General features: G+C 45.2%; 2 protein-coding genes and 1 long non-coding RNA gene across 4 annotated transcripts; 2 read left to right on the top strand and 1 right to left on the bottom strand.

Moving 5' to 3' along the window:
* Positions 1–237: 237 nt before the first annotated feature.
* Positions 238–4,741, top strand: LOC115464907. The gene is made up of 4 exons (XR_003941288.1): positions 238–478; positions 889–967; positions 2,970–2,993; positions 3,779–4,741. It is a non-coding gene; the product is annotated as an uncharacterized LOC115464907 (long non-coding RNA).
* Positions 4,742–9,942: 5,201 nt separating this feature from the next.
* Positions 9,943–41,753, top strand: EPOR (erythropoietin receptor). The gene is made up of 8 exons (XM_030196960.1): positions 9,943–10,259; positions 32,579–32,708; positions 33,467–33,645; positions 34,130–34,284; positions 34,963–35,119; positions 36,819–36,906; positions 36,982–37,069; positions 40,339–41,753. The coding sequence occupies exons 1-8, from the start codon at positions 10,169–10,171 to the stop codon at positions 41,011–41,013; spliced, it is 1,563 nt and encodes a 520-aa protein (XP_030052820.1). The 5' UTR covers positions 9,943–10,168; the 3' UTR covers positions 41,014–41,753.
* A 290-nt stretch (positions 41,754–42,043) lies between these two features.
* SWSAP1 (SWIM-type zinc finger 7 associated protein 1) lies at positions 42,044–48,361 on the bottom strand. 2 transcript variants are annotated; one of them, XR_003941493.1, is made up of 3 exons: positions 46,978–48,361; positions 42,271–44,113; positions 42,044–42,196 (listed from the first exon to the last, which is right to left on the bottom strand). XR_003941493.1 is itself a non-coding variant. In XM_030196961.1 (2 exons), exons 1-2 carry the CDS (start codon positions 47,380–47,382, stop codon positions 43,502–43,504), a joined length of 1,017 nt encoding a protein of 338 aa, XP_030052821.1. In that variant the 5' UTR covers positions 47,383–48,361; the 3' UTR covers positions 42,044–43,501. The 2 variants fall into 2 exon arrangements, 1 of the variants encoding a protein (XP_030052821.1); XM_030196961.1 differs by having other exon boundaries at positions 42,044–44,113.
* Positions 48,362–60,948: the final 12,587 nt, after the last annotated feature.

Raw genomic sequence — 60,948 nt, 5'->3', positions numbered from 1 at the left:
CTTTACTTACCTGTCTCATCTCTTCCCTATTTCCCCTTCCCCTCTCTATCTGCCTTCTATCCTTCTCACTCCACACACATCTGCATCTTCTCTTCCCCCTCTCCCTCTCTTTCACTCTCTGTTTATCTCTTCCCCTCTCCTCCCCCTTTCCCTCTCCTGTATTCCTATATCTGCTTCTCTCCCTCTCTGCCCTGTATCACTTCCTGTCTGTCCTTTCTTTCTCCTGTCCCTCTCCTTTCCCATCTCTCTTCTATCTGTCCTTTATCACTCTCCCTCTACTTATCTTTGCCTCCTTCTCTTTTCTTCTACCTATCTGTCTTTCCCTCTGTCCCATCTCCTTCTCCCCGTCTTTCTTCTTTCTCTACAGAAAATGAAGAAGAAAAAGAAAAAGAAGATGAATATCAGTCAGAGGAGGAAGTAGAACAGAGCAAATTCCTTCCATCACAACAAAAGGTGCCCACGTCCATTATTGGAATAGGTAAAGTGACAGGATGGAGAAAAGGCCCTCTAATGGTTTGTGGGATTATCTGACAGTCCTTGGGTCAGAAATTAGACATTCTCTCAGCACTAGAGGTGGGATTGGGGGATGCATTATTGAAGGCTATTAGATCATTGAAGCCTGGTGGCATTTAATCAGTATGCTCTTCTGAACGGCCAGACAGAATATGCAGCTAGTGTACCTGAATGTATCTCACCTTGAGATACTATTGGAAAAGGTGAGAGCTAAATCCAGATAAAAAATACAAACCATTCTCATGCTCATCATTAAAGAAACACTGAGGTTCTGACCAGGGTTGGGAACTACTGAAGTCAAGCTTTATGCCACCTCTAAGTGGCCATGTGAGCTGAGCCATGCATCTGTTCGTCATCCATGTCTATCATGTCTAGTTTCAGCTCTACTGGCTGTGGCGGCTCTGGTTGGAATCGGTTACTACTGTCTGCACCAAAAAAAAGACAAGTCAAAGCGGTGAGTGGAGAGTTCTAGGTACACAGCTGGTGTGGGAGTGGAGAGTCCTGGGTACACAGTAGGTGTGCATGTGGAGAGTCCTGGGAAAGAGCTGGTGTGGAAGTGGAGAGTTCTAGATGCACAGCTGGCATGGGTGTGGAGAGTTCTAGGTGCACCACTGGTGTGGGTGAGGAGAGTTCTAGGTGCACAGCTGGTGTGGGTGTGGAGAGTTCTAGGTGCACAGCTGGTGTGGGAATGAAGAGTTCTAGGGGCATAGCTGGTGTGGGTGTGGAGAGTTCTAGGTGCACAGCTGGTGTGGAAATGAAGCGTTCTAGGTGCACAGCTGTTGTGGGGGTGAAGAGTTCTAGGTGTACAGCTGGTGTGGAGAATTCTAGATGCACAGCTGGTGTGGGTGTGGAGAGTTCTAGATGCAGAGATGGTGTGGATGAGAGTTCTAGGTGCACAACTGGTGTGGGAGTGAAGAGTTCTAGGTGCACAACTGGTGTGGGTGGAGATTCTAGGTGTGCAGCTGGTATGGGAAGAGTTCTAGGTGCACAGCTGTGTGGGAGTGAAGAGTTCTAGGTGCACAACTGGTGTGGGTGGAGAGTTCTAGGGTTGCAGCTGGTGTGGGTGAGGAGAGTTCTAGGTGCACAGCTGGTGTGGGACTGAAGAGTTCTAGGTGCACAACTGGTGTGGGTGGAGAGTTCTAGGTGTGCAGCTGGTGTGGGAATGAAGAGTTCTAGGTGCATAGCTGGTGTGGGAATGAAGAATTCTATGTGCACAACTGGTGTAGGTGGAGAGTTCTAGGGTTGCAGCTGGTGTGGGAATGAAGAGTTCTAGGTGCACAGCTGGTGTGGGTGTGGAGAGTTCTAGGTGCACAGCTGGTGTGGGGGTGGAGAGTTCTAGATGTAGAGCTGGTGTGGGTGAGAGTTCTAGATGCACAGCTTGTGTGGGTGTGGAGAGTTCTAGGTGCACAGCTGGTTTGCGAATGAAGCATTCTAGGTTCACAGCTTGTGTGGGAGTGAAGAGTTCTAGGTGCAGGGCTGGTGTGTGAGTGAAGAGTTAGGTGCACAACTGGGGTGGGTGGAGAGTTCTAGGTGTGCAGCTGGTGTGGGTCTAGGTGCACAGCTGGTGTGGGAGTGAAGAGTTCTAGGTGCACAACTGGTATGGGTGGAAAGTTCTAGGTATGCAGCTGGTGTGGGAACGAAGAGTTCCAGCTGAAAAGCTGGTGTGGGTATGGAGAGTTCTAGGTGCAGAGCTGGTGTGGGTGAGAGTTCTAGATGCACAGCTGGTGTGGGAATGAAGCGTTCTAAGTGCACAGCTGGTGTGGGAGTTCTTGCAGTAACATGTGAAACATGAAAGCTAGGAACCACTTTCTTGTTAAATCATGTCTGAGTCATCTGTCCAACGCATCTGCTCATATAACTTTCCATAATGAAAATGTAAGGGCCCTAGAAAGGCAGACATAGATCCCATAGCCCAGTGGGAAATATGAGCTTTGATGTTAAGGACAGTGCCTGGATGAACCTCACAGCTCTTCTGCTATGGGCGGGGGAGCTGCAAGCACAGCCAGCCCTCAGGTAGGGTTGTCAGTTGTTTCCAGATTCACCCAAGCAGGTTGATCCAGTCCTTGTTTTCTCCCATTGCATGCAGGGACTTGTAGCCTTGCTTTTCTTTATTTTTTATTACATTTGTACCCCGCACTTTCCCACTCATGGCAGGTTCAATGCAGCTTACATGGGGCAATGGAGGGTTAAGTGACTTGCCCAGAGTCACAAGGAGCTGCCTGTGCCTGAAGTGGAAGTTGAACTCAGTTCCTCAGGACCAAAGTCCATCACCCTAACCACTAGGCCACTCCTTTAGTGAATCCAGTTTGGAAATCAGAACTACAAGTTCCTTTATGCAATGGGATAAAACCTGGACTGGATCTACTGCAGTTGGTAACCCTACCCTCAGGGGAACTGGGAATAAACTCACCCCACTGCCCCCATCTACCAACTCTGTTTTTCTCTTTCTCATACAGGAAGGCACAGCGGTCGTAGGCCAGGTGAGTGACAGGTAGGGGATGTGGAAGGGAGATTTATGGTCAGTCCTGGATTTCTGACAGCCCCATCCTGATATATTATGGGACCTGCAACACTGAGTTCAATCAGATAACAAACCCCACAGTGAATTTGGGATATAAGTTCAAAACCAGGCTGGCCAAAATGTCTCCCTCCTGGAACTGGGTAACTTGACAGCTCTGGGTTTTAGACGCTTCAGGAATACATAGTAACATATAGTAACATAGTAGATGATGGCAGAAAAAGACCTCCACGGTCCATCTAGTCTGCCCAACAAGATAAATTCATATGTGCTACTTTTTGTATATACCTTGATTTGTATCTGTCATTTTCAGGGCACAGACCGTATAAGTCTGCCCAGCACTATCCCCGCCTCCCACCACCGAATCTCGGCTAAGACCTTGCAGTTGAGAAAGATAACTGTAGAAGAGTTGTATAACAGGAAATGGGGAGGGGGGGGCTGTGGTCTGGGGTTGATGTGGTCCCTCTCTTGAGGGGACTCTTGGGCATGGCTCTTAAGAGTAAGGCTGCCAACTGGATGCAGATTCACAGAAAGAGTTGATTCAGTCCTAGGTTTACTCCGTTGAATGCAGGTACCTTGTAGTTCTGATTTCCTCATTGAAATTCCTAAGAAAGCAAGACTAAAAGTCCCAGCATGCACTGGGGTAAACCCAGGACTGGATCAACCCTGTCCTGCAAATCTGGATTCAGTTGGCAGAGGTAAACAGACTAAGGCTTGTAACAGCTGGTCTCTCCTTTCCATGAACAGGTGCCAAGGGCCGAGAGTGCCAATATACTGGGACATGTGCAGAAAGTCGTAATAAAACTGGAATATTAAGGAAAATGATGTGGCCAGTTTCTATGTAGAACCTCCACCTCGAACCACACATTCCAGAACACTTTGGGAGCTCCTAGAGTTACCAGAGGTGTGGCTTTACCTCCACTGCATGCTGGGACTTTGATTCCCCTATCAGAACTTGGAATCAGGAGTTCTAGAATGCAGTTGCAGAAAACATGACATGGATAAGCCTGTCCTTGCAGATCTGAAGAAAGCTGAAGATGCAGGCTCCGTATTTCCCCCTCCCCATGCCTGCTGGGTTTTTTTAATTCTGATCTCCAGAGTACTGCGGCACTCATGCATCATGCATGTATGGGGGGAGAGGATTGTCCTGTGCCACTTGGCATGTGACGTCCTATTGATCTGATGCAACTGGGGGTGGGGTGCTTGGTTGTGGCCCCCCTACCCTTTGAAGCATTTCTTCCTTCTGTTTGTGTTTTTCTTCTGCCATCTCCAGACTGGTTTGTTCTGAAGGTCTCTCTTATCTCTACTCAGCAGCCCTGCACACACTAAGGCTCCCCCTCCCCCCTACGCACTCCTCACACTACCAAAAACAGTAAACATAGCTCTGGTGAGGCCCTGCCATCTCTCCCTGGGTACCTGAGAGCCCTCCAGCAGCCAGAAACAATGCTAAACCCTCAGAACATCTTTATAAATGGCAGCTCCGGAAACCTATCTGCCAAAGCCCCGATTCCAGCTGGGGAACATCTGTGGGCCATGGCACTTCCACAGATGTGTATGTCCAAGGCCAACAAAACCCCCTACACCGATGATTCCCAACCTCCTCCTGTTGCTGCATACTCATTGTGGATACCCTGAACACCTGACTGACTGCAAGGTCACCTGCAGAGCTGTTACCAAATGACTATTCTACAGAGAAAGTCCATGGGTGGTGGTGAAAGCCCAGGGGCAAAAGGTGAGGTCCTGTCCACATATGGAACTAGTCAAGATGGGGCCTTGTTGTCCACTAAGGATGTGTCTCCAAGGCAGGTAGCCAGGAAGGAAGGTTAGCATTGCCATTGTAGTTGAAGATTTAGTAGATAGATGGGTATCTGGTGGACATGAAGCTCCTTTGGTAACTTGTTTGCCAGGCACAAAGATGGTATACCTCATGTGCCACCTAGGTAGGATGTTAGAAAGTGTGGGGGATGAGCTGGCTGGCTTGGCACATGTAGGTACTAATGATATAGGAGAGTGCAAACAGGAGGTTCTAGAAGCCAAATTTATGTCCTTAGGTAGAAAGCTGAAATGCAAAACCTCCAAGGTAACTTTCTCAGAAATGCTTCCCACCCCAAAGGCAGGCAGAGCATCAGAATCTCAATGCGTGGATGAGATGATGGTGTAGCGATGAGGGATTTAGATTTGTTAGGGACTGGGTAACATTCTGGTGAAAGTGTGTGTGTGTGTGTGTGGGGGGGGGGGGGGGGGGTCTATTCCGAAAAGATGGACTCTACCTTAACCACATGGAAATGCTTTTCAAACAAATAGGAGGAAATATTTTTTTTTATGCAAAGGTTTTGAATGCACATAAAAATCATACATTGAATTGTCTATGCCCAAAGTCCAAAACATAATATTGGAAAGTTAGAATGTATAGCACTAACTAAAGTTACAACAATAGGCATCTCAGAAACTGGGGGGAGGAGGACAACCAGTAGGACACTGACCCCCAAGGTACAATGATAGGGCAGATGAAATTGGTGGAGGGGTGAGGCTGTAGAGTGAGTCAATACAGAAGTCCTGTAGCAAACAAAATGACCTATGGAATCTTTAAGGATAAGAATTCCATGTGTGACTGTGGAAAGTATAGCAGTGGGGATACATGATCATCCACCTGACCAGGACGAAAGTAGACAGTGAAATGCTAACAGAACTTGCAACATAATAATGAGTGATTCAGTTATCCTGACATTAATTGGTTAAATGTCTCACTGGGACTTGCTAGGCTGGTAAAGTTTCTAAATGCTATAAATGATTGCTTTATACAACAGCAGGTACTTGGAACCCAAGAGAGGGGGCCAATCCTCGGAGTAATGCAGGACCTGATGCAATACTGATCCTAATGCCATAAAATCTGACATAAATCAGTGAAAGGAGGACATTGAGGAAAGTTGTATTTAACTTTACAAAGGAGAACTATGATAAGACGAGATAGTTGAAAAGTTTAAAATTACACATGGCGTGGACAATGTTTAATGCCATCTTGGAAGCCCAGACCAAATGGACATTAAAAAAAGGCAGAAGGAAGGCCAAACATCTGCCAATATGGTTAAAATATGAGATAGTAATCCACCTAAGTGGATGAACACTAACTCCCACATAAATATAACAGCACAGAGAGAGTGGGAAGTGGACCAATGACTCCAGGAGATGAAAGAGGCTACTGTAGCCAAAACAGCACCTTTCCAAAGACGGCAAACAGATCTCAGTGAAGAAAATTAGAACTAGAGTGATAGACGTACAGCCTAAGGCAGGCCAAAAAGAGAATTTGAAAAGATAACTTCCATGGAGGCAAAATAATAAAAACGTTTGTGTGTATATTCAAAGCCTGTTAAGACAGTTCACTGGATCTCTACATCAGTGGGTTTCGGCCTAGTCCTCAGGGCACACTTAGCCAGTCAGGTTTTCAGGATATGCACAATAAATATGGATGATAGAGATCTGCATTCAAAGACAGCCGTACATGTAAATTTATTTATTTGTGGCATTTATACCCTGCTCTTTCCCGCTTGATAGCGGGTTCAGTGCGGCTTACAATGTAGGGTACAAAGTATCACAGAGATAACACAGCAGGTTCAATGTGGCTTACAATGTAGGGTACAAAGTATCACAGAGATAACACGGATGTATAGAGTAGGACACGAGGAAGAGATGCAGAGGGAAGGATTGAGGCATGGGTGATGTTTGTAGTGTGGATTAGGTTCTTGTGTTAAGTTGGGTCGTTTGGGTATGCTTGTTTGAAGAGGTAAGTTTTCAGTAGCTTTCGGAAGGGGAAGTGTTCGTTGGTTGTTCGGATGTATCTAGGTATGGCGTTCCAGAGTTGGCTGCCTATAACAGAGAAGTTGGATGTGTAGTAGATTTAGTATTTGAGACCTTTGCAATTGGGAAGGTGGAGATTGAGATATATTCGAGAAGATTTGGTCCTGTTCCTGGCTGGAAGGTCGATCCGATTGGTCATTTAGCTTGGAGATTCTCCGTGGAGGATCCTATGGATCAGTGTGTGGACTTTGAAGTTTATTTGTTCTTTGATAGGGAGCCAGTGGAGTTTTACACGGAGTGGTGTTGCACTTTCAAATCGTGATTTACCAAAGATAAGTCTGGCTGCCGTGTTTTGGCGGTTTGGAGTTTTTTCAGGATTTGTGCTTTGCAACCAATGAAGATGATGTTACAGTAATCAGCGTGGGTGAGTACTGTGGATTGTACCAGATTGCAGAAAGTTTTTTGGGGAAGGAATGGTTTTACTCTTTTCAATACCCACATCATGTTGAACATCTTCTTTGTCACGGCTTTTGCATGAGTTTCTAGAGTTAGGTGGTTGTCTAACGTTACTCCTAGGATTTTTAGATTTTCAGATATTGGGATTGTAACATCGGGGGTGATCAGGGTGGTTGGGAGTTGAGTGGAGTGTTCTGATGAGAGGATTAAGCATTGAGTTTTTTCTTTATTCATTTTCATCTTGAAAGCGTTGGCCCAGGAGGCTAGGATGTTCATGCCAGTGATTATTTTCTCAGAGATTTCTGTAAGGTTGGATTGGAAAGGGATGAATATGGTGACGTCATCTGCTTAGATGAAGGGGTTTAAACCCGATTTGGATAGGGATTTAGCCAGAGGAATCATCATGAGATTGAAGAGGATCGGGGATAAAGGATAAATGTATCTCATGTATATTCATTGTAGATATCCTGAAAACCTGACCGATCGGGTGTCCCCCAAAGACTTGGTCGAGAAACCCTGCTCCCGATGACCAGGGGGTAAATGGGCACGCAGGGTAATTCTTTGTTTTGGTCTTTACTGAAGGATGTCAGAGAGATTCCGAAACCTAAAACGTTTTTTGGATAGTGATGATTTGGTGGAACTGAAACAAATCACAGAGAGCTTGGAAAATGTAATACTCTAAACTGACAAACTAAAGAGAGAAGTTAAAACACTATCTCTAAAATCAATTACAGTACCTGAGAATTGGAGGGTGGCTGGTATAACTCAAACTTTTAAAAAGTGCTGGGCAAAATAGTAGAAGCTATTTTGAAAAACAAAATTACTGGCCATATGGATAGACATAAGTAAGTGAAGTCTTGCCTTATCAATCTGAAGGTGTTGATAAACAATGAGGATCAGGGGGAGCCAGTTTATTTAGTGTATCTAGATTAACAGAAGGTACTAATGAAAGACTCGAGAGATAATTAAAATGTAACTGTGGATTGGGAACTGATTAAAAGGCAGGCAGGACAGTAGGACTAAATTATCAATTTTGTGAATGGAGAGAGTTGAATAGTGGCACTGCGACCAATGCGTTTTAACATATTTGCAAATGATCTGGGAATGGCAGGCAATATTCAGAGTTCTTAAATCACAAGCGGATTATGAGACCTTGTGAAACGGGGGGTCTGAGTGTGGACGAATGCAGTGATGCACCTTGGTAAGAATAATCCTAACTTTAGTACGTGATGCTGTTTCCAGTAAAAGGATCTTGAAATATCACTGTGGCCAATATACTGAAATCCTCAACTCAGCCAAAAAAGCATTAGGAATTATTAGGAAAGGAACGGAAAATAAAGCGGAGATCGCATTGAGTATTGGGTCTAATTCTGGTTGTCACATCTCAAAAAAGATGTGGAGGAATTAGAAAAGGTACAGAGAAGGCCCAAAATGATTAAAGGGATGGGAAGACTCTCCTATGAGGTTTGGATTCTTTAGCCTGGAGAAGAGACGGCCGAGATGAGATTTGAAAGAGGTGGCGTGGAGCAGGTAAATAGGAAATAGTTATTTACCCTTTCAAATTAGACTAGGGGTTGCACCAGAAAATTAGCAGGTGGCAGATGTAAAACAAATTGGAGAAAATATTTTTTACTCAATGCACAGTCAAGCTGTGGAATTTGTCACTTGAATATACAGGGGAGGCAGAATAGCTGGGTTGTAAAAGGGTTTCGACATGTTCCTGGAGGAAAAGTCTATAAACCTTTACTAACCAGGTAGTCTTGGGGAAAACACTGCGTATCCCAAGGCATGAGCAATGAGGGATGAATCCTGTGGCTACTTGTGACCTGGACTGGCTACTAGCACAGACAAGATACTGGGCTCGCTGGACCTTTGATGACACCCAGTATGGCATACCTGATGCTCTGTTTAGGAATTCATTCCAGCACATGGAGGAGTTTTATCTCTGGAACAGCAGGCCCTGGCACTACAGGGAGATAAAAAAAACCTAGCATCAGTGTCCATGTCTGATAACAGAGCCACTGCCGAGCAGGCGAGAGGTGCAAAAGGACTGAAAAAAACAAGACATCTGGAGGTAATGGGGTTCCTGCTGCAAAGTCTGTGCAGTGGATTAATGAAAAGGGCTGGAGCAGCTCACCTGGTTCCTAGGAACCATTCAAAGTACTGGACAGGATCTAGCCGGTCCACATGGCAAGCACTGGTTGACCCTGATACCCGGTTTTTGGCCAGTTACTTGATTAACATTCATTATCCCCAAATACAGATTTAGGCTTGAGACTCTAGGCATCCTAGGGGGTCACTGGGGAATCAGGAGGGAGTATGGGGAGAGGAAAGAGAAAGGGAGAAAAGGAAGGGGGAGGGTGGCAGAAAAAGGAAGAGAGGCAGGAGGGTCCCCTTTTTCCTCCCTCATCATCACACTCACTGCAACTCTTCTCTCTGCCCCCTTTCACCCTTTCCTAGTCTCTCTACATCTTTCTCCTCCTCCTCATGTCCCTTCTCTTCTCCTTCTGTCCCTCCTTCCTCTCTCTCCTCCTTTCACCCTCTGTCCCTCCTTACTTTCTCTCTCCTTCTTTCACCCTCTTCACCTCCCTATGTCCCTCCTCCTCTCTCTCTGTGCCTGTCCTCCCTTTCTTCTTCTCTTCACCCTTTCCTCCTCCCTCTGTCCTTCCTCCTCCCTCTCTCTGTCCCTGCTCTTCTCTCTCTCTCCTCCCTCTACCCCCCTCCCCAGTCTTTAACCCGTTATCTCACTTCCCAGTCTCTCCTTCTCTACAGGTTCCTGGCAGTTTGCCCTACTCTGCCCAGGGTATGCAGGGGAGGGGAAGGAGAGGGAGAGGGTTGGTAGCCAGAGCTCCAGGACCCTGCAGATGAGACAGAGAGCCAGGAGCGATGGAGCAACTAGCTGTGGGAGTCCTGTTTCTAATCCTTGCCAGGACCCAGGCATACGGAGAGCAGTTACCAGAGGATTTCTATAGCAAAGGTACTGATTCATCATTAATTTGGCTGTTACCAGCAGGGTGAGGGGTTTTCACAGCAATGGGATGGGGCGGCCAGGGTTTCCATGCTAGCTTCAGATGCCATGGGAGAAAGTCTAATGCTTTTACCAATGCCTCCCGCTCATCTGCCCTCTGCCCAGGAGTGCCACTAACCACTCTCAGTATTAACCACTCTGGGTCCAGGCTGACAAGCCTTTAAAAGATCCACAAGACTAAGCAATGCACCCACTGAGAGCAAATTACCTGTAAGAAGACTATGATTTTGCAGAGTAGTTTGGATACTGGGGGTTCCCCCCCCCCCATGATGTTTATTTGAAAACAGCTGGGCACATCTGTCCCTGCATCCATGGCTCCAGGTTTCATGCAGCCATTCCTGTTCCTAAATCTTTCCTGCCTCTCCTCCACTACTGGTTGCTCTTATTCCTGAGTCTCCTTCTTTCCTTGAACTCTATATCCAAATTCAGCAAAGGCCTGGGAAAGCAAAGAAAGAGTTTCCCAGGATGATAGAATTTAGCAGGTGTGGATGGGCCAAATGATCTGTCCTCGTTTTGATACGGTTTTAAATCTCTATTTTTCTATAAATGTATTTGTACAATGGAAGCTCTGTATCTCACCTATGGGCTACACTTAAAACTCAAACCCTGAGAGCAGAAAAAAAAGCCATCGGATGATGTCACCTATATGTGGCTGACGCACCCTGCTTGTCCTAGGAGAAAAGGTTCATCACTGCTTTACCCCTTATTATCACCTCCCTCCCCCTAAGGTTCCTCTGTGCTTATCCCAGGCTTTACCCCTCACTCCCCCACAGCTAAGGATCATTTATTGAGATTTAATAGGAATTTTGATCTCTTAAGAAAAATATGTTTCTGGACTAGGTTGTTGGGATTAGTTGATGATATCGTTTTTTATTTTGTAGGTTCTTATTTGAATTTGGTTTTGTGTTATTGATTGATTTTATTGTACTCTGCTCTGTACATCCTTTTGATTAAACAGGCAGGAAGTAAAGCCTGAGATTAAATTAAATACAGGAATTGTATAGGAAATGCCTTATAAGTCGGAGCTCAATAAAACAATGTTCTTGAGGCAGAAATCCAATATTTCTATACCGCAAATACCTCTAAAAACTAGTTCACTGCGGTTTACATAATACAAGAAAATGGAAGCAGCACTTCCAAGATAATTCAAGACAACTACAATAAAAACAATGCTAAAAGATCTAAACAATCATCTGATACAGAAAAGGTTTTCGGTCTTTTCTAAGGGACCTGTTTACTACGGTGCGCTAGTGTTTTTTTAGCACTTGCTAAAAGTTAGGAATATTATGGGTATCTACATGGTTAGTGCAGGGCCCTAAAATGAATAATAGTCCTTAACTTGACATAAACTACTAGGAAATAATTTCCAGTGTTTTGCAGCCTGGAATGCCCAAGTTGAATGAAATATAATCCCCTATCTTTTTCCTTTGAAGTTAGGGATGTTAAAATACAATTGCGTTCTTAGTTTTCAAACTTTTGAAAATGAAGAGATAAAAACCAAAGAATACATATATGGCAGAGCAGTTAAATGGGGAACAATAACATTTCAACAGAATTCTACATTGAACTGGTAACCAGTGAAGGCGAATTAAATAAGGAACGATTCTGTCTATCCGAGATCGAGAAAATATCAAACTTACCACGGTATTTTTGAATAGTCTGTCATTTTTTTGTGACCACTTTAGGACAATCCAAGTAGATAACACTGCAGTAGAGACAATAACAACGTGTGACCCAGAAGTCGATTCTTTTATTGATTTTCGATACAAATATAAGCAAGAGCTAACAACATAACAACAAGTAACATTTTACAAAGTATGGCAATACCGGAGCTCACATGTAAGAAGTAGCTATCCATATCTAGGTTTAAATTAAGTTAAGAAAACCGAGAAGTAGATAAGAGGAAAAAAAAGAGGGAAAGGAGGGGGGGAGCTGGTAGGTACAAATCAAAGTATAAAGCACGCATAAGCCACAAAATACATCTAATTTAGTGCTTATCGCTGTACAGTGCCAAAATAAGATACAAGTGGTAGCCATTTCTCCCTATATACAGCAAAGCGAGAAGATTTCTTTGCAAGGTGTGATTCGTATTTGTAGATTTGGAGCAATAAGTTCCACCATTCCTGGTAGGTGGCTTGGTGTAAGACTTCCAATGTCAGAAAATTACCTTCAATGCTAAGGATACCATGGTGCTAACAAGAGACCCTTCACTATGAGTCAGCAAACTCTTATAGCACTGATCCCTGAGAATCACAAATTTATAAGTGATTTGAGTCAGGAAGGTGAAAGATGTCTACCAGTTGTGACCAGATTTCTAGCCAGTATTTACGAAGGCACACACATAGTCAAATATAAGATGCTTTATATTACCCACTTGAGACTGGCAAGACCAGCATACACTAGGGTTAGAGGGAGCGATAACATGTAACTTATATGGCGTCCATAGAGATCTATGCATAAAGAAATACATAGACTGTGTAGTAGTAGAAGAGTTAGAGCATCTGAAAAGGGACTTCCAAAGCTGTTCTCACAGTTTATCTGATATAGGTTGCTGTATGTCTTCCTCCCAACATTTACGTAATCCTGTACATTTAGTGCGGGATGTGCTAAGAAGGTATTTGTAAATGTGAGAAGCAGCGTGATCAGTATGCTGAAGCTTCAAATTAAAACCTATAAGCTCTGGGGTTTGGGTCAGGAACTGTGTTTGTAATCTACCTTTAATTTTCTTTTTTTAACATGGAGCTAATCTGAAGCCATTGGTAAAATTGGGTGTCTGATAGTGCAAATTCTGTTTTCAGATCTGAGAACATTTTCCATGTCTGTCTACTCATGTGGATCATATCTTTTAATAACCAAATTCCTATACGCTGCCACTGAGCCCATGAAACTCGCTTATTGCCAATTTTAAAGTTAAGGTTATTCCATATAGGGGTGAGTGGCATATCAGACCAAGGGATATCCATCGATTTATCTAAGGATACCATTAATTTATAGGCAGTGTTAATTATCGGATTAGAAACAATGCTGTTGATAAGGCGCATGCCAATTATATGGGAATGCTCTAACGTGTCGATAAGGGCTTGTTCAAAGGTTAACCATCTGGGCGGGGAAGTAACATTTACAGGAGTGATCCATTCCATGCCATGCCGCATAATGAAGGCTTTGTGATGAAGCAGGAGATCAGGAAATTTAACTCCTCCATGCCTTTTTAGAAGCTTAAGTTTACTCAGAGAGATTCTGGGCAACCTAAGATTCCATAAAAAGTTGGTGAGCATCTTTCCCAGACGCCTATAAAAGGCACAAGGGAAGAGAAGAGGGATCATGCTCAATATGTATGTGATTTTAGGGGCTATCATCATTTTAATAGTATCTAGTCTTCCCAGGGCCGTGCCTAGGGTCTCTGGCGCCCCCCTGCAGACTATCAATTGGCGCCCCCCCCCCCCCCCCCCCCCCCGTGAAAATGATCACGCCCCCCCCCCCCATGAAAATGATCGCTCACCACTTGCCACACTGAAAGGAATTGTCAGCAATATTCTTAGAAACAAATTGGTATACATTGCAAAATAAGATAGCAGATGTAAATTCTCAAAGTGGACATATTCCAAATGCTAAAATGAAAATAAAATGATTTTTTTTCTACCTTTGTTGTCTGGTGACTTTCTTTTTTCAATCATGCTGGTCCAGTATCTGATTCTGCTGCTATCTGTCCTCTTAACTCCATTTCCAGGGCTTCCTTTCCATTTATTTCTTTACTTTTCTCCTTTCTTCTTCATTTCTTGCTCTATATCCATTTCCAGCAATTTCTCCTCTCTCCCTGGGTCCTGCCCTCCCTCCCATCCATGTCCATTCTTGTCCCTCTTTGCCCTTCCCTCCTCCATCCATAGCCAGCAATCCTCCTCTCTCCCCTCCCCTCCATTTCCAGCAATTTGTCCTCTCCATGGGCCCCCATGTCCATCCTTGTCCCTCTCTGCCCTTCCCTCCTCCATCCATAGCCAGCAATCCTCTCTCCCCTCCCCTTCCAGCAATTTGTCCTCTCCCTGGGCCCTGCCCTCCCATCGATGCCTCTCTGCCCTCCCATCCATGCCTCTCTGCCCTTCCCTCCGCGCCCTGGGGCCTTTAAATCTTTTACTTCTGGTCGCAGCAGCGTCAGTGAAAGCGGAGTGCTGCCGACATCTCCCTTCCCTTTGCGCTCTTGGTTCCCTCAGTGTCCGCCTTCTTCTGACGTCAGAAGAAGGCGGGACACTGAGGGAACCAACGAGTGCAAGGGAAGGGAGACGTCGGCAGCAGTGGCGTAGCTAGGGTAGTTGACACCCGGGGCCGGTCATTTTTTTAACACCCCTCCCCCCAAATCCAGTACTAGGCATACCAAGAATACAAAACACGACCTATAGAGCAATTTTACCATACCATAAGCAGTCGTTTCTATGAGTCACACAAGGAAAAGGAAAGCATCTTAAGCACTACAGTGAGCACTAGAACATCAATTCACCTATTGTAAAACGAAACCAGACAGAATAGTACAGATCGTCGATCCTGCACAGTCAATGCCAACTGAAAGCCATGTCTTTTTCACAAACACAGATACACCCTAATCCACTATAGAATAAGTAATCATAAACTTTCTATTTAGACAAAAATTAAACTGAACCCCCAATGCCAGACTCTGCATACAATGCAACGCCACAGAAACAGAAAATGTCTCCTAGTACTGTGCAAAATATAAAGACAGCAGATGTAAATTTGAAAAAACTAACAAATACCAATCACCACTTTACAAATGAACAAATAGAAATAAAACAAATACAGAAAATAAAATAATACCATTTTATTGGACTAATACATTTAACTTCCAGAGGCCAAAATCTCCTTCCTCAGGTCAATACAGTATAGTGCTGTTACAGTATCCTATCCTGATCTGAGGAAGGGGGTTTTGTTCTCTGAAAGTTAAGTCAAAATGTATTAAAATTAGTCCAATAAAAAGATTACCTTATTTACATGTTCTATTTATAAACATTTATTAACACAGCTAAAATACTATATCCTAAAGCAAAATAATAAAAATATATATTTACAGTTTGTTGTCTTTGGTTTCTGCTTTCCTCATCTTCTTTTCACCGTCTTCCTTCCATCCAGCATCTGTCTTCGCTCTCTCTCTGCCATCCAGTGTCTGCCCTCTCTAATGTGCCTTCCATCCACCATCTGCCCCAGTCTGCCATCTCTCTCTCCCCCTTCCATCCACCATCTGCCCTCTCTCTCTCCTTTCCCTCCAGCATTTGCCCTCTATCTCTGCCCCTTCCATCCACTGTCTGCTCTTTCACTCCCTTCTATCCACTGTCTGCCCTTTCTCTCTGCTCCTTCGATTCACCATTTGCCCTCTCTCTTTCCCCCTCCCATCCATTCAGGGTCTGCCCTCCCTCTCACTCCCCATTCCATCCAGGATCTATCCCCCCTCTCTCAATGCCCCCTCTTTTCGGCTCCCAGTTCCCACCTGCGGCTGCCCCTAGTTCCAGATCCATTGATTCTCCCATCCACCTCTGCCCCAGGCATGACCCCATTCTCCCTCCTGCTCACTTTTCAGACCCCAGTTCCATGCCCCTTCTCCCATCTGTCTCCCACCCAGTCCCTTCTGCCCATCCAAGTCCCCCTCACCCCATCTGTCTCCCACCCAGTCCCTTCTGCTATCCAAGTGCCCCCACCCTCACCCCATCTGTCTCCCACCCAGTCCCTTCTGCCCATCCGAGTCCCCCTCACCCCATCTGTCTCCCACCCAGTCCCTTCTGCTATCCAAGTGCCCCCACCCTCACCCTATCATCTGTCTCCCACCCAGTCCCTTCTGCCCATCCGAGTCCCCCTCACCCCATCTGGCTCCCACCCAGTCCCTTCTGCCCATCCGAGTCCCCCTCACCCCATCTGGCTCCCACCCAGTCCCTTCTGCTATCCAAGTGCCCCCCACCCTCACCCCATCTGTCTCCCACCCAGTCCCTTCTGCCCATCCGAGTCCCCCTCACCCCATCTGGCTCCCACCCAGTCCCTTCTGCCCATCCGAGTCCCCCTCACCCCATCTGGCTCCCACCCAGTCCCTTCTGCCCATCCGAGTCCCCCTCACCCCATCTGGCTCCCACCCAGTCCCTTCTGCTATCCAAGTGCCCCCCACCCTCACCCCATCTGTCTCCCACCCAGTCCCTTCTGCCCATCCGAGTCCCCCTCACCCCATCTGGCTCCCACCCAGTCCCTTCTGCTATCCAAGTGCCCCCCACCCTCACCCCATCTGTCTCCCACCCAGTCCCTTCTGCCCATCCGAGTCCCCCTCACCCCATCTGTCTCCCACCCAGTCCCTTCTGCTATCCGAGTCCCCCCCACCTTCACCCCATCTGTCCCCCACCCTCACCCTCACCCTGCCTCGTCTTCTCCCTGCCACCCGGTCTTTAAAAATAAATTGCCGACGCGATAGGGAGCGCAGCACCTCGTGTGCAAGTAAAAGAAGCGGATCCGATCATCTCATTGGGCCTTCCTTCACTGTCCCGCCCTAGAGGAAATAGGAAGTTGCGTCAGAGGAGGGCGGGACAGTGAGGGAAGGCCCAATGAGATGATCGGATCCGCTTCTTTTACTTGCACACGAGGTGCTGCGCTCGCTATTCGCGTCGGCAATTTATTTTTAAAGGGCTGGTGCGGGGGAGGGGCTGCCAGGAAGAAGAGCAGCGGGAGCGGCGGCACCCCCCTTTCTGATGACACTCGGGGCGGACCGCCCCCACCGCCCCGCCCTTGCTGGTCGGCAGCGCTTTCACTGACGCTGCTGCGACCCAGGTAAAATATTTAAAGGCCTTTGCGGCGCGGGGCGAGGGTAAGCACAGCGGCGGCGCCCTCCAGAGGTGGGCGCCCCCCTGCGGCGCTTACCTCGCTTACCGCATCGGCACGGCCCTGAGTCTTCCCCACCAAGTGAGGTGTAATGAGGACCAGGTCGCCAGTGAGGCCTCAATCTGTGAGGTTACTTTGTCAGAGTTAATTTTAATGGTGTTGGTGAGGTCTCTATCAAAGAAGACACCGAAATACTTTATGGAAGAGGATATCCATTTACAGGGCAGCTCTGGGGCGGTGAAAGGAGTACATATGTCGTTCAAAGGCATCATTTCTGTTTTATCCCAATTAACTTTATAGCCTGAAATTTTTGAGAATCTAGATATTAGGTTAAAGAGGGCTTTCAGGGATGACTGAGGGTTGGTGAGATATAACATGATATCATCCGCATATGCTGAGAGTTTGAACTCCTCCGAACCCAGATGTATACCAGCAACGTCAACTGATTTTCGGATTGCCACTAGGAGAGGCTCAAGAGCCAACAATTTATAAAAGACCTAATAAACCACATAAACTATATGCTACAAAATGGACTCTTCCCAAGGGAAAAAGGTAACATTTTACTCACCCCTATACCCAAGGATGCAAAGAAAAATGCAAATGAACTAATGAACTATAGACCAGTAGCATCCATCCCCTTAATTACCAAAATAACAGAAGGCATAGTGACCAAACAACTCACAGACTATCTAAACAAGTTCTCGATATTACATGATTCTCAATCAGGATTTCGCTCTAATCACAGTACTGAAACCGTACTAGTCACGCTCATGAACAAATTCAAACAATTGATAGCAAACGGCAACAACATTCTACTGCTACAATTCGACATGTCAAGTGCATTCGACATGGTTGACCATGGAATTTTATTACACATCCTCGAATACTTCGGAATTGGAGGCAACGTTCTCAATTGGTTTAAAGGGTTCCTCACTACACGCTCATATCAAGTGACTTCAAACTCGATTACATCAGCGACATGGAAACCTGAATGCGGAGTTCCACAGGGATCCCCCCTCTCACCGACCATATTCAACCTAATGATGACACCCTTGGCCAAATTACTATCGAATCAGAACCTAAACCCATATATATACGCTGACGATGTAACGATCTTCATCCCATTCCATCAAGATTTAAGGGAAATCTCCAATGAAATCAAGCAAAGCCTACATATTATGAATTCCTGGGCTGATGCATTTCAGCTGAAACTCAATGCTGAGAAAACCCAGTGCCTGGTACTCACCTCGCAATACAATAAGAATAAATTTACCACCATCAACACACCTAAACTAAATCTACCAGTTTCGGACACCCTGAAAATCCTCGGAGTCACCATTGATCGACATCTAACACTTGAGAACCATGCAAATAACATAACCAAAAAGATGTTTCATTCAATGTGGAAACTAAAAAGAGTTAGACCATTTTTTCCAAGGATTGTCTTCCGCAATCTGGTACAATCACTGGTACTCAGTCATCTGGACTATTGTAACTCACTGTACGCTGGCTGTAAAGAGAAAATACTCAAAAAACTCCAGACAGCTCAGAATATGGCAGCCAGACTAATATTCAGCACACCAAAATACGAAAGCGCAAAACCCTTATGAGAAAAACTACACTGACTCCCACTAAAAGAACGCATCACATTCAAACTTTGCACTTTAGTCCATAAAATCATCCATGGTAACGCCCCAGCCTACATATCAGATCTAATAGAACTACCACCCAGGAACGCAACCTAAGATTCCATAAAAAGTTGGTGAGCATCTTTCCCAGACGCCTATAAAAGGCACAAGGGAAGAGAAGAGGGATCATGCTCAATATGTATGTGATTTTAGGGGCTATCATCATTTTAATAGTATCTAGTCTTCCCAGGGCCGTGCCTAGGGTCTCTGGCGCCCCCCTGCAGACTATCAATTGGCGCCCCCCCCCCCCCCCCCCGTGAAAATGATCACGCCCCCCCCCCCATGAAAATGATCGCTCACCACTTGCCACACTGAAAGGAATTGTCAGCAATATTCTTAGAAACAAATTGGTATACATTGCAAAATAAGATAGCAGATGTAAATTCTCAAAGTGGACATATTCCAAATGCTAAAATGAAAATAAAATGATTTTTTTTCTACCTTTGTTGTCTGGTGACTTTCTTTTTTCAATCATGCTGGTCCAGTATCTGATTCTGCTGCTATCTGTCCTCTTAACTCCATTTCCAGGGCTTCCTTTCCATTTATTTCTTTACTTTTCTCCTTTCTTCTTCATTTCTTGCTCTATATCCATTTCCAGCAATTTCTCCTCTCTCCCTGGGTCCTGCCCTCCCTCCCATCCATGTCCATTCTTGTCCCTCTTTGCCCTTCCCTCCTCCATCCATAGCCAGCAATCCTCCTCTCTCCCCTCCCCTCCATTTCCAGCAATTTGTCCTCTCCATGGGCCCCCATGTCCATCCTTGTCCCTCTCTGCCCTTCCCTCCTCCATCCATAGCCAGCAATCCTCTCTCCCCTCCCCTTCCAGCAATTTGTCCTCTCCCTGGGCCCTGCCCTCCCATCGATGCCTCTCTGCCCTCCCATCCATGCCTCTCTGCCCTTCCCTCCGCGCCCTGGGGCCTTTAAATCTTTTACTTCTGGTCGCAGCAGCGTCAGTGAAAGCGGAGTGCTGCCGACATCTCCCTTCCCTTTGCGCTCTTGGTTCCCTCAGTGTCCGCCTTCTTCTGACGTCAGAAGAAGGCGGGACACTGAGGGAACCAACGAGTGCAAGGGAAGGGAGACGTCGGCAGCAGTGGCGTAGCTAGGGTAGTTGACACCCGGGGCCGGTCATTTTTTTAACACCCCTCCCCCCAAATCCAGTACTAGGCATACCAAGAATACAAAACACGACCTATAGAGCAATTTTACCATACCATAAGCAGTCGTTTCTATGAGTCACACAAGGAAAAGGAAAGCATCTTAAGCACTACAGTGAGCACTAGAACATCAATTCACCTATTGTAAAACGAAACCAGACAGAATAGTACAGATCGTCGATCCTGCACAGTCAATGCCAACTGAAAGCCATGTCTTTTTCACAAACACAGATACACCCTAATCCACTATAGAATAAGTAATCATAAACTTTCTATTTAGACAAAAATTAAACTGAACCCCCAATGCCAGACTCTGCATACAATGCAACGCCACAGAAACAGAAAATGTCTCCTAGTACTGTGCAAAATATAAAGACAGCAGATGTAAATTTGAAAAAACTAACAAATACCAATCACCACTTTACAAATGAACAAATAGAAATAAAACAAATACAGAAAATAAAATAATACCATTTTATTGGACTAATACATTTAACTTCCAGAGGCCAAAATCTCCTTCCTCAGGTCAATACAGTATAGTGCTGTTACAGTATCCTATCCTGATCTGAGGAAGGGGGTTTTGTTCTCTGAAAGTTAAGTCAAAATGTATTAAAATTAGTCCAATAAAAAGATTACCTTATTTACATGTTCTATTTATAAACATTTATTAACACAGCTAAAATACTATATCCTAAAGCAAAATAATAAAAATATATATTTACAGTTTGTTGTCTTTGGTTTCTGCTTTCCTCATCTTCTTTTCACCGTCTTCCTTCCATCCAGCATCTGTCTTCGCTCTCTCTCTGCCATCCAGTGTCTGCCCTCTCTAATGTGCCTTCCATCCACCATCTGCCCCAGTCTGCCATCTCTCTCTCCCCCTTCCATCCACCATCTGCCCTCTCTCTCTCCTTTCCCTCCAGCCTTTGCCCTCTATCTCTGCCCCTTCCATCCACTGTCTGCTCTTTCACTCCCTTCTATCCACTGTCTGCCCTTTCTCTCTGCTCCTTCGATTCACCATTTGCCCTCTCTCTTTCCCCCTCCCATCCATTCAGGGTCTGCCCTCCCTCTCACTCCCCATTCCATCCAGGATCTATCCCCCCTCTCTCAATGCCCCCTCTTTTCGGCTCCCAGTTCCCACCTGCGGCTGCCCCTAGTTCCAGATCCATTGATTCTCCCATCCACCTCTGCCCCAGGCATGACCCCATTCTCCCTCCTGCTCACTTTTCAGACCCCAGTTCCATGCCCCTTCTCCCATCTGTCTCCCACCCAGTCCCTTCTGCCCATCCAAGTCCCCCTCACCCCATCTGTCTCCCACCCAGTCCCTTCTGCTATCCAAGTGCCCCCACCCTCACCCCATCTGTCTCCCACCCAGTCCCTTCTGCCCATCCGAGTCCCCCTCACCCCATCTGTCTCCCACCCAGTCCCTTCTGCTATCCAAGTGCCCCCACCCTCACCCTATCATCTGTCTCCCACCCAGTCCCTTCTGCCCATCCGAGTCCCCCTCACCCCATCTGGCTCCCACCCAGTCCCTTCTGCCCATCCGAGTCCCCCTCACCCCATCTGGCTCCCACCCAGTCCCTTCTGCTATCCAAGTGCCCCCCACCCTCACCCCATCTGTCTCCCACCCAGTCCCTTCTGCCCATCCGAGTCCCCCTCACCCCATCTGGCTCCCACCCAGTCCCTTCTGCCCATCCGAGTCCCCCTCACCCCATCTGGCTCCCACCCAGTCCCTTCTGCCCATCCGAGTCCCCCTCACCCCATCTGGCTCCCACCCAGTCCCTTCTGCTATCCAAGTCCCCCCCACCCTCACCCCATCTGTCTCCCACCCAGTCCCTTCTGCCCATCCGAGTCCCCCTCACCCCATCTGGCTCCCACCCAGTCCCTTCTGCTATCCAAGTGCCCCCCACCCTCACCCCATCTGTCTCCCACCCAGTCCCTTCTGCCCATCCGAGTCCCCCTCACCCCATCTGTCTCCCACCCAGTCCCTTCTGCTATCCGAGTCCCCCCCACCTTCACCCCATCTGTCCCCCACCCTCACCCTCACCCTGCCTCGTCTTCTCCCTGCCACCCGGTCTTTAAAAATAAATTGCCGACGCGATAGGGAGCGCAGCACCTCGTGTGCAAGTAAAAGAAGCGGATCCGATCATCTCATTGGGCCTTCCTTCACTGTCCCGCCCTAGAGGAAATAGGAAGTTGCGTCAGAGGAGGGCGGGACAGTGAGGGAAGGCCCAATGAGATGATCGGATCCGCTTCTTTTACTTGCACACGAGGTGCTGCGCTCGCTATTCGCGTCGGCAATTTATTTTTAAAGGGCTGGTGCGGGGGAGGGGCTGCCAGGAAGAAGAGCAGCGGGAGCGGCGGCACCCCCCTTTCTGATGACACTCGGGGCGGACCGCCCCCACCGCCCCGCCCTTGCTGGTCGGCAGCGCTTTCACTGACGCTGCTGCGACCCAGGTAAAATATTTAAAGGCCTTTGCGGCGCGGGGCGAGGGTAAGCACAGCGGCGGCGCCCTCCAGAGGTGGGCGCCCCCCTGCGGCGCTTACCTCGCTTACCGCATCGGCACGGCCCTGAGTCTTCCCCACCAAGTGAGGTGTAATGAGGACCAGGTCGCCAGTGAGGCCTCAATCTGTGAGGTTACTTTGTCAGAGTTAATTTTAATGGTGTTGGTGAGGTCTCTATCAAAGAAGACACCGAAATACTTTATGGAAGAGGATATCCATTTACAGGGCAGCTCTGGGGCGGTGAAAGGAGTACATATGTCGTTCAAAGGCATCATTTCTGTTTTATCCCAATTAACTTTATAGCCTGAAATTTTTGAGAATCTAGATATTAGGTTAAAGAGGGCTTTCAGGGATGACTGAGGGTTGGTGAGATATAACATGATATCATCCGCATATGCTGAGAGTTTGAACTCCTCCGAACCCAGATGTATACCAGCAACGTCAACTGATTTTCGGATTGCCACTAGGAGAGGCTCAAGAGCCAACAATTTATAAAAGACCTAATAAACCACATAAACTATATGCTACAAAATGGACTCTTCCCAAGGGAAAAAGGTAACATTTTACTCACCCCTATACCCAAGGATGCAAAGAAAAATGCAAATGAACTAATGAACTATAGACCAGTAGCATCCATCCCCTTAATTACCAAAATAACAGAAGGCATAGTGACCAAACAACTCACAGACTATCTAAACAAGTTCTCGATATTACATGATTCTCAATCAGGATTTCGCTCTAATCACAGTACTGAAACCGTACTAGTCACGCTCATGAACAAATTCAAACAATTGATAGCAAACGGCAACAACATTCTACTGCTACAATTCGACATGTCAAGTGCATTCGACATGGTTGACCATGGAATTTTATTACACATCCTCGAATACTTCGGAATTGGAGGCAACGTTCTCAATTGGTTTAAAGGGTTCCTCACTACACGCTCATATCAAGTGACTTCAAACTCGATTACATCAGCGACATGGAAACCTGAATGCGGAGTTCCACAGGGATCCCCCCTCTCACCGACCATATTCAACCTAATGATGACACCCTTGGCCAAATTACTATCGAATCAGAACCTAAACCCATATATATACGCTGACGATGTAACGATCTTCATCCCATTCCATCAAGATTTAAGGGAAATCTCCAATGAAATCAAGCAAAGCCTACATATTATGAATTCCTGGGCTGATGCATTTCAGCTGAAACTCAATGCTGAGAAAACCCAGTGCCTGGTACTCACCTCGCAATACAATAAGAATAAATTTACCACCATCAACACACCTAAACTAAATCTACCAGTTTCGGACACCCTGAAAATCCTCGGAGTCACCATTGATCGACATCTAACACTTGAGAACCATGCAAATAACATAACCAAAAAGATGTTTCATTCAATGTGGAAACTAAAAAGAGTTAGACCATTTTTTCCAAGGATTGTCTTCCGCAATCTGGTACAATCACTGGTACTCAGTCATCTGGACTATTGTAACTCACTGTACGCTGGCTGTAAAGAGAAAATACTCAAAAAACTCCAGACAGCTCAGAATATGGCAGCCAGACTAATATTCAGCACACCAAAATACGAAAGCGCAAAACCCTTATGAGAAAAACTACACTGACTCCCACTAAAAGAACGCATCACATTCAAACTTTGCACTTTAGTCCATAAAATCATCCATGGTAACGCCCCAGCCTACATATCAGATCTAATAGAACTACCACCCAGGAACGCAAAAAAATCTTCCCGCACACCCCTCATTCTTCATCCTCCCAGGTGTAAGGGTTTGAAATACAAATCAATGCATGCATCTACCTTTTCCTATACGAGCACGCAGCTCTGGAATGCGCTGCCACGTAACTTGAAAACGGTCTATGAACTGACCAATTTCCGCAAACTATTAAAAACCTATCTCTTCGACAAGATATATCACAAAGATCAACATGTGTAACTGTATAATCTTTTGAACTTCTAGTACTGTCTTATAATGTCTTTTGCTTTAACACCATTATGTAATTCACCACCATGTAACACAAACCCTCTGTAAACCTAATGTATATTCACTTCTATTTCCAGTACCCATGATGTATTGTAAGCCACATTGAGCCTACAAAGAGGTGGGATAATGTGGGATACAAATGCAATAAATAAATAAATATTGAATAACAAGGGGGAGGATAGGACAACCTTGTCTAGTGCCTCTATGCAGAACGAATGAGTTAGAGATTTCACCATTAGCTACTATACGGGCCGAAGGATGGGAGTATAGCAACTGCACCATATGAATATATGGATCAGGGAAACCAAATTGCTTAAGAACAATAAACAAATATTTCCATTCTACCCGGTCAAAGGCCTTTTCCGCATCAAGGGAAACAGACAGTATGGGATAGTCCCTTGACCGAGCAAAGTAATCTGGTGTTGTCAGCACCACGTCTGGTCTTAACAAAACCAGCCTGATCCCTGTGTTCAAGAGACTGAATAATGCTCTCAATTCTGCAGCATAAAATCTTTGCATAAATTTTATAGTCAGTATTTAAGAGCGAAATTGGTCTGTAGTTCTGTACAAGGGTGCTGTCTCTGTTGGGCTTGGGCAGCACTATTATGTTGGCATCCAGAAAGTGTCCTGAAGAAGTGTTATTCAGTATTCTTGATTAGAACAGAGCGATCTGACCCACTTTCTCTTTTATGGTCTATTAATATAAATTTCATTTTCTCCCTATTCGATTTTAACTGATATTGACACATCCACTTCTCAAGCAAATTTACATGATGGTCTATCCTTGTTTTAGTTAAATGGGAATGAGAACAGTTATATCGTCAGCATATATATACACATTTGTACAAAAATTTGCTTTTTCCGATTGTTTACACGATGTGTGAAGAAAAACATTAAAAAGAAAGGGAGGCAGTGGGGAACTGTGTGGAGTGCCACATATGCTATTCCACCTAATTGACAGTACCTTGTTCTTACTAACCCTATAAGACCTCTTTAGAAAGTCCCTAAACCAATTCAAAGCACTCCCGACCAATCCCCAACCCATCTAACAGACATATAAAAATGTCATGATTTACTAAATCGTAAGTACTTAACAGACTGAATTGTAAAATCAGTGCTTTTTTCCCCCTCTTTTAATAGAGTTTTAATATTATTCATTAAAGGTCCAATTACAGGTTCTGTACTGTGTTGAGATTGAAATCCTGATTAAGATGAATGCAGAATTTCTAAGCTACAATACCCTGTAACAATTCAACAAAAAAAAAGGGAATCAAAGACAATGGTCTGGGTCTTTCCTAATAGGGGGTGAGAATAATTTCATTCTCGGAAGATGGGAATGTCCCTGATGACAGAGAGGCTTGAAGCCTGGATCAAACAAAGGCTTTAAATTCTTTTGAGGCTGTTTTCATCAAATGAGGACAGTTATCCAAACTTCAATATGATATAGAATATTTATTAAATAATGCTGAAAGGAGAGAACCTAATGTGGGATGTCAAATGAAAGGAGATTCATGTTTCTAATGGGGGTGTCTCTTAGACATGAGTTCTAAAGGGTAATGTCCCTGTGGGATCTCCAAAGGAGAGTGTCTCTTAGAAGTTCTACAGGATAATGTCTCTGCAGGATCTCTAAAGGAGAGTGTCTCTTAGACAGTTCTATAGGGTAAAGACCCTGTGGGATCTCTAAAGAACAGTGGGAGCTCTATAGGAGTGTCCCATAGACAGGGGTTCTATAGGGTAATGCTTCTAATGTATGAGCTCTATAGGAGAGTGTCTTTTAGGGTCTCTATAGGTTGATGCTCGTAATGTTGGAGCTCTATAGGGAAGTGTCTTCAGGCGGGAATTCTTCAGACTGTGTGTGTGTGTGTAAAGTCTTATCACTTTCTTGCTTTGAGGAAGCAGCAGAAGCTCTGCAAAGTGACTCAACAAAATGTTCCGCTGCTTCCAAGAAACAGAAAGAAATGAAATGTCTGCAGGAAACTATTCAGAAAGAAAAGGAAGGACATATCCTGAATCAGACTCCGACTCCTCTTGCACCCTGTAGCTCCTGGGGCAGGAGACTGCTGAGAGACAGCGGAGTGACACTCTGTCTCCATATAACAAACCCAGGCTTCGAGACTCTACCTGCCTCCACAGAGCAGAACAAATGACTCCCCAGCCTCCACTTGCCTCTCATAACCGTCACTGGGACATTTCTGTTAAGTATCTGAAACCACAAGTTTCACTCACACACTCTTATCTCACACCACATATGTTGACCTGGCAGAAGATGTGGCAGGAAAACATTTGTGTCCTTGTAGACACGTGTGTGTGTGTGTGTGTGTGTGTGTGTGTGTGTGTGTGTGAGCGTGCGCAAAGGAGTGTATCCCATTAGAATGTGTGACCTGATGGTTTTCTGCCATCCTGAGTTTAACCTGGGCTTACCCCCCCCCCCCATGCACACCTGGATTTCTACGGTTCTGCTTTTCCTAAAGCTGTAAGTACTGTACACCTCAGCATGCAGTGGACTAACACTTGGTTGCATGTGTGTACATATACTTGGAGGGGGTGTACACATGCTTCTGTGTGTAAATATGCTTGGGGTGTGTGTGTGTGTGTGTGTGTACATATGCTTGGGGTGTGTGTGTGTACATATGCTTGGGGCATATGTGTATGTGTAAATATATTTGGGGGTCTGTGTGTGTGTGTCCTTATGCTTCTATGTGTGTATGTAAATATACTTAGGGGGTGTGTGCATGTGTACATATGCTTGTGTGTGTGTGTGTATGTGTGTGTAAATATACTTGTGTGTGTGTGCATGTGTGTACATATACTTGGGGTGTGTGTGTACATATGCTTGGGGGGTGTGGGGGTGTGTGTACATATGCTTCTGTGTGTAAATATGCTTGGGGTGTGTGTGCTTGTGTACGTGTGTGTGTGTAAATTACTTGTGTGTGTGTGTGTAAATATACTTGGGTGTGTGTGTAAATATACTTGGAGTGTGTGTGTGTGTACTTATGCTTGGGGCGTATGTGTGTGTGTAAATATACATGGGGATGTGTGTGTGTGTACATATGCTTGTGTGTGTATGTAAATATACTTGGGGTGTGTGTGTGTGTACATATGCTTGTGTGTGTATGTAAATATACTTGGGGTGTGTGTGTGTGTACATATGTTTGTGTGTGTGTGTGTGAGGAAATCCGCTGGCAAGCGGAGAACTCAAACGCCCCACGGTAAAGACAACAAAACACGAAAAGTGGGAGAGCGACCAAGGCTACCAGAAATTGGAAGATGTTCTTTGATTAAAAGTTTATTGAAAATTAGAAGACTCGACACAACGTCGTGTTTCGGCCGTCAGGCCTGCATCAGGAGTCTGCTGTGCAGGGTGTTGCAGAAGGAGATTTTGAAGATGTCACAACAGTCTCTTGCACAAAATATAACTGGATAATGATGAGGATGGTTCTTCAATAATGGCGTGATAGTCTTTAAAAAGACTGTTCTAAAGATGATCGCATGGTTTCGTCAAACCGCTGCACACGTTTTTGGATACCCAGCAGCAGTGTGTGTGTAAATATGCTTGGGGTGTGTGTGTGTGTGTGTGTGCATGTGTACATATGCATGTGTGTGTGTACCTATACTTTGTGTGTGTGTGTGTGTAAATATACTTGTGTGTGTAAATATACTTGGAGTGTGTGTGTGTGTGTGTGTACATATGCTTGGGGCGTATGTGTGTGTGTAAATATGCTTGTGTGTGTGTATGTAAATATAATTGGGGTGTGGGTGCGTGTGTACATATGCTTGTGTGTGTGTGTACATGTGTTTGTCTGTGTAAATATACTTGTGTGTGTGTACATATGCTTGGTGTGTGTGTACGTGTGTGTAAATATACTTGTGTGTGTGTGTGTACATATGCTTGTGTGTGTGTGTAAACATACTTGGGTGTGTGTGTGTGTGTACATATGCTTGGGGCATATGTGTGTGTGTGTGTGTAAACATACTTGTGTGTGTGTGTGTGTACATATGCTTGGGGGGTGTACATGTGTTTGTGTGTGTAAATATACTTCTGTGTGTGTGTAAATACTTGGGGTGTGTGTGCGTGTGTACATATGCTTGTGTGTGTGTGTATGTGCATGTGTGTGTGTACATATGCTTGGGGGGTGTACGTGTGTGTGTGTAAATATACATGTGTGTGTGTAAATATACTTGTGTGTGTGTACATATGCTTGGGTGTGTGTGTGTACATATACTTGTATGTGTGTGTAAATATACTTGAAGAGTGTGTGTAAATATACTTGGAGTGTGTGTGTGTAAATATACTTTGGGTGTGTGCGTGTGTACATATGCTTGTGTGTGTGTGTAAATATACTTGGAGTGTGTGTGTGTGTGTGTAAACATACTTGGAGTGTGTGTGTGTGTGTAAATATACTTGGTGTGTGTGTGTGTGTGTGTGTAAATATGCTTGGGTGTGTGTGTGTGTGCATATGTACATATGCGTGTGTGTGTGTGTAAATATGCTTGGGTGTGTGTGTGTGTGCATATGTACATACATATGCATGTGTGTGTGTGTAAATATACTTGGAGTGTGTGTGTACATATGCTTGGGGCGTATGTGTGTGTGTAAATATACTTGGGGGGGGGTGTACATATGCTTGTGTGTGTGTATGCAAATATAATTGGGGTGTGGAGGAGTGGCCTAGTGGTTAGAGTGGTGGACTTTGGTCCTGGGGAACTGAGGAACTGGTTCGATTCCCAGCACAGGCAGCTCCTTGTGACTCTGGGCAAGTCACTTAACCCTCCATTGCCCGCCGCATTGAGCCTGCCATGAGTGGGAAAGTGCGGGTTACAAATGTAACAAAAATAAAAATAAAATATGCTTGTGTGTGTGTATGTAAATATAATTGGGGTGTGTGTGTGTGTAAATATACTTGGGTGTGTGTGTGTGTGTACATATGCTTGGGGGTGTGTGTGTGTACATGTGTTTGTGTGTGTAAATATACTTGTGTACGTGTGTGTGTGTGTGTGTGTGTGTGTGTGTGTGTGTGTGTACATATGCTTGGGTGTGTGTGTGTGTGTGTGTAAATATACTTGTGTGTGTGTGTGTGTGTGTAAATATACTTGGGGGTGTATGTGTGTACATATGCTTGGGGGTGTGTGTACATGTGTCTGTGTGTGCAAATATACTTCTGTGTGTGTGTAAATACTTGGGGTGTGTGTGCCTGTGTACATATGCTTGTGTGTGTGTGTGCATGTGTGTATGTACATATGCTTGGGGTGTGTGTACGTGTGTGTGTGTAAATATAGTTGTGTGTGTGTGTACATATGCTTGGGTGTGTGTGTGTCTACATATACTTGTGTGTGTGTGTAAATATACTTGAAGTGTGTGTGTGCGTGTGTGTGTGTAAATATACTTGGTGTGTGTGTAAATATACTTGGGGTATGTGCGTTTACGTTGGTACATATGCTTGTGTGTGTGTGTAAATATAGTTGTGTGTGTACATATGCTTGGGGGAAATGAATGTAAGCATGTGTGATAGCAAAGTCCTTTTGTGAAAAGAGACAGCAAGGAAGTGAAGTGCGATTGGGGTCAGGGAGGTTAAAGGTGTTTCTCCCAGTGTTAGAGCGCTTCCTGCCAACCCATTTGGAAGGTGATTTTATACAGACATTTCCTCCCGGATGTGGACACGTTAGTTCGCTTACAAACACCAGTTGGCAGTTTGCAGCACTTATGGGCCAAACTGACCAGATTGATCAGAGATTAAAGGCCTACAAGAATTAAAAACTGCAGCAATTGTGGAGAGACAGACTGTGCACAGGCAGATTGAATACTTGGAAAATCACAACAGAAGACTTAAGCTGCATATTTTGAACTTTCCTAAGAATCTGGTCTCTGTCCTCCAGTACATAAGGATTTATTATCTTCCTGTTTCTTTGAAAAATGCCCAGGGTGAGGTTGCAGGCTCAGAGCCCGATCCATCAGCGGATTTCAAAAATATTTCAACTATTTTAGAAGAGTCTAGATCTGAATCTACGGAAAGATCAATGTTATTGGTGTCTATGGTTTTTGAGCAGGAAGTGAATTGCTATAATGAAGCAGCGTTTTAGACGCTTGCAAGACATTTTTTATGGTCAAAAGATAAGGACTTATCCAGATGTCTCTAAGAGGCTTATTTTCAAAGCACTTAGCCTCCCAAAGTTCCATAGAAACCTATGGAACTTAGCCTCCCAAAGTGCTTTGAAACTATGCCTCTGTGTCACCCAAGAAAGAAGAAAAGATTTTCTTGCAATGAGACAAGAGGTTAAGGACTTGGGTGGTACCTTTTTATTAGCGTCTCCCTGGAAATGTAGAAACAAATATGATCAAAGGATGTGTGTTTTTTGTTCTGGGACAGCTATGCTGCTTTTTGGCCTTGAATAAGTTATAATGCCTGCGAATTAATATAGGGCCTCAAGGATGGACCTGTTAAACCTTTTCTAAGTATGTTGTTCCTCCTAAATTCTGACATCTCCTCCCATCTCTTTTTGAGATCTAAGGAGGAGGATTTACTGTCTGCATTTCTTTTTCAAGATAAATCTTGTAAAATTGTTAATAAATGAATAAATAAATATAAAATAAAATAAAAAAGTTTGACAACAGTAGCACTTTAAAACAAACACTGCAAAATAAAATTATATAAATACTGGATAAGAAGTTTTGGACCAAAGAAAGATACAATAGCCCTAAATATTAAACCAAAATTATTGGTTGTCTAAGAGCCTCTGAGACATTTTTTTCTCTTTTTCCATATATACTAAAATTATCGTTTTGTTATTGATAGCTTGGTTCGCTTTTTCAAGGTCTTGTAATCCCAGTCGAGGTAAAGGCATGTTCTCTCTATTTGTTGCACTGCAGTTATCGTGTGTCTATCTGGTAAAATCATCCCTTCTCCACCCCTGAACATGTTCTATAAAACTAGTTTCAGGAACAGCAAACAGGAAGAACCTCTACGTCAAATCAATCAAATGAGAGAAAAGGCTGACCAAAGGACGAATCCAACACTGGAGATAGTGCTTAAAAGAAGCTTTATTTGCTGCTTGGACAAAAAGACCCGACACAGTCCGTGTTTCGGTGTCACAAAACGCCTGCCTCAGGGGTCACGATAGTATTCAAAGGATATACTGAACAAACAAAGCTGCCCAAAGGCATCTGCTCGAGAGAAAATACTGGACAACCAGCGTTCACCGAAGGAGTCCGCTCACTGTACTATGTTTTCATATACAATTGTAAAGACGCTCTTCCACATTCTCCTGGCTTAGTAAATTCACCTCTACATGCAGCTCAGAAAGGGGGCAAGGGGGAAGGGAAATGGGACTTTCTATGGTTTTTGCAACTACATTCAAACCGGTTTACGTAGTATATACAGGTCCTTATTTGTACCTAGGACAATAGAGGGTTAAGTGGCTTGCCCAGAGTCGCAAGGAGCTGCAGTTGCCCAGGATCAAAGTCTTCTGCACTAACCACTAGGCTACTCCTCTTTGGGATTTAGGAATCTTGCTATTCTTTGGGATTCTATATGGAATGTTGCTACTCTTTGGGATTGTGCCTGGAATCTTGTTAATGGGACTTGATATACTGTCTTTCTCTGCTTTTGCAAAGACATTCAAAGCGGTTTACATAATATATACAGGTCCTTATTTGTACCTGGGGCAATGGAGGGTTAAGTGACTTGCCCAGAGTCACAAGGGAATTGAACGCAGTTCCCAGGATCAAAGTCTGCTGCACTAACCCCTAGGCTACTCCTCCACTCCTTCCTCTTTGGGATTCTGGAATCTTGCTATTCTTTGGGATTCTACATGGAATGTTGCTACTCTTTGACATTGTGCCTGGAATCTTGTTAATGGGACTTGATACACTGTCTTTCTCTGCTTTTGCAACTACATTCAAAACGGTTTACATAGTATATACAGGTACTTATTTGTACCTGGGGCGATGGAGGGTTAAGTGACTTGCCCAGAGTCACAAGGAGCTGAGGCTGAGGGTCTCTGAGGGGGGGGGGGGGTGGTGGCTTCAAATGGGGCTTAATTTTCATTCCTCTCTCTCATTTCACTTCTAGTCTCCCTGCTGTTAGCTGAAGAGCTGGAGAACCCCAAGTGTTTCACGCGTACCCTAGAAGACCTCACCTGCTTCTGGGAGGATGGCGCAGGTGAGGCCAACAGGACTTTCAGCTTCTACTATCAGCTGGAGTAAGTGACAGTAAACCTGCATCTGTATGTGGGACCAGATCCCAGGAAACTCATGCCAGGGGAGCTGCTGAGGCAGGAGAGGAGGGCTTGGATTTACATGCCTCAGATGAGACCCAGCGAGGGGGGTGGGGAAGAGGTTCACTCTCCATTATGGAAATGATGGGGGTGTCACTGTCCTCGAGGACATTAGAAGGAGTGATTCTCCTTGGCAACTGATGGCCGGGGGGGGGGGGGGTCACTGTCCTTGATGACATTAGAAGAGGTGATTCTCTTTGGCAACTGATGTCCATTGGGGGGGGGGGGGGTCACTGTCCTTGATGACATTAGAAGGGGTGATTCTCCTTGGCAACTGATAGCCATGGGGGGGGGGTCACTGTCATTGAGGACATTAGAAGGGGTGATTCTCCTTGGCAGCTAATGGCAGTAAAGTGGGTGGGGGTGGGGGCGCTGTCTTTGGTGACAGCTACAGAGTTGGTTTCCATGTTGGTGGTGGGGGCAACCTCTATCCTTGCCATGGGAGTGGGATTAAGTCAATGTTCATAGCAGGAAACACAGGACTTGATATGTTTAGAAGAAGCAGGGGTGATAGAGGTGGGTGGGGGGGTGTAATGCACTTGGGGGAAGGCTGCTCTCCTGTGTGTCAGTGTTGGGCAGGAGGGTTTGGTAACCACAATTAAGGGTATTTTCCTTGGTGGCAGTAATTGATGGCAGAAAGCCAGGGGGTAAATACTTGATGTTCTAATCTTCCTCCCTTCCAGGAATGATCCGGAAAAATCCTGCAGACTGAGCTCAAAGCCGACTGCACAAAATAGCACCTGGTACATCTGCAGCCTTCCCATAGTAGATGTGGTTTCCTTTGCAGTTCTGAGGGTCCGAGTGACAGAAGAGAACAGCAACACCCCTCTGTACAGACGAAGCCTCCAGATCAACGATGTGGGTGAGTCCCTCCAAGTCAGCCGGGTCACAGGAGTCACAGACATGACAGACTGTGTGGCCACCAGAGTGATTAAACATACACATAGGAGGAAGTGGCCTGGTGGCTCAGCAGGGCATGTGGAAGCTCCCAGATTTGATTTCTCAGTTGGCTGGCATTATGAATGTTACAGAGGGGAGTCACAGTTGTCATTCAGAGCAGATTTACAGCTCCGATGCGTGGCTCCCGGTCTCAGCACTGTTGTTACAATGATCAGACTAGGAAGAGCGAGAGGATGGGTCTATCAAAAGAGGGGGAAGATTCTTAACCAAATGAGGATGAACACTGATTGTACCAGAATCCCAGCACTAACTTCAGAGTGAGCCAGAGCAAAAAAGAAAGGGAGGTACTGAGTCATACGACACCCTCCTCCTCTCAGGGCAGGAGCAGGGATAGCTACGAAAGTAAGGCTGAGTCCTAATGAAAGAATCTTTCTCCACTGCTATAGTGCTGCTGGATTCCCCCCGGAACTTGACTGTGTCAGAGACGGAGCACCCTGGTCAGCTCTTCATCAGCTGGGAGGCACCTCAAATCTATTACCTGGAAGACAGTTTCCAGTATGAGGTCAGCTTCTCTTCTGCTGGCCACACCTCCATCATCCAGGTAAAGATCATGCATGTGCTTGTGCTTCTGGCAGGGACTCCCATCATAGTTCCCCAGAACAGCTCACAGTTCACTGCATTACAGCAATCCCTCCCCATGCCGCCTGGCTGCTTGCGCAACTGTCGTGGGACTCCCCTGCTCACACCTAGCCTGTTCATTGTGTAAAACTCCCTGCCCTTGCCCTCCCTGTTTCTGCACATTGGGAGCGTCTTCTGAAGCTCACTCAGTGTTCTCAGAACATCCAGGAGGTTATCCGGTCGTAATAGAGCAGCGATCTGAGCAGAGCCTGTATTCCCAGATTTTGATAATTAAGCTCAACAATCATGGTCACTTCAACACTATCCCTCCCAAAACAGTCCTGCAAAAGTGCATCATTGGGACATCAAACCTTTCAGTATTAGACTTAATTATATGTCTACACGCATAATGAGGACAATTTCCAAAAGCTGTTTAGCTGGGTGAATAATTATTTGACTTAGTTTGAGATCACACACACACACACAAAGTCAGTGACAGAGCCGGGGATTAGAACTCATGCCCAACACTCGACCCCCCTAGGACCCTCAGTTTCTCATTATCACAATGTGGCCAGGTCCAGATTTCAGCAAGGGACAAGTGTGGCGAGGTCTCCTGTGGCTTAGCATAAGCCCCCTTTTCACCTCATCCTCTTTTATCTAGGACGGGATCCTCTCTGGTCGAACCGACTACACTGTGACAAACGTGAAAGAACAAATGGAGTACACCATTGCTGTGAGGGTGAAACCAGATGGGGTCAGTTTCAGTGGCTACTGGAGTGCCTGGTCCCAGCCCGTCTCTGTGGTGACATCCTCCCGTGGTGAGAGCTGAAATGGAATTTGTCAGTAAAATGTGACACCCCCTTGCACCTCTGGTTCCTGCAGAGTGGCAGCAGCCTGTGAAGCTTAGGCAGTTCTTGCAGTTGTCTGGACAATGATGCATCCAAGCTGGCATGATGGACGTTAACGGCCATTTTGTTGTGGCTTTCTTCAGAGTGATGCTGTGTGCTTGGTCTGTACGCTGTGTTTTAAGTAATGGTTCTTGATTTGGATTGGTTGACGGCTGTCCGATCATACTTTAAGGTTTGAAAAAGGGAAAAGTTGTTGGCCTCTGTCTCATCAATTTAAACTCTGGAAAGCTGGAAAGTTGTTGGTCCTCGGCGCTGGGTGTTTTTGGATGCTAAACTTGTATGAGTGGTCGTAAGCTTTGTTTGGCAACCACTCTCACCAGGTGAGATCAGTGTCCAAAAAAATGGCATTGAGGATTAAATTTTCCCGCCTTCAAGAGTTTAAATTGATTAGACAGAGTCAAATGACTTTTCCCACCTTCAAAGATTTAAAACCACAACAGAGACCAATGACTTTTTCTGCCTTCAAGAGTTTAAAACTGGTTCGACAGAGACCAGTGACTTTTCCCACTTTCATGAGTTCAAATGTGAATGGATAGTCTCCATCCAATCTAGATCATAAAAACCACACTCCATCACCCTGAAGAAAGCTGCAGCGAGATGGCTGAAACGTTGGTCAAGCAAACTCAGGTGCATCCGGCCAGCTGCAAGAACTACGAAGTCTAAGAGAACAAGCTTAGGACGTGTTTTAGTTTTGCAGCTACTGCCAGACCAAAACGCCCACAGGGGTGACACCATCAACCTTCTTCAGGTTCATCATTGGGTCATCTTGTGAATTAACAGGTGCTGCGCATGACATCTCATGACATAAGAGATGTCACGTTGCGCTGATTGGCTAAGACAGCTCAGAGTCAAACCTACCAGCTCCAACTAGCATGAGACAGGTCCCAAAACGGGTCTCATCTTACGAAATCTGTTTATTACACTGTAAATCAGGGGTTCTCAGCACACCCAGCCAGTCAGGATATCCACATTGAATAGGCATCACTTATAAATATAGGATCACTCTATTAACAATGATTAATCCCTACAAAAGTATCTTAGATCATTGTACGTCATCTATAATAGCTGGTGTACAATGATCTAAGAGATATGTCAATGAATATGCATGAGCTAGATTTGCATACAAGAGCGGTGCTTGAAAATTTATCTCATTGTGGATATCTTGAAACCAGGACTGGGTTGAGAACCCCTGCTGTAAATAAGCTCTCTAAATTTCACAGGCTTTCTTTATCTATGAAGAACACAGCAAGGTACTCGAGTGCTCCTCTGCCCTTCCTATGAACCAGAGCCTGAAGGGTGGGGGGGGGGGGGGGGGGGGGGGGGGGAGATCCACAGCAAAATAATAACGGTATCATCATATTAAATTCAAATATATACTATGCCATATCATTTTCTACCATGCATCTTTCATCATACCACAACGAAAACATTCTCCTGCAACTCTTAAAATTTTGCAAGTTCTCTCCCAACCATTAGCCACAAAGTTGGTGACACAGTACCAGCATTGGATGAAATCTGCCGCTCCCAATAGCAGCCAGTGGGCGTTCAAAGTCTGCTCGCACCTCTCTGTGCTGTGTACCACACTCACTCTCGGCTTCTCTCCCTCCAGAACTGGACCCGCTCATCCTGACTTTGATTCTCATCCTGGCCCTACTCCTGCTCCTCATTGGCACTCTCGTTCTGCTCAGCCATCGCAGGTAGGGTGTCACCCTGTGTCTCCCCCATCCCTTCACAAACTGGGGCAGGAATAATTTGTGTCTGTCTATTTTTAGGTTCCTGAAGCAGAAGGTGTGGCCTGTGATCCCAAACCCCGCCAATCACTTTGAAGGCCTTTTTGATATGCACAAGGGAAATTTCCAGGTACAGTGATGACAGGAAAGCCAGGTGCTGACCCTCCCCCCTTCCCCAAATGGCTCCCTAGGCAGCATTTTCAGTCACTTTCAGCATTTTCAGCAAAGCCTTTGATACGGTCCCCCACAGAAGACTCGTGAATAAGCTGAAAGGGTTGAACTTAGGACCGAAAGTGGTGAACTGGATAGGAAACTGGTTGACCGACAGGTGGCAGAGGGTGGTGGTAAATGGAATCCACTCAGAGGAAAGAAAGGTGAGCAGTGGAGTTCCTCACGGGTCGGTGCTGGGGCCCATTCTGTTTAATATATTTGTGAGAGATATTGCTGAAGTGAAGGGTTGGAAGGAAAGGTTTGCCTTTTTGCGGATGACACAAAAATAGCCAATAGAGTGGATACCCTGGAGGGAGTAGAAACAATGAGAAGGGATCTCCGAACCTTAGAAGAATGGTTGAGGGTCTGGCAGTTAAAATTTAATTGTATCAATATAGGGTTTAAGGTCTAACAACAGAGTACAGACTCAACTATTACATACACTTATGAAGTACTCCTTACAGCATTAATTTCTTCAAATTGTTTATTAACTCGCATATGCCTATATCCTACTACATTCCTCGGAACTCACAATCACTCCCCTCTTGCACTCATAACATTCCGTTCTCTAATATCGCTTATAGTGAATTAATACAGAAACCTTCATTTGCTTGCATCAGTAAACACATGCTCAAAAAAACATGATTGAATCATTTACTATACACGGACTCCCATGATAGTAATATAGCTGTTTAGTCCAATGCTCAAAAATAGTTTTTAAATGCAAGTTCATATATTGTGGAAGCGTCTCTTTCTCACCACTCCGGTTTCATATCCCTGACTTGGAATGCAGTCCCGATGGTAAGCAGCCAAATTTGATATATGGTGATTGAGAAAGTATGTGTATAAATAAGGCATTGCCTCTTTTCCTTTTTGTATGTTTGCATATATGTATATTATAGACTCCGGTGGTTGGTTCCTCCTGATGAAGGAAATTTTCGAAATGCGGTCTTGCATAGAGGACCAGAACAACACATAGAGAACCTGGAGGATTAATGTGGGCTTTCAGCTGAAGTGATTGATTAGCACACGGCTCCTCGATAACCTTTCCCTGGACGCGTTGTTCCTCATAAGATACGTCTCTGGGAGTGGTGAGAAAGAGACGCGTCCACAATATATGAACTTGCATTTAAAAACTATTTTTGAGCATTGGACTAAACAGCTATATTACTATCATGGGAGTCCGTGTATAGTAAATGATTCAATCATGTTTTTTTGAGCATGTGTTTACTGATGCAAGCAAATGAAGGTTTCTGTATTAATTCACTATAAGCGATATTAGAGAACGGAATGTTATGAGTGCAAGAGGGGAGTGATTGTGAGTTCCGAGGAATGTAGTAGGATATAGGCATATGCGAGTTAATAAACAATTTGAAGAAATTAATGCTGTAAGGAGTACTTCATAAGTGTATGTAATAGTTAAAGTTTAATGCCAAGAAGTGAAAGAGAGATACCAGATAGGAGGGGAGAGATTAGTAAGCTCGACTCAGGAGATAGACCTTGGGGTGTTGGTGTCGGAGGATCTGAAGGTGAAGAAACAATGTGACAAGGTGACAGCTGTGACCAGAAGGATGCTAGGCTGCATAGAGAGGGGTATAACCAGCAGAAGAAAGGAAGTGTTGATGCCCCTCTACAAGCCATTGGTGAGGCCCCACTTGGAGTATTGTGTTCAGTTTTGGAGGCCGTATCTTGCTAAAGATGTAAAAGACTGGAAGTGGTGCAGAGAAAAGCTACGAAAATGGTATGGGATTTGCGTTGCAAACCATATGCAGAGAGACTTGCTGACCTGAACATGTATACCTTGGAGGAAAGGAGAAACAGGGGTGACATGATACAGACGTTCAAACATTTGAAAGGTGTTAATCCGCAAGTGCACCTTTTCCGGAGATGGGAAGGTGGTAGAACTAAAGGACATGAATTTAAGCTGAATGGGGGCAGACTCAGGAGTAACGTCAGGAAGTGTTTTTTCACGGAAAGGGTGGCGGATACATGAAATGCCCTCCCACAGTAATAGAATTCAAACGTGTAGGATAAACACAAAGGAATTCTGTTTAGAAGGAATGGATCTATGGAATCTTAGCAGATATTGGGTGGCAACGCTGGTAATTGGGAAGCAAAACCAGTGCTGGGCAGACATCTACGGTCTACACCCTGATCGTGACTGAATAGATATGGATGGGCTGGAGTGTAAATTTTAAGGGGCTTCGATGTTAGCTTGAGAACTTTTAGTACAAGAACAGTTCTGGGCAGACCTCTAGGGTCTGTGCCCTGAGAATGGCAAGGACAAATCAAACTCAGGTATAAATGAGTTTATCTTGTTGGGCAGACTGGATGGACAGTTCAAGTCTTTATCTGTCGTCATTTACTATGTTACCTCTGCCACTCCAGAGCAGGTAGTGATGCATCATCCTCTTTGGTTCCAATCTACTACTACTACTATTTAGCATTTCTATAGCGCTACAAAGCGTACGCAGCGCTGCACAAACATAGAAGAAAGACAATCCCTGCTCAAAGAGCTTACAATCTGACCTGACACATTACCCTTCTGCAGAACACATCGCTGGGGGAATAATTCTGGCACTGCAAGGGCCTTCTCTAGAAAAGAAAAAGAAAAAAGACAGCATTACCTGCATATAGGTATCACAGGTTCAAAATCCAGCACAGCACACGCATCCACTGAGCCTTCAGAGGTGGACAGACTCAAACAATTCCATTCCATGCAGTTTTCAAGGAGGCAGCGTGTCACATTGAGCAGAAGCCCCAGGGGTCTCACTCTTTCATCGTCAGATCTCGTCTATTGCAGCGTCCAAGGTGAAGTGGAGGAAGAGAGAGAAAGGAAAGATGAAACCTAAAGTCCTTCCCCACCCTCCAAATTTCCATCCTCAGTGCCGATAACATAATAAATGACAGCAGAGAGAGACCAGCATGACCCATCCAGTTTCCCCAGAAAGGCGGCCAGGGTTGTACCTGCGACTCCGTGCAGGTTACTCCCTCCCCTCCCCCTTTGTCTTAAGGGTTGTAACTAATGCCTGGTGCAGTCTGACCCCCTCTATGCCTCTTATTTTCTTTAAAGTTTTACTGAGAGTAGAAATGCTCTATATTTTTATTCCATCATCCTTGGCTAGCTGTGTCTGCATTTATACTAGAACCTCCTGCTAACTCTAACCCTTCTGTCCTCTGCCTTTGCAGCAATGGCTTGGACACAGCAACACATACCTGTGGTGGATCCCTCGCCTCTACACTGCTGAAGACATGGTGACCTCTGTGGAGATCCTATCGGAGCTTGGTCAAGTCCAGTTCAGGCTCCCAGCCTGGGAAGAAATATCTTTCTATGTGCCCAGCTTCCAGAGCACCACAGAGGTATGGAGGGATGCAAACCCAGGGCAGGATCAACCCCCCCTGGCTCTCAAAGACAGCTATGTAGCTCTGGATGAAAGGATCCCGTCCTTCAGCGTGGCTTTGAACAACATGATGCCTGAGGAAGAAGCTTCTGAAGACCAAGTGGGGCAGCAAATGCCAGGCCCAACACTGGAAGTTTGTACTGGTGGGCAAAAGGAGGAAAGCGGGGAACTGGACTCTGCTTTGACGAGTTCCTCCCCGACCAACGGGACACCAAGCCCCAGCCCAGAGCAAACGTCTTCCTCAAGCTTTGAGTATACTGTGCTTGATCCAATGGCGGACACTCTCTCCCCCAGGGTCCCACGCCCTGCTCTACAGTATAGTTACCTCCCGGTTTCTGACTCAGGGATAGCCACAGACTACAGTACCATGAGCTCCAATCCCAGCCTTGGCAAACCTCAGAGGGGTCAGTACAGCAACTTCTACGAGAACACTCCTAATTATGTGATTTGTTCCCAGTGCTGAGACTTCCTGCAGTGCCACTTACCGGTGAGAAAGCCAAGGAGGGGAAAACGTACCCAATACCTCTGGGAAACTCTCATGCGGCTGACATCTAACCTTAATGCATGAGCAGGGCAGCTGGAGAGCGCTCGTTCACTCACTGCAGCACATTCTTACCAGGAGAATACAATCACTGTGGCTGTAAAGGTTTCACGACACTGCGGCAGACCTCCTGGAATCCATGCTGCCATCTTTAAAGAAAAAAACACAGAGAATATCAAAAATAAGACAGAGCATCTATAAGAACCAGTACTGGCAACTTTGATGGCTGTAAGCAGCCTATGGGTTTACAGAAGTCTGAGGGATCTTCTGTACCTGCTCATATACTTTTGTACAGCATTAACACTCTTTTGGTTATTAGCCATTGTAAAGAAACATGGGACCATTTCACACAACTCCTCCTAGCTGCATTTCTGGCCCGAGTCTGGAATGCGATATCTCCAGGAGATGACAGGCTCAGACAGGATTTATACACCTCCGGCGATCGCATCGCAAAAGATTCACACATGCGGTGTAGCATCGGTCCAGAGATGCCTGCTGATATTGGACACACACCAAGAACGCTGGACTTAGATGAAGGTTTGTGAGATTCAAAGTGCAGCTCGAAAAAGCATCTGTTATTGGTATAATTGCTTGTTTCTTTCGCACTGTTCTCTATAAGTGACTTAGTTCATGTCTGTCTGGTTTCTGATGCTTTCCTTTCCTTGCAGTCTCTTGTTGAGACATTGATACCTACTTAAGTGCTTTAACTGCTACTAGAATGCTCAATCTGCATGTTTAATAAGCATTTTTACAAAATACCTGTACAAAAAAAGCTTTATTTTTTACTATTAGAACAAAACACGTTCACAGGAATGGCATCCTATTTTTTTAAGCTTACAGGTGCACCAGTCTTCTTTAACAATAGATAACACTTTTGAATATGAAACTATTTTTGGTACAGTTTTTTTTACTACAATAAAGATATTTTGGGTTGTTTTTTTTTTATCTAACCTTTGTATCTAACTGCCGTGGCTACATTTGCTAGAGTTTGAGGTACAGACATTGTTTTCAGCAGGACATAAACTACAGAGACCCTTTCCCCATCTTTCGGGATTCCTGCGAATGTTGGAAAGGGACAGGCTCCCCGAAGAATGCAAATGGCAACCTCCTGGTTTCAACCACCGCTGCTGCAGCTGGCCTATGGATTTATCCCAGCCCCAAATGTACAGGTTCTGATACAAACTCAAAGCCCACAAGAATGATCAATCAATAAAGGGCAGGAGAGATTCAGAATTTAGGCAATTATATATAATGGGCAACTTGGCCAGTCAGTTCAACCAGAAGATGGCCAAAGGACTACCAAACTTTAGAACAGTGGTTCTCAACCCAGTCCTGGAGACCTAGTGGGCCAGTCAGATTTTCAGGATTCTCACAATGAATATGCAGAAGATAAATTTACATCCACTGCCTTCACTGTATGCAAATCTATCTTATGCATATTCATTGTGGATACACTAAAAACCTGACTAAAAACCAAGGACTGGATTGAGAATCCCTGCTCTAGAGGAAGGCGCCAAACTTTACTGTGAGGGAGAAAGGGATACGAGAAAGATGGAAGACAATCAGCATTATCTCTGAATATCATAACTTTCCTTAATGTTTCTAGATCAGAGGTTCTCAACTCAGTCCTCTGGACACAGCCAGCCAGTTGGATTTTCAGGATATCCACCATCAATATGCATGAGAAATTTGCTTTCGGTGCTTTCACTGTATGTAAACCTATCTCAAGAAGGAAAACAAAGTAGCCTATCTGCAAAGTCAAATATGGAAACAAGCAGAGCAGATCCGTAGAAGATACAAACAAATCTTTATTGTAGAGTTACACCCTAATTAGGTTGTAACTCTACACTAAAGATTTGTTTGTATCTTCTATGGAACTGCTCTGTTTGGTGCCATACTGTAAACCTATTTCATGCATATTCACGGTGGATTGCCTGAACACTTGACTGGCTGGCTGTGTCCCGAGGACTTGGTTCAGAACTTCTTTAGAGGGCTTCCCACACATCCCACTGGGCTGACAGGATATCTACAATGAAGCATATTCAGGTTTTCTGTCATATGCAAATGTAGCCATGCATATTCATTTTGAATATTCTGAAACCCTATTGGCTATGGAGTTCCCAGGACAGGGTTGCCAGTTGGATCCATTTTCCAGAACAGGCTGACCCAGTCCTGATTTTTATTTCCAACGCATGCTAGAACATGTGAATATATAGTAATAAAGACAGGACAATTACATCTCCATAGCATACAACAGGGGGTACAACAAGGTCTGAACTAAAGAACAACCCTAAGCCTTTTCTTCTAAGCTCCTGGGAGATCTCTGCACTAAGTCAGGGTGTCAGTGCTTCAAATCCCCAGATGCCTCAAAGCACAAAATCTGCACAACTTAACACCACATTAAGGTTTACTAGTCCACCCCCGTAGTTCCCTTCTCCTCAAGAGTGTTCTTTCCTGCTCCCGATTCTGGGCACAATGATGGACTGGATGTAGCTAGGGCAATTTCCAATTGTCCACTGGGCTGCATCCGTATTACCCACTCCTCATCACTGGTATCAGATTCTTTCCTTTGCCTGCTTCTGAAAGAGACCCGGAAAACTTTCACCGTCCCACCTTCTGTTGCCTCATCTTCCTCCTCCTCTTTCCTCAATCTATCCAAATCCATCCTCAGTTGGCATATCTCAGGGAAATAACGCTCAACAACTGAAAGTGCCAGGGGCTCTTCTGCTTCCTCTCCCACCTCTCCTGGGACTCTCATTGAGATAAGTAGATGACAGCAGCAGCCACAGGCATCCACACCAGGCACCCCAGAGGTTGATTGGAGCTTCTGAGTGAAATATGCAGCTGTATCTACTAGCAGGGCAGAGATCAGAGCTGCCTCCTGCTGGCCAATGTCACCAGTTAAATATTCCTCCAGCCCATCCAGAAGGATTAAGGAAGGAAAAGCCTGGTCACGCTCATGCAGGGAGGCCACGACCTTCAGTAGCTCCTCTGAGGAACATGGATAAAGGAATTGAACTTTCTAAAAAAAAAAAAAAAAAGAATCAAGAAAAACACTGAAATCCTATCAACAGTAAGAACAATAGTACAAGTACACCCAACTAATTTCACAGTTGTAATGTCCCATTTCTAAAGGGTCTATGCCAGGGCACCAGGATTTCACCTTCCAAAATACATCAGGCTATGAGTTACAATTGACACAGCTTTCCTAGAAGTAGCTTTTATTCCCACCACAGGCTTTCACTTCTTGATTTTCTTAAGCAAAAAAAAAAAAAGGGGGGGGGGGTGAGGTGGTGGGAACTAAAAGTCCATGCATGCAACTGGGTACAACTAGGACGTGACATGGTTACCCCTCCCCATTAAAAAAAAGTCAGATATATTCACTGCAGTGTTGCCCACCTCGCTTATTTCTTGCGAGTTTGGGCTTGCTTTCTTTAGAATTTGTGGGCAGCTTATTTTTGGGACTTGTTCCCAATCGTCACCATTGTGAGTGTCAGTCAGTGCCTTGCGTTTTCTCATTGGCTATGGAAGCACTTAGTCAGAAGAAAGCCAAGGGACCTAGGCGCTTCACCTTCCGGAACTGATGTCTAAAACATGCACTGCCCCAGTATTAGGGCTGCCTTCTGATTGGTTATTTTTTTGTCTGTTGATATTAACAGGTACTGAGGCACATGTCTTTAAAAGAGACACGACGTTGCTTCTGACCAAGATTTTATTCCTTAAATACTACATATTGATTAGCTCAATTGTGAAATCCCTGATGATAACAATGTCTTGGACACTTCGGGGATCTTTTACTAAGGCGCGCTGGCGTTTTTAGCACGTGTTAAAAATAGGCGTGTGCTAAACGCTAAAGATGCCAATGTATTTCTATGGGCATCTTTAGCGTTTATATTTAACACATGGAGGGGCATAATCAAACAGCGCTGGCCAAATCGATGGGCGGCCATCTTCGGGGCCAGTTCCACGAAGGGGCAGAGCCAAGCATATTTTCAAAATACACTTGGCGCCGGCCAAATCGCTTGCCGGGGTTAGATGAGATGGCCGACTCCGATTTTCAGCCATAATGGAAATCGGAGCTAGCCATCTCAAATTCAGCGAAATGTAAGGCATTTGGGCATGGGAGGAGCCACCATTTCTAGTGCACTGGCCCCCCTGACATGCCAGGACACCAACTGGGCACCCTAGGGGGCACTTTAAAAAATTAATAAACCCCCCCCCCCCCCAAAACCCACTGCCCACAACTCTACACTATTATCATAGCCCTAAGGGGCGAAGGGGGGCACCTACATGTGGGTACAGTGGGTTTTGGAGGGCTCCCATTTACCAGCACAAGTGTAACAGGTGGGGGGGGGGGGGGGGGTGGGCCTGGGTCCACCTGCCTCAAGTGCACAGCACCCACTACAAACTGCTCCAGGGACCTGCATATTGCTGTCAGGGAGCTGGGTATGACATTTGAGGCTGGCATACAGGCTGGCAAAAAATGTCTGATTTTTTTTGTGTGTGTGTGGGAGGGGGGTGGTGACCACTGAGGGAGTAAGGGGAGGTGATCCCTGCTTTCCTCCGGCGGTCATCTGGTCAGTTGGGGCACTTTTTTGGGACTTGGTTCTAAAAAAAAAAAAGGGTCCAAATAAAACAGACCAAATTCTCCTGAAGGCCGGCTTTCTTTTTTCCATTATTGGGCGAAGCCGGCCATCTCAATGCATGCCCCCGTCCCGCCTTCGCTACCATGCCACCACGCCCCCTTTCAACATTCGCCGGCCCCACAACGGAACACAGTTGAAGCCGCCCAAAATCGGCTTTCGATTATGCCGATTTGGCCGGATTCAGGAGATCGCCGCCCATCTCCCCATTTGTGTTGGAAGATGGGCGGCGATCACTTTCAAAAATGAGCTGGATAGTGACATAGTAAATGATGGCAGATAAAGACCTGAACGGTCCATCCAATCTGCCAACAAGATAAATATTCTGTATTCTGTTAATGGTGTTCGCCTTTGCGACATAATGTAAGCCACATTGAGCCTGCAAATAGGTGGGAAAATGTGGGATACAAATGCAGCACATAAATAAATAAAATAAATTCAATTGTACATGGTATGTGATACTTTACACATATACCCGAGTTTGATTTGTCCTTGCCAAATGCCAGCGAGCCTTAGTAAAAGACCTCCTTTGATTGACTGACATAGATTCTGATTGGCCTCGGCTGAGAACAAGCATTTGATGTACTTGAGTTATGTCCACACATATCAATGTACCTAACGTTTACAAGAGTGTAATACCAATGTCTATATTCTTATATATTTCCAGCACGCATGATGTATTGTAAGCCACATTGAGCCTGCAAAGAGGTGGGAAAATGTGGGATACAAATGCAATAAATAAATAAATAAATTTAAATTCATATCATGCAAAAACAATTGGGCTTGTTTTTGAACTTATATCCCTTGTTTAGGGCTTTTTTTTTTTTTTAAAGCAAAACGCACTTCTTTCTCCACATCTACACCTAGCAATGGAGAAGGGTCTTCAACTCTTTATTCAAACTTTGTAGGCTGCAGGCAGAGTGAAGGCAATGTTTAGGACAGTTCTGTGTACTACTGTAATTAAAGAGTAGTTAGCATAGTTCATGGTAGTAGTCACCACTGGACACGTGGTTTAGGAAGGGGGTGTAGGAACTGCAATTTGTTAATATACTGCTGAAGATGTTGATGGTGCTGTGGGAGAATTACAAAACAGAAGAATACAAATTCAAGAGCAACAATCAAAGGCCTGATCCAGAAAACTACAACTCCCAGGCAGCATTGCGGCGAAGTAGTCCCTCCCCCACTGGCGCGATTGGTTTACGTCGCTCAAATGCATGCGCCCCCTGACCGTCCCACCTCTGACCTTGAGCGTGAGCGGGTCCCGCCCGACTGCGGGCAGACTCTGCAACGGCCTCCGAGCTAGGAACAGTACAGGCCGGCCGTTCTCCGCCGCCGCCCGCACCGCCGCAAGGCACAGTAGTACTGTCTTGCCACTGTGCCGCTCCCCGAGCAGGAGGCACCGAGGCCCAGGCGGGGAGGAACCGAATAACCGGCGCAGAGAGCAAGCCATATGCGTCGCATCGCAGCCTCCGCCACTTCCGCATTCCGGTGTACGTTGCGCTTTCCCATTGGCTGGCTGCCGCACCCTTTGACTCTGATTGGCGAGCTGACTGGCGCACGCTTCTAATTGGCGACGACAGCAGGGCCCTGGCCGTTCTTTGCTCTCTGATTGGTGCCGAGTTGCGGTGGGTGGAGTTTCTCCCCACATGTTCTGTGCTGCTGTGGGGTGGAGTAAATCCAGTGACTTGAATGGGTTTTAAGTGCATTTTAAACGAGTTTCATCCAGATTCCTTCCTGCTATTCCAGTATGTGTTAGTCAAGCAGGGGCAGAGCTATCTGGTTCCCCAGTTGCAGGAGGATAGGTATTTGTACCCCCAGATTATACCCATGCAGTCAGCATTCCAGATCAGTATGGGAAATCTGGGCCTGGCCTTGCATCTTAGCGCTGGGTGCCAAACTGAGAATTTGGGCTGGCACATCACCCTTTGAATCGGTCTGTAAGTTTGCAAAATGGAATCACTTTTGGATTAAAGCCAATAGACCAACAAAATCCACCAGTGTGACTCAGTCGTTATCATTTTTTAATGCATAGGGCTATATGGACACCAATGAAGAATGGAAGGCGAAACATGGACCCCATTAAAGAACTGTATTTGGGAATTTTTGTCTGGTATCTGTACTTTTTCCATCGATTTGATACAGATCTGTATAGCCTCTTGAGTAGGTGTTATTTAAATTTACAGTTACTACGGGATTTTATCATGTGTTGGCTGCAAATTTTGTGCGGTTCATTTTGGGGGCATTCCCACTATTTTGTATCACAGCTCATGCATTAATGTTCCCATTATTGCAAGGTACCTGCTGAGAGTTAATTTGGGACCACTTAGCGCTTCCTCTATAGGTCCTGAATTAAGAGTGCGTTAGCCAGTTAGCGTGCAGTAATTGTGGTATGCTGCTAGGACACAGCTATATCTAGGCAATTTACAAACTAGAAAATGTAAAAGAAAAAGGAACGCCAATGAGTTATAGAAAATATCAGTCATCATAGAGACCATTCATCCAACATAAAAACAAATAAATAAAAATGTGTGATCACAAGCCTCCTTACACAGTCACATATCAAGTGCTTAATGCCATTTTACTAAAGCTTAGGTATAAAATGGGATGCGCCACATTTAGCACACACTAAGCTTTAATAAAAGGGCCTTCAGGGGTCCTTTTACAAAGGCACGCTAGCATTTTTACCGCACACTACTACTACTACTACTATTAAACATTTCTATAGCGCTACTAGACTTATGCAGCGCTGTACAAATTAACATAAAAAGACAGTCCCTGCTCAACAGAGCTTACAATCTAAATTGGACAGACGAATAGACAGCTAGGGGTGGGGAAATTGCAGTGCACACTAAAATAAGTAAGCGCTAAATGTTAAGAGTCACCCATATATTTCTAGGGCGTCGCTAGCATTTACAATAATCATTATTGCGTCCTAAAACTGCTAGTGAACCTTTGTAAAAGGACCCCTGAGTTGTTTATTGTTCTAAGAGGTATCACTTTTTTTTTTTTAATAAAGGGCCTTTTTTTAAACAAGCTTTTAACATGCTTTTTATGGGGTATTTTTTTGTGTTCTGTGTGTTTTACTTTCATTTTGCTCAATCCGTTGGACCCGCAGGAAAACGCTGATATGAGGAGGATAGCAAGGGCTGCCAGTAAACAGAAATGCCGCTTTTTTGATATCTGGCAATTTGGAGTGTTCCCCTGAACTTTTAATGTAACGTGTTGGTTTTCCTTGATGCCTTTTGTGATTTTTATAAGTGAATTTTATATTTCTTTTTTTTTGTTTAAATTCATTTTAATTAAAAATTTCAGATAACAAGTTACAGAGTTTTAAGGGTACATTTGAATTTTATAACATCAAAAAGAAGCGAGAGAAACGTTTCCAATCCCAATCATGGGTGATGAAACTAAATTTACAGTAGCAGCTCTTCATATGATCAAAATTAAAAAGAGCGAGGTAAAGAAAAAAATCAAAAATAACTAAATAAACAAACAAAAAGAAAACTGAGGAACCCTAAACAGGTAGATGAGGAAAGAAAGGGAAAACATCCTAAAGTATATAAATTCAGACAGTTATGTCGCTTGCAAAAGTAAGAGGAGAAACTTTACAATAGTAAAAGAGAATGAAACAGAAGCAAGAATCAGATATTGAGCTATTACTTATTTGGCTATTTGTTATTTGGGCACAGGCAGCTGAAGAGCAGATTTTCACTAAAGCCTCAGGCACACATCACACTGATATGTGTAAAGCATGAACACAGCACAGACAACTGAGGAGCAGATTTTCACTAGAGACCCAAGCCCCATGCAGACATCACACTGATAAAGCACAAACAGCTGAAAAGTGGAAATATGGGTGATTTTTTTGTAACAAGGGGATATAATAAAAGGTTGAGATCTGTTTTCAATATGAATATATAAGAAATAAGATATTATGAAACGAAGAAAGGAGACCTAAGAATATAATTTTAAAAGGTAGAGTGTATTTTGAAGGTGTAATAACAAGCTAATATACCTGGAGTAAATATACATATGACACCGAAACTGAGAGATAGACACTTATTACATATGGTAAAGACAGTTAGAGCCAGGGGGACGTTTGGGGAGACTTCTATGCTGTTTAGCATGACAAAAAACACTAGATTACTTTCGGCTGGCCCAGCAGTTTTTGAAGGTAACATCAGACATGTTCCTCACCTGTTAGTCCAGCGCTGCCATGTCAGAACCATTTTCACCCTCCTCAGGGCGGAGAAGGGGCAGTCCCTCAACTACGCGTATTCTCAAGCAATAACAGCGCAATCCGTATTATCTACCCAAGAATACCCGTGATCGAAGGGAGCCAGTCACTGCTTCCTCAGCGGCTTCTCCGAGGAGGACGTCCGCAGCCTGCAGACACAAACAGAAGGAGTTCCTTCACCGAAGGTACCAGGACACCTGCTTATACAGTGCTGGAAAGCTGTGCTGAGCCATCTATTCCATTACTCCAGAATTACGCTACTTACGCTGCTTAAGAGGGCTGTGGAAGGGCCGGTCCACATATGAACTGCCAGCATTGCCTGTTCCTCACTTTGAGCTGCCCTGTACTTCCAGGCCTGAAGCACTGACTGATCATCCCCTGCTACAAAAGCGTCTAAAAAATGATTCCAACAGTGCTGTAGAATGTGCCAATTTCAGCTCTGTGACAGTAAGTCCCAGCCAGGGCACCTTGATGGGTTGTTACTGTCCATTAATACTCCAGGAGATGTCTATTCTAGGAAAGAGACAGACTGACCAAAACTCCTTCCCAGCTTCCCTCAGTGGATACCACTTCCCTTTCTTCTTTTTCTGTTTCCTCTCGCCATCCTTCCTCTTACCACCTCACCTCACTCAAAACCATGTCTGTCCTCTGGTAAAACTCCGAAGTGGAGACTATCTGCTGTTCCTCTGCTGTCACCCCCCTCCCCCACCCCACATCTGTGAGCTATATTTAGGGATCTTCCAAATATTATTAGCACCCTTCTAATCTGTTGTGAAAGAAAGGAACTGACAGCTGTCTGATCAGCAGCCTCTTCCTACCTCCAGCATTTAACTACTAAGATAAAGGTTATTAACTGTCATCTTTGCACCTATTAAAGTTTCAGTAGCATCTATGTGTAAATAAATCTTTGTCGAAGAGAATCTAGAGATGTGTCTTTCCAGTCTGTCTTTTCTGCTGTGAAAGCTTGTCACAGTTTTTTTGAGTTTAATCCAGTAGAAGGTCTCAGCTCCCTTTTTTTCTACATGGGACATTTTCTTTTTAAACCCCCTGTTTTGATTCTCTCTCATTGTTACATCATAATCCACAGCTTTGACATCACAGGTAAAGGGATCTGCCTTCCAGTGAGGAGATGCAGGATGTGGCGACCTTCATGCTCATCTAGTCTGGCATTTCCATTCCCACTGAAAGACAGCAGAGTGCACCCCAATATTTGGCCTTATTCACACCACTAGTGGGCCTCTTATTTATTTAGATTTTGATCACATTCATAGGAACATAAGAGTTGCTGCCATACTGGGAGAGGCTGAAGGTCCATCAAGCCCAGTATCCAGTGGCCAATCCAGGTCACAAGTACCTGGCAAGACCCCAAAAAATGTAAAACAGATTTTATGCTGCTTATCTTAGGGATAATCAGTGGACTTTTCTTTTAGGAAGTTATCCAACCCTTTTTAAAATCCTGCTAAGCTAACTGCTTTCACCACATTCTCTGGCAACAGGTTCCAGAGTTTAATTACACGTTGAGTGGAGAAATATTTTATCTGGTTTGTTTTAAATGTACTGCTTAGTAGCTTCATCGCGTGCCCCTAGTTCTAGTATTTTTGGAAATAGTAAAACACTAGGTATTTCCCTGTCCCTGGAGGGCTCACAATCTAATTTTGTACCTCAGGCATTGGAGGGTTAAGTGGGATTTGAATCATGCATCTCTAGCTGTCAAGCCCAGGGGGTCTTTTACATAGGCAAGCTGATGTAGTGCATTAAAAATAGGCACGCGATAAATGCTAAAGATGCCCATAGGACTACATTGGTGTCTTTAGCGTTTAGCTCGCGCCTATTTTTAATGCGTGCAAAAAACGCTAGCACGCCTACGTGAAAGATCCCCTAAATGCGCTAACTACTAAGTTACTCCTCCACTTTTTCCTCACAGAATGGGGGACAAGATTTAGTGACTCGGGTCCTAAGCATTCTCTACCTGGCTGGTATTGTTTTGGCAGTGGTATACCATAGGTCTCCAGCATTTGGGGAAGGGGCAGAGTTTACATTTATTCATCCCCTAAACTAAGGGTGAGCCACCATAATCCACAAGGGCCACAACCCAATCAAGTTTTCAAGATTGCCACAATGAATATGCATGAGATTGATTTGCATGTACTGCTTTCATTTTTATGCAAGTAGAGCTCGTGTATATTCACTGTGGAAATCTTGAATACCCAGCTGGGCTGTGGCTCTCATCCTGCCCTAAACCCACACATCACCTACATCCCACTGTCCTTGTCCTGGGCAGTGCAAACCCAGCTGAGGTCAGAAAAGCACAGCTGCAGTGCAACAGACCTAGTGCATCTCTGACCCACTGTTGCTGGTGCTTCTCCTGCCCAGGTGCTCTACAGATTGCTACTTCACAGTGGGAGAAATACTGGAAGAACATGGCAGAGCCTCAAACATGTGAATGGCTCAAGATCTTCACACTTATTTTTGTTGTCAGTGTGGCTCAGCGCTCCTTGAGCGCCCCCCTCAGGCCAACACCTGAGAGTGATGCCCCACCCTCTTTCCCTCCTCAGTACACCATGGTGTTTTGGCCTCCATTACATCCCCTGAGAGACTCTTTTACCCGTTTGTGAACAGCTATTCTCATGCCCAACTCCTTTCATTCTCATCTCCTGACCCCTTTGTTAGATTCAGGATTTTATGTTGGGTTTCATTGATGAAACGGTCATAGAGGATGGAACACTTTACAGCTAATTTTACTGGAATACCAGCTCTGCTTTGCACTCTTTCTGCCAGAGGAGATGGCCACAAAGGAGATCATTTTATAAAGAATGTCCTGCCAGTCTACACACATTTAAAGCCACTTATCCATATAAGTACACATGATGCAATTAGACATGTACATTTATGCAACTTTGGAGCAGGCGTGTTGGAGCTAGAATTTTCACTTTGAAAACTATGCGCACACCCATGTGCTTTACATGCTAACGTTTGCACCTGCTCATAAGCATGGCTTCAGTCTAGCTGATATTTCTGAAGGATTTGTGCTATTTTACAGACACAGAAGCATCTGTGTATCTTTGCAAAATAGATTAAAAATGGCCACCTACATGTCCTCCCCAAAGCGGCAACTGTTATACAATTACCCTTATGTCCCAGTAGTAAAGGTGAAAAATACGAGTGTGAAGTATGATGTACAGTGATGGGCTACAGATGATGTCAACATAGGAAATCTGTAGCACTGACTTTTGAATCAGATGAAACAATTGATATGAAGTACTGACACTTTGAAATTAATTTTAATTGCTTTCACATCTACATGCAGTGTTAGAGCCTGAAGAAAGACAGTTCTGTAGCACAGGCTCATGAAAGGGCAGGTCTCCTTTAATTAACAACATGATTCTTGCCTCAGGAAGAAGTGGGTCTCCTGTCCAGCACTTGTTAAAAATGACTCTTACTGCACACAGGCTCTTGCCAATATCCAAATTCCCAGAGTCCATTTAATTTAGTTTAAATTTCAAATATATGATTATCTGAAAACAAAAGCCTGTGAAAGCCTAGAACAAAGATAGCTAAGTTGTAGATTTGAGCCACAGCTGTCCCTGACTCATTTTTCTGCTTAATTCATTTTGATGCAGACCTGGTGAAAGTCACACCAAAAGATCAGTTCAGCACTACAGACAGCTCTCGTCAGGAGGGTCCTTTATGCTCTGTCCAGGGTGCTGACCCCCATTGAAAAGCAGAAAGGGACAGAACTGGAGCAGCATCTTTGCCTCTCTCATTCACCCCTTTCTCACTGATTGCAAACTGAGTCGAAAAACATATTTAATATTGCTCAGGCCCGCTGGGTTTGAAAGGACAAACCACAGCAATCACTCACTGTAAATAATGGCTTAGGCTTCATTGTCCCATCGGTAGAAATATGTTAGTTGGAGGAGAAAGGCTCCGGAAGAGTCCTATAGGATTGGGTTGGTGGGTGTGGAGATAAGGGCTGTGTTTTACAAGAAAAGTGTCTGAATCAGCATACAATGCCAGAGAGAGGGGGGGGTGTTCAGTCTTCTCCTAGGGAGAGAAGGAGGCTGACAAACTTCTGCAAGGTAGATGGGAGAGAAAGAGAGTTTGAAAGAAAAGCAAAATTATAGAATACTTCATTCTGATGCTAGACCAGCAAACAAATACCCTAGGGTGTGGCCTGTGATAGCACTAAATGTCATTTCCCACTTAAAAAAAACCCCAGAGGATTATGTAATATAACTATACTTTTTTATTTCCAAATGAAATGATGATTTACTAAATTCAAAAAGTGATAGATTGGTAGATAGATAGATCTTGTAGCTGGGGTTGATAAGAACAGCTCTGTACAATACAGAGAGATTTACTGAGATCAGGCACTGTACACGGAGACTTGATACAAACATTTATGTTGAGGTTACAGCTATTAAGATCCCTTAATTAGACAGAGATCAGATGATGTTGGAGGCGTAAACACGTGCCAAGGTCTAGGACTAATCATGAATTCGGTGGTAGCAGGAATATCTTAAAAACCACACAGCACTTAAGGCAATGCTTTCTCGGAGAGAATGCTATTTTAAAGCTTTTGAAATTCTTAACCCTTCTCACCTCCCCCACAGCATACAAAATCCCTATCTAAGACTGAAGACATATTGATCAAACTAAGTTAATAGCTATAGATACAGATAAATAGATAAATGTATATACCATCAATTTGTTGAAAACATCACACCCTCTAAAAACCTGCTCCCTCAAATAGCCAAACAACACTTTTAAAGAAAAACAGGGCTAACCTTCTTTTTATACCCTCAACAGAAATAAATAAGATCCTAGATTAAAGACCGTGGTATGGAGAAATGTAGAGGTGGTAACTGAAATTTCACTGAGCAATGATGGCTGAAGTATTCTCAGATTCGGAAAAGTCTGAGAGGAAGCAATGTTCCTGTTTCATTGTATGTATTTTTTTTTATAGAAAAGGGGCTTCAAATGCAAATCACAGGGATGATGGAAGAAAGGGGGAGGCAGCTCCCCCCCCCCAAGCCAGGGAGGCTGCTTCACCTTTGTTAGTAGGGTGCAGGCAGGGAGAGAGGGAGAGGAGAAGTCATTAAAATGTGATGAGTCTGCAGTGGAGAGGAAAAAAACCTCAATGGCTTTTCCCTTTCAGCCCGATCAGCAAGAGGTTCCACTCACCCTCTATTGTCTGACAGCTCCAGAAGAGGGATCCAGGTCCGCCTGTCGTACTCTCGCTCCCCCTCTTCCTCTTCTTCAGACCCAGGGATGTCTCTGACCCGCTACTCCCTGAATCCGCCTTGAGGAGCCCATCCCTCCACCCCTCCCTCCCTCCCTTCCATGCAGACTGACACAGTCACTCATCCCACCCAGAGCAGAGGAATCAAAGAGCTCACACACCTCCACTCCAAAACCAGTACCACGCTGGAAGCTTTGATTACAAGCCTTTTGGGAAAAATGAAGAGAAAAGGCTTACTGGTTTGGGGAGGGGGTGCTAGAAAGGGAGAGACAGAGGAAAGAGAATCAATGACTGAGGATATGAGCCCAGGTCACAAGGAATGCTTTACAGCTCAGTCTTAGAGGAGCCCTGATGGCTGCCCCTCTTCCTCAAGTCTCCAAATGTGCTTGTAGGGCAGATGACGTGTCCCTGCCTCCCACCTGCTTGTTATAGAGCACCACAAACAGAATGGAGTCAGACAGAGAGAGAGAAATTGGAAGGCAGGAGGGTTTTGTGCAGTTTGCCTGCTATGGTGCCAGCTGGGAGGATGCAGTGGGGGCTTGAGCATCCCACCACTGAGCAAGCTCCTTCACTAATGCAGGAAGGGCTAATTCAGTTTAGCATCCTCTAGCATGTTGACAAATTTGCTCCTATGCTGTCTGCAACTGACTTAAAAGGGTTAAAATGTGTCAGACCTAATTTCCTAAGCGGCCTAGCCAAAGGCATTCATGAAGAAATCTCAATCATACTACACCATGGGTGATTATATATATACAGCCCCGGTAGCACTGTATAAATATAATAACACCTTCTAGAGACTCATACACACACTGTCAGCACTGTATAAATATAATAACACCTCATACAATCCAACACACAGTCAGCACTGTATAAATATAAGAACATCTCATACAATCCAACACACAGTCAGCACTGTATAAATATAAGAACATAGTAACATAGTAGATGACGGCAGAAAAAGACCTGCATGGTCCATCCTGTCTGCCCAACAAGATAAACTCATATGTGCTACTTTTTGTGTATACCTTACCTTGATTTGTACCTGTCCTTTTCAGGGCACAGACCGTGTAAGTCTGCCCCGCACTATCCCCGCCTCCCAACCACCAGCCCCGCCTCCCACCACCGGCTCTGGCACAGACCGTATAAGTCTGTCCAGCACTATCCCCGCCACTGGCTCTGCCACCCAATCTCGGCTAAGCTCCTTAGGATCCATTCCTTCTGAACAGGATTCCTTTATGTTTATCCCACGCATGCTTGAGTTCTGTTACCGTTTTCATTTCCTCCACCTCATCTCATACAATCCAACACACACTGTCAGCACTGTATAAATATAATAACACCTCAAACAACCCAACACATACTGTCAGCAATGTTTAATAACACTTTCTAGAGACTCATACACACACTTTCAGTGCTGTATAAATATAATAACACTTCATACAACCCCTTACACATACTGTCAGTACTGTATAAATATAATAACACTGGAACAGAGGGCAACAAAATGACATCTAGCCTGGGAGGAGATATTCAAAAATTCTTTATTTATAAAGTACCAGTGGAATGACACAACATGGGTCCATGTTTCAGCGGATACAGCCGCCTGCCTTAGGGGTCACAAGAAACACTCTATGTTCAAATGGTGATGTTTAAACCTGGTGCATCGGATGAATCAACTCTAAAAGGTAACAAACAACACTCAATATACGATGTATAGTCTCTCCCTTACTGTATAAATATAATAACACCGCATACAACCCCTTACACACACTGTCAGCATTGTATTCATATAGAGTCCAAGCACACTGTGTCAGCCCATATTTTAAATATATTTTAGTAAAGAGGCCAGTAAATGAGTGAAATTGCTGAAGGGCCGTCAGATAAGAATTGCCTCTTTGTGAATGATATAAAACTCTGTAATAGCCTATTAGGTAGACACCCCTGATGGGGTGGATAGTATGAGGAGGGATTTATTGAAGGCTGAAGAATGGTCCAGAAATTGGCAACTAAGATTTAATGCAGGGTCCTTCATTTGGGCTGGAAAAACCCAAGGGAGCAGTACAGTTTAGAGGGTGAAGTACTTTTGTGGGACTTGGGTGTGATGAAATGCGATTATCTTAAGATGGCCAAACGGGTAGAAGACGTGACAGCCAAAGCCAGAAGGCTTGGATGCACAGGGAAAGGAATGGTAAGAAGGAAAAAGGAGGTAATGATGCTCCTGTATAAGATTCTGGTGAGACCCCATTTAGAATATTCTGTATAATTCTGGAGATGCACCTTCAAAAAGATATAAACAGGATGGAGTTGGTCTAGAGGCAGCTTCTAAAATGGTCAGTGGTCTTCGTTATAAAGTGTATGGGGACAAAGATCTGAATATGTATACTTTGGAAGAAAGGTGGGAGAGGGGAAATATGATAGAGACATTTAAATATTCCTGTGGTATAAATGCAGGAGGAGAGGGGAGATATGATAGAGACATGTCTGTGTAGAGATTAGTAGTTGGTGGATGGACAGACTGGATAGGTTGTATGGTCTTTATCTGCGTCATTTTCCATGTTTCTATGTACAGAGGATCTTTGAGGAAGGGATTGTAGAGATTAGTAGTTGGTGGATGGACAGATTGGATAGGCCGTTTGATCGTTATCTGTGTCATTTTCTATTTTCTATGTTCCTATGTATAGAGGATCTCTGAGGGAGAGTAAGGGATTGTAGAGATAAGGAATTGGGGTGGATGGACAGGCTGGATAGGCCGTATGGTCTTTATCTGTGTCATTTTCTCTGTTTCTATGTACAGAAGATCTCTGAAGTTGAGAAGGGATTGTAGAGATAAGTAATTGGTATGGATGGTATGCTCTTTATGTGCTGTCGGATTGTATGTTTCTATGTGATTTTTGTATTACTATGCACTAGAACATATCTAAGCAAGATAAGAGGGTATATAGCGTGTTCAGAGCTGCCACTGGCTGAACATCTTCTGAAGCTGTATCAGGAGTGTTGAGTCTCCTTGGATGACCTGTAGGCATGAAGCAGAGACTCTCACACCCTAGGATCAGGCTTCACTCCACCTCCCACTGCTGCCCCTTCTGTATCCCATTCTGAGCTGATTCTTGGTCTGTATCTGCAGAAGCTGCTGTTGTGCCTGGAAGCCCTGGCTGCAGATGCCTCTTTCTATTGCTTCCCCTGCCAGCCTGTCCCCTCCCAGTCCTTGGGAGGAAATGAAGGATCATTTTTCTTAATTAGCAGAGAATCTGTACCAAACCTCCCATAACATAGACAGCAGAGACCCCTCGTGCCTGCCGAGTAATTGTGATGATGCAGTAAATACAGGAGACAATGCATTTATTATCATGGCACAACTTGGCCGCAGCTTTATTTTTATACCATCAAAATTTGCACTAGGTATACCCAAGCCAACCAAAACCTTCCGGCTTAACAGCCCACACAGTCTGCCTCCATTAGCAAGACTGACCAACCATACCTGATCAGGATACGGTTGCGACCGGGACCGCGCGGCTGCCTGGACGCTGAAGGGGACGTCTCGCGGGCTTCCTATGTGGGAGGTGTCGGGACCGGATAAGACAAGTCACGGGCCTCCTTTGCAAGAGGTCTGAATTGGAGGCTCGATGGCGGCTCCCAACCTAGCTTGTGGCCGCACTGTTGCGCTGCTTCACCCAACTCCAACCAGACCTCGGGGGGAGAACCTCACCTGGGGCCGACGGACGGGCAGCAGTGGACTTCCCGGATATTCCTCCCCCAATGGGCCAATGCTGAAACGGCTTCCACCCCACACCAGATCGCGGCGCGCCTCTGGACACAGGTGCTCATTGCACGGAGCAAGGGAAAGGAGAAGAGTCGGGAGCGGCTGACCGCCCGCCGGGGCTGTGTGGAACGGGAGAGAGGAGAGGAGTCGGGGCTGCATGACACAGGAGAGTGGAGTGGCATCGGAGGCCACCTCGAGGGCAGACGTCGGCAGCGATCATCGAGGCCCAAGCACGGGATATGCCAGGACAGCCAAGAGCTTTCTATCCCTGTTCCTTTTCTTGACCCTTTTCCTTCCTTCTAGTATTTGAAACATATCAAAAAACTTCCTTCTCTTTATCTTTTTTCTGGTGGCTTTGGGGACCATCTTCCATAGTCAAGGCAGGGCAGCTAGTGGTGGGTACCATTGCCCCTTGCGCCTCCCGCTGCCCCTCCCTCATCGTCTGATGAGAAAGAGGACGATGAGGATGATGGATCAGAGCTGCTATCACTACTCGTGCCGCTCTGATGGCTCCTCCTCCTCTTTCCTTTCCTCTTCCTTTTCTTTTTTGTTGCCCTGCCTCCAATATGTTTCATATTGTCTGTTGGGGGCATCCTTTGACTCCCTCTGTCGTCTAACATCCTTGTGTGTGAGCCCTGTCCCCCCATGATCGATGTAGCAGATAGCGGGCGCTAGTGTGTCCCAATGCCAGTGGTAATGCGCCCTGCTGCCCACCCCGCCTCATTATCCCCATTTACATTAACATTTGCATTGCACACTGTTTCAAACCTGCTGGATGTACCTGGGGCTGTTGGTGATGTGGGATATCTCCACTCCAAGCTGCCCGTCATGTCTCTTGTTTCGCCCGTGCCTACTGGCATTGCATTTGGCACGGGGGGCGCCAGTGCCTCGGACGTCATCGTGTATGGGTTCTCTTTGTTACGCTCTGCTACACTTCTCCAGGATGGGTTGGTTTCTGTTTCCTAACCTAGCAGCCGTCATCCGGGTTGGATCATGGACAGCAGCCATCTTGGCTAGCTCAGGAGGGGGCAGCCATCTTGGAGTAACGAGGTCAGGAAGGAAGCCCATATTTGGATGTAGGCACCTCTGCTGATAGGGGCAGCCATCTTGGAACAGCTACTCATGGTTGAGCCTAATTCCTGCTCTATTTAAAGCCCTGTTTCCAGTCCTTCCATGCTTCGGCTTCTATTCGCTTAGAGGTTGTGGTCTTCATCTGTTCCAGTGTTTTCCTGACCTTGGATTGTTTACTGACCATGCGTTGTGTTGCTGCCTGCCCAGACTTTTGGATTGCTCTCTGTTTTGCTGCTTCACTGACTCTTTGCTCCTGGACTGTGTCTGTCTGCCTGCCTGCCTGCCAGCCTGGTCAGCGGTTGTGCAACCCCGCCAGTTCCAGAAGTCCTGGTGGCCGCCTGCACCTGGGGGCTCAACTCCCAGGGAACGGTGGTCGCTCCCCAGATGAAGCTAGGGGTTGTCTGGCTGCCTGATTGAGTGCGGTGCCACTTCATCTTCGCCATGCTCAGTCGGGGCACAAGGGCTCACATTCACCAGGTCATAACACTCTTCCCATAACAGACGATTTTGGGAAGGTGTAGCCGGGTTCCGGAATGCCCGGGGCCAATGCGTGCGCCGGGAATGGGGGAATGCTCATCGGGTGTCCGGCTGCCGCTGATGGCTGCAGTTGGTATTGCGCAACACTAACACCATACCCCGGCCATGCTCCATAATAAAGTACCTACGCGGGATAAACCCAGCTCCGGCCGTATGGGGGCATTGGGGCAGAGTTAGGGGGTTGGTATTGCACCGTCATTGGCCCCGGGATATCTGTGGCCCATGCTACTGTACCCTGAGTCATTGGTTGAGTCATCGTCCATCCAGGAAAGGACGGGGGGGTTCAGCCAGGGGCTAGGCGTGTCCGCTCGCTGCGCCGGTGGTAGACTCCACACAGCTGTCCCTGGGTTACCCATGGAATCTGTGG

The sequence above is a fragment of the Microcaecilia unicolor genome, chromosome 3, assembly GCF_901765095.1.
Source record: "Microcaecilia unicolor chromosome 3, aMicUni1.1, whole genome shotgun sequence".
NCBI lineage: Eukaryota > Metazoa > Chordata > Amphibia > Gymnophiona > Siphonopidae > Microcaecilia > Microcaecilia unicolor.
Note: the sequence above shows the minus strand (reverse complement) of the source record. Positions and strands in the feature narration are given on the sequence as shown.

Coding starts and splice junctions, on each gene's coding strand:
- EPOR (XM_030196960.1), top strand. CDS start 10,169: ATGGAGCAACTAGCTGTGGGAGTCCTGTTTCTAATCCTTGCCAGGACC. Junction 33,646..34,129: donor CCTCCAGATCAACGATGTGG/GTGAGTCCCTCC, acceptor CCACTGCTATAG/TGCTGCTGGATTCCCCCCGG. Junction 37,070..40,338: donor TGCACAAGGGAAATTTCCAG/GTACAGTGATGA, acceptor CTGCCTTTGCAG/CAATGGCTTGGACACAGCAA.
- SWSAP1 (XM_030196961.1), bottom strand. CDS start 47,382: ATGTGGGGAGAAACTCCACCCACCGCAACTCGGCACCAATCAGAGAGC. Junction 44,114..46,977: donor GGGACCCGCTCACGCTCAAG/GTCAGAGGTGGG, acceptor TTTTTTTTTTAG/AAAGTTCAATTCCTTTATCC.